The sequence below is a fragment of the Cynocephalus volans genome, chromosome 14 (genome assembly GCF_027409185.1).
Source record: "Cynocephalus volans isolate mCynVol1 chromosome 14, mCynVol1.pri, whole genome shotgun sequence".
Classification (NCBI taxonomy): Eukaryota; Metazoa; Chordata; class Mammalia; order Dermoptera; family Cynocephalidae; genus Cynocephalus; species Cynocephalus volans.
This window is the reverse complement of record NC_084473.1, coordinates 84,203,189-84,275,277: the sequence shown is the minus strand read 5'-3', so window position 1 is coordinate 84,275,277 and position 72,089 is coordinate 84,203,189. Positions and strand designations below refer to the sequence as shown.

At 38.0% G+C, this 72,089-nt stretch overlaps 1 pseudogene and 2 gene segments (V, D, J or C); all 3 read left to right on the top strand.

Moving 5' to 3' along the window:
• Positions 1-31,976: 31,976 nt before the first annotated feature.
• LOC134362600 (immunoglobulin kappa variable 1-39-like) lies at positions 31,977-46,502 on the top strand. The segment is given in 2 exon segments: positions 31,977-32,031; positions 46,180-46,502. Coding segments are annotated over 2 exon segments (378 nt in total).
• An 11,807-nt stretch (positions 46,503-58,309) lies between these two features.
• Positions 58,310-59,092, top strand: LOC134362599 (immunoglobulin kappa variable 2-28-like; annotated as a pseudogene).
• A 7,572-nt stretch (positions 59,093-66,664) lies between these two features.
• On the top strand, positions 66,665-67,291 carry LOC134362598 (immunoglobulin kappa variable 2-28-like). The segment is given in 3 exon segments: positions 66,665-66,702; positions 66,743-66,754; positions 66,961-67,291. Coding segments are annotated over 3 exon segments (381 nt in total).
• The last annotated feature ends 4,798 nt before the right edge of the window (positions 67,292-72,089 follow it).

Here is a 72,089-nt window from a genome sequence, read left to right as displayed (position 1 = left end):
TGATATTCAACTCCTTACACCACAGATATGTACAATCAACTATGTTACAATAAAGAAAATGAATTTTAAAAAAAATTTAAAAAGAAGCATCCCACCCATACGATTAGAATATTTCTTCTAGTTAAAGCAAAAAAAAGAAAAAGAAAAAAGAAAAAAAAAAGAGTTACATGATCACCTTGATTAGTATTGGAAATAAATTAGATAAAACCTAGAGCTCGTTTATTTAAAAAAATATCTTAGGAAATTATGAATTCAAAGACCTTCATTTACTTCTGATAACAGATATATATACAAATACACATACATATACATTATATATTCATACCCAATATTGAAAAATATGTTTTCTTTTTCCTGAGATTAGAAATACTAAAGGATATTTATTATTTCTAAGCAATAGTTTTCGAGCTATTAGCTAGTGCCATAGGCAAGAAAATTAAATAAAATATATAAGTACTAGAAATATAGAAAAAGGATAGGCATTATTTGGAGATTATATGATAGTCTGGATAGAAAACCAAAATAATCTAAAAGTGTTTTTGAGTTATTCAATAAAGTTTTGTACAGTATAGAAGTCTTTACATCTTTCAGTAAAACTATTCATAGATATTTAATGTTTTGTGACAGTATTGAACATATATATTTTGCAATTCCATTTAAAATTATTTGCTGGTATGATTTTTATATACGGTTCTTGTATCCAGTGACTTTACTACATTTGCTTAGTCAAAGAGATTCCTTTGGATTTTCTTTATTGAAAAATTATAGGAAGAAAGAAAATTATCCTTGTTTAACGGTCATTATGGTGCTTTTAAATGTCTTTTGAATCAAATATTGCCTAACAACATTATATAAATTTTTAGAAACATAATAATACTTGTTCTTCATGAAATTCATAGCCCCCAGGCCAACCAGATTTATGCAATTGATTTTTCAGCCTTTATTTTCAGAATCATGTCTCTGATTGTTGATGATTTACCAAGCACAACAAATCAAAAATAAATGTTTTCTTACTAAAACATTAGTCTTAATGTGAAACAATCTCTCCCTACAACTTTTTTTTTCTCATACGCCACCCCATTACCTGATTTTCTATTGATGTTCTTGGCACGAAATTACTACAGTGATTTTCTCTAGAGAGGAACTGATCCTGGGCTGCCAGGATCTCCAGGCCAAAAAACAATGGAGACTGTACCTGTGATTCTGAATAGTCACATTTTCTAATTACTGTATTCTTTTACCAGAATGTGTTAATTTAAGATTTAAAAAAGAAAAAAAGTTAATTTAGCAGACACTTACTAATTAGGCATAGATAATAAAGTGTTGAGTAATGTATTCTCTAAAGCTGTGATCTGATGCAGATTTTATTATTGTGAGCATTAATGTATTGTTTTGTGCACATTCCATTGTTTTAATATAATATTGTAATTTTTATTTCAGAGTTGGTTAGAGACATTTATAGTTGAATGATAAGTATTATGGAGTTTGTTTTATTGTGGCTCCTAGAAAATGGATTTTATTTCATTAAACCAATTTAAATATATTTAAATTACTTCAGAGATAGGATAAGATAAACTGAAAAATTGATATTGTCTAGAAAATAGTCGAAGCAGAAATTATATTAAAATATCAATTAAATATGAAGCATTGCTAAATTTAGTAACACTGTAAGGTTTTAAAGTGTGGTTAATATTCATTGAGTCCTGGATATGTAGAAGGCTTGATATGAAGTAATTTAGTATGAATGAAGACGCACCATCTAGTCTCTTCCAGTCAGATGTACCCACAACTGATTTTGTAGAGCAGGGGGGTAACAAAATAAAACCCATCTTGAGACTAGTGGCTGTAGCCCTGAAGCTGTATGCATTTCCAGAGGCAAAAGACCACTGTTGCTCACAGCAGTGTGTAGCATCCAGTACCTGCCATACTGGTCATGCAAATGATCACGCTAGACTAGCATTAAGCATCGGTCGTAGGGGATTGACTTTGTTGCTCTTAATCTGGTTTTGCAGGCTCCCCAAGGATCTGCTGTTCCATTACTAAATATAAAGTTTTAAATATGTTTGGAGAAAATTGCTATCATTACCTACAAAGAAGGAATGCCAAACATTTATTAAGAAAAACAAAAATAAATTAAGATGATTTGCAAATTTTATGTTGTAGAACATGTATTGGGGGTTCCCTCTGAATGCAGTATTTTATCTATAGAAGATATTTCAAACTACAAATGCATTTGAGTTTAATTCTCTACTCTGAGACTGGAGAATTATTTCCTGTGACAACAAAATGTAATGAGAGTAGAATAAAAACATTTAATGGTGTATAAGTATGTGAATTCTTTTCTTCTCCCTCCTACTTCTTAGACTTCCCCACATCCATACACCATTTCAGATGCTCCTGTTTTACTTGCTTCTATATATTCACTATAGCACTACAACAGCACTGCCATCTTTGTCATTACTGTCCTGTCATCTTTTACATCTCCAATTTTTTTTAAATTTCTTCTTTTTCCTTTTTAGTTCTTTTTTTTTTTTTTTAACAGAGCAAGGAAATACTTTTATTTTTGCTGGAGTTCAAATTGGTGGGTCTACTGTGTGTATTTTTTAAAATTTTTTTTATTTTCTATTGGAACATACTTGATTGCACACGTCTGTGGGGTACAGCATTGAATATCAATACCTGTATGCAATATGTGATATTCAAATCAGGATAATTAATATATTCTTTATTATACAATGTACTTGATTTCATGGTCCTTTATCAATTTCTCCCTACCCCCTTCCCTCTCCTTCTTTCCCACCTTTGGTAACCTCAGCTCTGTTTTCTTCTCTTAAAAGTTCAATGTATTATTGTGATTGTTGTAGCTTTCTTTTAAAAATGTTGTTTGTTTATTTTTTTTTATTAGCTCTCACATAAAAGTGAGGACATGTGGTATTTCTCTTTCTGTGCATAGCTTATTTTACTTATTACAATTTTCTCTAAGTTCATCCATGTTGCTGTGAATGTCAGTATTTCATTCTGTTTTATTGCTATATAAAAAAGTAAAGCATATGTATATAAATATATATTATATATACTTACATATATATATAAGTATCTCATTCATTTTTATTGCTACACTGTATTACTATAGTGTAGTATTTCATTGTATAAATATACCACATTTTCCTTATCCAGTTATCTAATGATGGATGTTTACATTGGCTCCAGCACTTGGTTATTGTAAATAAAGTTGCAATGATCATGGGAGTACAGGTGTCCCTTCAACATCATGATTTCCATTCCTTTGAATATATATCCATCAATAATATTACTGGGTGGTATGTCAGTTCTGTCACTGTTTGAGAAAATCTAAACCATTTTCAATCATTGCTGTACTATTTCACAGTCCCACCAAGAGCCTAGGAGAGTTCGCCTTTCTCCTCATCCTTGAAACATTTGTTATTACCTGCATTTTTGATAACAGCCAGTCTAACTTGAGTGGGATGTTATCTCAATGTGGGTTTGATTCGCATTTTCTGGATGCTGAGTGACACTGAGCATTTTTTCAAGTGCCTGTTGGCCATTTCCATATCTTACTTTGAGAAATCTCTATTCAGCTCCTTTGCCCATTTTTTAAACAGGTTACTTGTTTTTTTCTAAGGTTTTTGAGTTCCTCATATATTTTGCATATTAATCCTTTGTCAGATGTGTAGTTTGTAAATGAATATTTTCTCCCACTCCATTGATTGTCTTTTTACTCTGTTGTTCCTTTGCTGTGCAGAAGCTTTTTAGTTTGTTATAACCACATTTGTTCATTTTTCTTTATGTTGCCTGCATTTTTAAAATCAACATGAAAAAATCAGTAGTATTTTTAGACTCCAACAACAACTAGCAAAAATGAAATCAAGAAAGCTAGCCCATTTATAATAGTCACCAAAAAAATAAAATAATCAGGTATAGAGTTAGCCAAGGAAGTCTCTACAACAAGAACTATAGAACACTGTTGTAAGTGTCACACCCTGGTATAATCTATTTATAGATTCTTCACCAAGAATGGGAAGAAACTGTGACTTGCTTGTAACCAATAGAATATGGCACAGATGATGAAATGTCTTTCTTCTGATTATATTGCATAATATTACATAAGACTGTCTTGGTAGATTGAAATGTCATTTTCTGCTGGCCTTGACCAAGCAAATTGCCATGTGTGCATTGCCAATGTAAGGATCATGTGGTAGGGTGTTTTCCACAAGCTTTAAAGTCTGACAGCAGCCTTCAGCCAAACTCAGTAAAAAGTTGAAGCCTAAGTCTTAGAACTGCAAAAAAAATGAATTATGCAACAACCTGAAAGAGTTTTGAGGTAGATGTTTTCTCACATGAGTCTCAGGTGAGAATGTGGCCCAGTCTACACATTCTTAATACAGTCCTGTGAGACCCTGTGGACAGGGCTCACTCAGCAGACTCCTGACTCAAAAAATGTGACTGTATAAATGGCTGTACTTTCAAGGTGCTCAAGTGGTAGTAGTTTTTTACTTGGCAATAAAATAAGTAACACATATGCTAAGAAATGGGCCTAAAAGGAGGCATGTCATTGAGTACATTAAATGTAAATGGGAATGACTTTGCTTGGGCTGATTCACATTGTGACCTTAGGGTTTCCAAGACAAGAAAGAGATTCCTGGTGAACTCCAACATTCACGCTCTTCTCAGGTCTCTGCTTGAGTCACATTTTCTATTATCCCATTGGTCATGAGCAAGGCCTGAGTCCATGCAGCAAATAATTTATCACATAATTGTTTAACATTTGCTGTGAAACATTTGCCCTGAGAAGAGGAAAGTCATGTTAAAGAATTCAAAGTTTCTAGTTGTGAATTGATTCATTTTTATGTTGTACTTCATATTCCGGTGAAGAAGTTTGTGGGTGAGTAGTGTTTGGACTCAGAGAAAAGGTATTCAGCGGTAAATGGATGGTAAGTCATCAGGGAACTCAATATCTCACCTCCTAAGGAAGAAGTGGCCTCAATTTGGAGTCCAGAGGCTGTCCACACTTAGGACTGGTAAGAATACGAGAATCTAGGGCAGAAAAATTACAGAGGCAAGTAAGGCATCAGGGGAAGAAGGAGGATGGGGTGTTTCTGAAGTACCATGAAGGAAGGATTCACCTCAAACACTAGTCAATTCCAACTGCACTGTAAAGTCACAGTTTCTGCAAATACTGCAGAATCTATGAATAGACTTTTCCAGATTTCCTCCAACTAATATTGCCTGTGAATCATCTATGACTAGTAGAATTTTATTAAATTAACTGCACTAATGTTAGCATTTCTGGAGGATAAAATATATTTGTATATTTTTAAATTTCTTGTATATTATATACTTGTGTGTGTGTGCATTTATTTTTTCTGGAGAGTATCATATATTTAAAGCACTTTTCCTTCCATTACTTAAAAAATATCTATAAGGCCTACTGATTTTGTTTCTATTGACAGAGTTTTCCACTTCACTTAGAAAAAGAAAAAATGACAGAGTTTTTAATTATGAGTCTGTGAAGGGCAGGATAAGAATACACAAGGTTACACTCTGTGGGGGAAGGTGTCCTTATCGGTGTTTAGTTTTTGTTTTTGTTTTTTAAATATCTTCTTAATTATTGATGTTTTAATTACATCTCTATTGAGGGTCATAATCACTTAAGATATTTTTGTTACTATTCCAATTATTTGGTTTACATATATATTCTTGGCCTGGAAATGAAAGTCTTAGGAAGTAGTGTGGGCAATAACCTTGCTTTCTGTACAGGGGCAAGAGTCCTTGGGTTTGAAATCCAGTCATGCAAATAGTTACTGATAATGTGCAATAAATCTTGGTTCTGTGAACAAGCAAACAAAGCTAACAAAATCCTTCACTTGTGGACCTTACATTGATGGTATAGTAGCTCACGGTATGTCATATTTACCTTCACCAGGCACTGTCATCAATTTATAGCACTCAGTTTACAAGGCAACATTTCACTACCCCATGAAGAGGGCAAGGTGTACTCTTTTTGCAGACATGGAAGCAGAGGGGCTGAGAGGTGAAGTGACTCAGTCAAGGTCACAGAGCCCAGCAGGGCTGGACTGCAATCCAGCCCACGCTCTCAGGGGCCACAGTCCCTGCCCCACACCAGAAACATTTTACTCTGATGACATGAGGTTCGTGAGGTGGGGACATGAGTTTGACTATAAAAGGTTGCATGGGATCCAGGAGCTAGGAGAAGAAACCAAGTTAGAGGGAAGGTAGGTCAGAGTCAGTAAACATGGGGCTGAGCTGTGGGTTTCAAGAGAAGCCACGTCTAGATGCACACATTCACTGTTTGTGATCTGACTTGTTTCATCTAAAGATTAGGTAAATGAGTGCTAAATGCTTAAAATTTATCTCACTTGTGCCATTGGGAATCTGGGGAATTGTACTTCATTGTTTTAAAAGAGCAGAATATCCAAATGTTCTTCAAAGGCTTAGAATAGGGGCAGTGGTGGTCTCCAGTAGTGAACAGAAGTCACGGGGAGCAGAAGTAAGATGGTGGCATCATGACATAGAAGCAAGGCTGGAAGTGTGGACAACTCTGCTCTAGGGCATGTTACTGAAGCTCTCGGGTCATGGGCAGGAATTGCTGTTGAGACTTTGAGGAGGCAGGGGTCCAGAAATTGGGGTGTTGGCTGCTCATTTAATGACTAATCACATTAAAATACATGAGTATTGTTTTCTGGCATGGGTTGGTGACAGCCTGGTATGGGCCACTCTGCCCCCTTTTTGAGTTTTAACCATTCTTCTTAGGAGAAGGAAGAGAGGAAGGATGGTTTCCCCTCATGTGCTAAAGTGATGAGGATGTAATGTATCATTAACATCTATTCATCATAGGCACCCGGTGAACATTGGCTGAAATTCACCAACAATTCACCTTGATAAATTTCTAGCAGAATAAAAATAATTTCACAACTCATAAGACATTATTTGTTAATAAGATATAAATGGAATTTGGGAGACAAACAGAAAGATTAGAGATTGAAATAGATGTAGAGATGAGAAAGAGAGAGAGTGATCCTATCTGATAATGCCAGTGTTAAAGGGGGCAGGTAAAGAACCAGGTGATCATATGCCCCTGTAAAGTGTCTGATTCACTGATGGTATGATTCAGGCCCTCAGAAATCCAGCCTCTTTGTTCTCAGAGCTTAAATAACTTGAACACCAGGTGGTGGACTTGACATGCTTATTGAACATATGTTCTTTGCGTGGGTATTCCCTGGTGACACTGTGCTTTCTTTAAGAGTCGATTTAGCAGTGGTATTTTCCTCTATGTAGCACCCACCACTTGAGAAATGTAAATTTAAATTCCACATTTCTGTTAAGTTTCCACATAACATTTTAAACTCAAAAGAAAAAATAATGCAGTAATTTTTAGGCTTAAAATTTACGCGGTCATGTCCACATCCTCAGAATGATTCTCCCAATTTCTGTATTATTTTCTCTGGGCTTCATCACTATCCCCCACACTTTCTGCTTTCCAGCCCTGAGGTCTCCTCTTTAGGATATGCCCCATTTGCTCAGAGCAAAGAGCACAGGTGTAAAATGCCCACTAGGCTTAACTCTTGGGATGGTTTTCCCTACTGGCTTGTTCTGATGATAAGAAGAAAAGACAAATCTATGTATTTTATATTTTAGGAGATATAAAGAATATATACCTGTGAGTAGTATGTGACTTCATATAAAGAAAGATAAGGACGACTGATGTATAAGAAAAAACTCACACACCTTCCATGTGACTGAGGCTCAGCTGTTGATGTGATGTCGACTCTGTCAAGACTAGAGCATCACCCTGTTACTTGACACATTAAGATATTACACTTCATTCTAAATGCAAGTATCCTGAGACAAAGGGTTGAGCTTACTAGGAGACATATGGAAACTTTCTCCATTTTTCTGTGAGCAATCTTAATAAAGTCATACCCAGGCAGGGTTCAGAATACTGAGAAAAACTGGGCACAGTGGACTCTGTTCTGTCTAGTCAGGGCATCCCTAAGACCTTGGAGGCTGCTTTAGACACAAGGTGAATGGATTACTCAGTGGAAAGGGAGAAATCCTGAGAGGGATGTGACTCTTGAAGTTCTGACAGGAGAGTCTCTATCTGATCAAAGTGCTGTATGTGAGAAAAGACCAAATTGACATAAAGTGGAGTGTAGGAGATGTGGACACAGATGAGTGACAGATTTCAAAATGGGGAAAAATCAAACTATTCAATACTCAGAAGAAAACGTTACTACCTTTTATTCTAATTTGGTTTTGTTTCTGTTTTAGAATCTTAACTAAAATGTTGTCAAGGCCTGAGAGGAGAGAGCATGACATAATATTGGCAAACATGCAAAGACGCACCATGACAAACATGGTCAGTCACTGCAGATCCCATTTGCTGTCATTGTATGGAACAAATCCCAATAGTGCCAGTTGGTTATTTACTATCTCACATGTGGTGTTTCACAAATTTCAGTAACTATATGGAATGGATCTATTACAAAATTTACACATAAATCTCAAATCTCAGAAATTTTGAACTGTGTACAGAACAAATATATATCTATGGATAAAAGTTTTCTATTCAACTTTCAGTACCAGAACTCTTTAATTTTATTTTTCCCACTCCTGCTTAGCATAGTCAAAGGATAAGTAGCTCAAGGCAGCATGAGTGGGAATTGTGATTGTCCCAGTTAAACAGTTTTATTTTTAAAACGTCCAATTTACAAATTATGTAACTAAAAGGAACATATATGAAATATTAACTAATTCTGAAATTAGTCACAATGAAAAAGGAGTTTCTTCTCATGGACTGAGCATCTACCCTGTGAACATCTGCTGGGTCAGATGTTTGATCTAGAAACGGCTGTGGGGAGGTCATGATTGCTCACCGAGGGGCTGTGTCCAATTTTATCACTTGAAATTTTTATTACTTTAATGGAAGATAGAAATTTAAAGTCTCAGGTATAATTCTCTAAATGACTTTGAGTCATAATGAATACGAGGTAACATACTTCACCAAGCTTTGGAATGGAGAACTGTCTTCCTCTAAAGTAGGAGTTGCCCTTGTTTCCAGGATCTGGATGGAATCTCTGCTCTTCTCTTTTAAACTCTCTGGACCCTCATTGCTCGGCCCCGCCCCTGCTTTGCATGTTCCCTCAGAGCCCCATGAAGAGCACGTGCCCTCAAGGGAAGGCCTGAGGAGCAGCAGGCAGGACACACAGAATGATGGCGCCTGTTCTGCTCCTGGGGCTTCTGGGGCTCTACACCGCAGGTGAGAACTTGGGGGGATGTGGGAATGTGGGGTGAGAAAACTTGCTTCACTTTGGAACATTAAAATCGCATTGAAGATCAAACACATATAGTTAAGGAGAATTGTTTAAGTAGGTTTTAGCTGAGAGAAACACAGTTTACAAATTCTCATAGTATTAGGATGAAATACAGAAGGGGGACCCTCAATTTTATTTTAATTTTTCTTCCTTTTTTCTTTTAATCTCAGGTACTTCTGGTGACATTGTGTTGACTCAGTCTCCCTCCTCTCTGTCTGGGGCTCCTGGAGAGAAAATCACCATCACCTGCAAAGCCAGTCAAAGTGTCAAGCACACTGATGGGAAAACCTATCTGAACTGGTTCCAACAGAAAAGTGGACAAGTTAAGCAACTCATTTACCAAGTTTCCAACTTACGGACTGGAGTCCCATCGCGGTTCAGTGGCAGTGGGTCTGACAGCGATTTCAGCCTCACCATCAGCAGCCTGGAGGCTGAAGATGCCGCTGTCTATTACTGTGCGCAAGGTTCCTATACTCCTCCACAGTGATACAGCCCATAACACAAACCCCACACCAGCCCCCTGAGACCTCATCTGGGCTGCTCCTCCTCCTCTGGCACCTGCTCCTCCTGTTCCATCACCCTCTCTCTATCTGCGGTTATTTACATTACAGCAAAGCCAAGACCATGCAGGTGTTGAAACTGCCAGTCTGGGTTATAGTCAAAGACCATCCAGTTGAATTCTTAATAATCTTAGAAGTATTCTTTTTGACAGATAATGCCTTATATTTATTTTCAATTTCAGGCAGGTAGAAAATATCTCATCTTTAAAAACAAAAATCATTATGAGGCACTATGAGGTATCTGTGTTCTCCATGTGAAGGATAGAAAATAAGGTATTTTAACTTAAACCAAGGCTGAAAAACAGTGGAGCACAGAATTTGAAAACATTCATTTTCTAGAAACTATTACCAGGACATAATCTCTTTACATTTGAAACATATATAACCCATTTATTCATGAAGTTTAAACTGAGCAGTTGCAATAAATCATGGCTGTTACTAGGTGTATCAATTGGTAACAATTTTGCATGCAATTCAATAGACTTTGTAGTCAATACCAATCATTGCGTTCTTTTGATATTCAGCATTTTGTCTCACCATTTTCAAATATAACCAAACAAATTAGACACACCTAGTTTTATTCATTTGTCCAATTAAAAAAGAAAATGCCATGTTTACCAATAACTATGTTTAATGTAGACCTTTCTACTGAATTATTGTCTTCCCGAAATACTTTTATTAGAAATCTTCATAATGAGAATCTATTAATAGGAAATTTTCCCAACTGTTTATTTATTCAACTTGAGAATGACATGGGAAAATGTATTTATTATTTCTTGCTCTTGAAAGATAACGTTTTTATAAAAAATTAGGATGTCGGTCATTTTCTTTTAGGAATGAACATATTTTATTGCTGCTGTTGAGACAGAAATGACAGAGTAATTGCTGTTTCTTTGTAGGTAAACTTTTTTTTCCCTCTCCAGTTCCTTTTAGGATAGTCCGTCTTTGATGTACAGCTGTATCCAATCATGGGGCTAGATGTTAATATATTTTTATTTATTATATCTGAAATTTAATATGCTTCCTAAATTTGTAGTTTATCAGGTTTGGAAAATGTTTCAACAGTTATCTTTTTTTAAATACAACTTTTTCACCATTTTATTTTGTTTCTCTGGAACATATCTTGTTAAGATTCATCTTGTTAAGATTCATCTTGTTAAGGCACGTGTAACTTTACTTGCAGCTGAGCACTAAGTAGAATAAAGGGGAATCTTTTTCTCTGTGTGGGGCCAGAAACTACCCAAGAGGTGGTCACATTGGAGTGAACAAGAGAGACAGTGCACATTCTCTCGCATAGCTCCCATTCTTGTGAAAATACAGCTAGCATTGGAATAGCACTTTCTATGTGCCAGGCCCTATTCTATGTTCTTAACATGATTTATTTCTTTTATCCTTGCCACAACTCTACACAACCAATTTTATTTTTACTCCGATTTATAGATAAAAATGACAGCAGGAAATATTAAGAAATTTCCCACGGTCTCACAGCATAAATATCACAGCTGGGATTGAGATACAGGAAGGCCAGCCCAGCCATCCGTGCTCCAGGCTGTCATCATCAAACCATGGTATTACTTGTCCTACTGACACAACATCACATTATCCCTACGTGTCTCTGTGTCCAGAACTTTCTTTTCTTAAAAGAATACCCATCATTGGATAAGGGCCCACTGTAATCTAGTATAGCCTCATAGCTAAATTAATTAGGTGAGTATAGTATGTGGATAAGTGAAATGAATAAAAGAAAAGTCTTAAGGGAGAGAAGTAAAAAACTGGAAATATTCATTAGTAAGTAATATACCTGGGCTCCTGGTGAAATAGTACAGTGTTACTTGAAATTGACTTTAAACGTTGTTAATATATTAATATATTGCAAACTCTAGGACAACCACTTAAAAATAAACCAAACATATTTTATAAATCAATATGTTAAGAGAGAAAAGGAAATCATATAATATGTCCAATCAAAGCCAGACAATAAAAGAAATTCAACAGATATAAAATACTTATAAATATGGTCACAATTAATCCAAATATAAAAATATTCAGTTTAAATAATTCATTTTATGCCATAACGTCAAAAAGAGTGAATTAAAAAATAAACAAGCCCCTACTCTAATATTGTCTACATAAAACCCACTTTGAATATAAAAATCTGGATATGTTAAAAGTAAATGGAAAAAGAAATATAAACCATGCTAACATAATGAAGACAAAGCTGGAGTAACAATATTGATTTCAGACAAAGCAGAAATCAGACATGAAATATTCTTGGTGGTAGATAGAGACATCACATAATGACAAAGATGTGAAATCTCCAAGAAAAATAAATCTTTCATGTCTATGCATCTTACAACAGAGCATAGAAGTATCAACAGTCTAAAACTGTGAAGTTTCACATGTTAAACACTATGTGAACTTAAAAAATGAATGAAAATTAAAATTACTGAAAATCAAAAACCATTTCTCACTTATACAAGCTAAATTTCACATGTTCAATACACATATGTGACTGAATACTACCCAGTTGGACAGGACAAGTATATGGATCTTTGTCATCTTAGAATATTATTTTGGTCATCATTACTCTGCAAGGTTGTACTTGGTCACTGATAGTTTCATAGTCAAGAGATGAAACCTTACCACTGGTAGACCAGAAGGCTGGGTGGCCTCAGGTGGTTCTTTGGCTGGTGCAGTTGTTCCATTTCTCAGAGATGCTCTGGAAGGATTTGGGATGTAAGGAATGTGGCTGGGATGACAGATCTTGACCAAGTCTTGACAGATCTTGACAGATTTTGACCTCTCTTTCCTAACCTATCTTTTTCCATTATGCCTTGACATTTTCCTCATGGTCCAAACTCTCTTTTCCAAAATGACATCTTTGGCATTTCATGTAGACACAGAACCCAGCCCTTAACTCTCTTGAGACCAATATCTTTTTTTGGATTTCTGGATACCTGTTATTTTTGTCCTTAACAGGGCAGAAAATTTACCGAGGAGAGAAATCATTTGTGTTTCCTATAGAATGTGGCCTGGTGATGTATGTAATAGGATCAGTTTCATGAGTATAGATCAAAGATTCAGAATCGAGACTCACTGGGAACCAAAATAAAAAATCTATACATTTCTATTTCAAAGAACTGCTGTTAGATGGCAACCAAACCACACAATAAACAAAAGAGACAGCACTTATCCTCGAAATACTGCAAATGTTGGAGAGGTGCTGTCCCACTATCAACACGGGATCCCCTAAGTCTTGATTGGGGTCTCTGCTATGAACAGGGACACTTGGGGGGAGTTCCTGGTGAGCTAAGTTGTGGGAAAAATGCTCTCTGTGCTCTGTGCTCTGAGGCTGGAGGCGCAGCCTTGCCCTACCAGTCTTACCTGAATTAACCTGCTGTGGATGAATTGTGCCCCCAATTCACATGTTGAAGCCCCAACCCCCAGTGTGGCTGTATTTAGAGACAGACACTACAAGGAGGCAATTACAGTTAAATTAAGTCATAAAGATGTTGTCTTGATCCAATAGGATTAGTGTTCTTGTAAGAATAGAAAGCAGAGCTCTTGGTCTTCGTTGTAACTTGTCTTTCTCTCTCTCACTCTCTCTCTCTCACCTCACCCCCAAAATCACAGAATGGAAAGGCCCTGTGACAACTTGCTGATGTGGAAAAAGAGTAATTCTGTTGTTAAAGCCATCCAGCCTAGGGTATTTGGATATAGTAGTCTGAGCTGACTAATGCACCATCCTCACACTCTCTGAGCAAGATCCACCTTGGGAGGAACTTCATGGACATGGGGACCAACTTAGCTGCTAATCCTCCTGCTGTTCTAACTCTCTGGTGAGGAAGGAGGACTCAGGCTGCATCCTCAGTGTGCTTGCACTAAATGTGAGCATTTCCTTGATGCAGTTTTTAGCCTCTTTTGCTTTCTGATCAGATTTGTATAAAACTGAATGAACTGCATGGTGGTTTGAATTGGTATGAAACCAATGCTTGGTTTGGGATGTTCATGTTTGTTGCCCACTTAAATGCCAGAGGGAGGCTGTATGGATCCCATCTCCAGGCCCCCTTCTTGTGTCCCAGGAGAGAAGGTCATCATCACCTGCAGGGCATCCAGAGCATTAGCAACATCCTAGCCTGGCACCAGTAGTACCCAGCCCTGGCTGTGAGCCCCTGCTGGCTCACATGCCCCCCTGTAAACAATGCCTACCCAGGTCAGAGTCAGTGGGTCTAAAACAGCTGTCACTGGGGCCATCGGTGTCCTACCTTCCTTTGGGGCACGTGCACTTCCTCCTGTCACCACTCTGGCACCAGCTGCTGCTACCGCCAGGAGTCTGCTGAGGGTCTGGGGTCTTCTCAGGGGATCAGACTGGGCACAGCTCTGCAGTCACACCCCTGCCCTCCTCACACACACCCCTTTTCCAACACTGGCTCCTCAAGTGCATCTGATCTCTGTTAATGATTCTTATTTGGTTATAGAGCACTAGCTGTATCCTGCTGCACATGATAAGGACTGAAGAGCCTCTTTGAGACCATAATAGGGGCAGGATTGCAGAAGGGACACTTGTGATCAGCTGGACAATGAGATGTAACGGGCATTAGAAGAGTTGCAGGGATTTGGGAAAGATTTTGTCCCTCATAAAAAGAGAAGAGTTGGAGAGCTATGTCCTGCAGTTCTTCTTGGAGCAGTAATGAAAGGACTGGATACTGAGATCAGCTGCTGCCCTTTGGAGATCATGAGGCATTAAACCCAAGACTAACAATCCAGTGAGTTAAAGTTGCCAAAGGGGAAATATGGAAAGAACCTGGGTCTGTCTGATCTCACCAAGCTACTGCACCTACCCTAAATGCTTCAACTTTCAGATTCTTGTGATTGCTTAAGCCATTGCTGTAGTTTCTGTCACTTGCTTGTAAAATTATTCTAATCATCCATAAAAGATACTTAATAGAAAGATCCTGGCTGGGTCTTAGACTTGCTCTTTAGAAGAGGACAGGCTTGTGTTTGTGGTGAGTCTGAAGCATGAAGGGCATGAAACTATAATACGTGATGCAATTTCTGGAATTTTAGTAATTTTACATCCGCATCTAGGGAAATCCAAAGTACTGTGAAAAGATTATCAATTATGCTCCCTTCTGTATTTTTCTCTCTTTTTAAAAAATATTCTAAGCACCTAACAGCCTCTTCCTCTCCTTAATACCTCCAGTCACCAAGGCCTGATATGTACGAGGGTCATCAGAAAGTAGAATTCCTTTCAAGAATGAGACAAGTACAGTGGGAGCAGACATAACTCCGGCAATTACATGCATTTTCTCAACATGAAAATTGTGTTTACAGGTTTTCCTTCCTTCTCAGTAATTTTTGATGGGGAAGAAGAGGCTGACTGATCCAGCCAGTTTCCTGTGACAATTGGCATTTTTGCAAACTACAGAAAATACCTTCCAGGCAGTTAGTGTTGCCTTGTAGGGGAAGACAGCAGGAAGGTGGTTCTGGATTCCTGGCATAGAGGAGTCAGAGTGAGTCCTGGGAAAGGCTGGGATAGGTGTGGGGAGAAAGAACTTAGAGCTCAAGCTCAAGGCCACAGTGTTAGGAGCCCAAATGTGGGAAGCAATTATTAAAAAACAAGAGACAGAAAAGGAGCTGGGTGATCAATCTTGGAGGTGGTTATGGCCCTGGCCCAGGTGAAAGTTGATGGCAGCTGGGCCAGGGAGGGCAGTGGTGATGGAAGGGGTGTCAGATTTGGGATACACTTGAGGTCTGGGATAGTTTGGTTCACTTCTGTTTGTTACAAGGTTCCTGGTTCAATGTATTGAGTTTGCAGCAGCCATTAGTACTTCCAGTTTTGTTCCTGTTGAGAGTTTTCCTTCTGTCTGTTGGTACCCAGGAAGGAGATGTCCTATTTCCTGCTATGCTTCCTTTGAGTAACCAAGTATTTGCTTCTATTTCTCATTCCCGTTTCCTGATTATCCCTCTCTTCTGAAAGGAAATGGCCCATGTACTCCACTAAGGAGAATCTTGACATCCTACCCAAAGGCCTCAGTCTAGTGTTTTCTCTTTCGCATTTATGTTATTTTCGCATTTTTTGGCTTAGCAATGAAATAAAATATCACCTTTTTCCCCATGATACTTAGCTGTTAAGAATGCCATCCTAGTTACTCACACTGATTACCTGTAGAACTATAAGTGAACTTACAAATAGTGTTAATAGATCGAAATCCAGGTGCTCGGGTCATTGTGTGTGGAGCCCAGCTGTTGTGAAGACCAGTGCCAGTGTCCATCTCAGGACTGTTCCAACCAGCTGGCTATGTGGAATCCCTGTGTTGTCATGCCCCTCACTGCCTTCTGTGGATCGCATTTAGTGATTAGAACCCTGGCTTACTATCTGGGTGACCTTGGGCACTTTTCATCATGTCTCTCTACCTCAACATCTTCACCAGGAAGAGGGGAATAAAACATACTTCTCATATCAAGACTTAGCTCAAGTCCCGACACATAGAACATGTTTGATAAATGTTGCAACCATTTTAATCTGTGTTGTTGTTAAGTTTGCAACTGAAGACAATTACAGTAGATTAGAAGAACATTGCTACATGTTTCTGCCATTAGGAAGTGGAGCGTATCTCCCTATATCTTAAATGTATGTTGCATTGATCCACAGAACTTGATGAAAGCAGGCTTCAGAGTGCAGACTTCACATGGGTTTGCAGCTCCGACATCCCCGGTTGGATTGGGATCGAGCTGATCAGACACATGAGCAGACTGTCCAATGCCATGACAAGGGGTTGAGGGGAGACTGGAAAGTGACAATGGTCACTCAATTGTGGTGGATTATCTTATATGTGACATTGTTCAGAATTATGAATACGTGGTGATAATAAAAATAAGTTTTATTTTCTATTTTAAATTTGTATAGTTACCTCACCCTTGAGCATCTGATCCTGAGATGGACTGCTCCCATCTCTCTACTGTCATGACACGAAGAGGAGAACCAAGGACCCCAGACATCACCAACACCATCTGCCAATCATGTGGGTGGGGCCAACATAACCTGCCCAGCCCAGCTGACCCAGCTGACTGCAGCTGCCTACGTGAGCCAGAAAACTAGCAGAGAAACCACCTGTCAAACCACAGACTCACAAGAAGTAATAAATTGTTGTTTCAATCCTTTACATTTTGGAGAGCTCTTTTATACTCAATAGATAATAAAAATCAGAATAAATAAATCTATTTAAAGCATCTCTCTAGACCTCAGCCTGGCTCTAATTGCCTTCCACCTTTTCCTCTATGTAGATCTTCTTTAATTAGAGATAATTATTCTTCGACCGAACCCCTGCCTCACCAGGGCAAAAATACAGACTCTGAGAACAAGGGCATCTGTGTTATGGATTCCTCTCTCCTCTCACATTTTGGTTCATATAGGAAGCAGGTTTCTTTGTGCCAGGGCATCAGTGATGTTTCCCAGAAGCCCCAGGCTCCAGGACACTGATGCTGAGTTAGTTGGTTCCACTTCCTCTGCTGCTGAATGTGCTGGGACACCCAAGGCCAAGGTACAGATGTGAGATATAAGGGTTCAAATCTGTGTCCACGTTTTAATTGGATCCAAGATATTTCTTGGTGTACATCAATGCTGACTTGACAGGAAATACAGACTCTCTCCTAGAGGTGCAGACAGGAGGCTGGACTCAGAATCAGAGTGATGTCCCCACTCACTGCCAGAGTCAAAGACAAAAGGAGCATTTATTGTACATGGCAAAGGGCATGAACAGAGGTACGGTGATTTTGTTTAAGTAATCAGGTCTGGCATCACTAATCACCCCTGTATTCTGATGAACCATAGGAAACAATATCAAAGGGCAGAACAGGAATTAAAATATGAAGGTCCCTACATCAAGAACAAGGCACAGCTCATTTAGTTTCTGGGTATTAAAGGGACTTATGACTTTGTTTGCTTGTGGATCTGTTAGTGATGCACACAGTGAGGAATAACGATACGATATCTCTGCATCTGCAATAAGTTCTGTGACCTTATTCTGATAATAACAATGGAAGAGGTAGATTATGAATAGCTTCTGAATGTGTTTAACATGCTCTTGTTAAATAGTCTTTCAAAAAAGTCAACAATTTCACAATCACAGAAGTGTCATGGGTACAGCCCAAAGTATTTAATTTTCCCCCACAAGATCCATTTCAGAGTAAGCTGAATATCTGACAGCACCACACTCTTAGACTTTACTATGTTTTTCCTACACACAAGGGTGTTCTCCTGTAAATTTTGTAGAATAACATTACTTCATCTAGTCCCCAAGTCCGTTTCATGTTTTATTGATCCAAAAATGTCCTTTTTAACAAAATTGTCTCCAAAAAGAAACACATTCTATATAGGCAAATCTGTGCTATCTTGGTCTGTCCTGGGACACCTGGGGACACGGCGCATGTTCTGAGTAACTGAGATGAGCCAGCCCTGCAGCTGTGACCAGCCCTTCTCCAGCCCCTGTGATTTGCATGTTCCCAGAGCACACTCCACTGCCCTGAAGACTTATTCATAGGCTGGTCACACCCTGTGGAGGACTCAGTCCTTGTCAGGACACAGCATGGACATGAGACCACCTGCTCAGTTCCTGGGGCTCTTGCTGCTCTGGCTGTCAGGTAAGGAGGGAGGACACTAACAATTTAGTTAGCCGCTGTGGGAAGTACCTCCTTGCTCTACAGGAATTCCTCTTATAATGTGATTCATTATGTAGATATCTTTATTTTATCTTTCCAACTTCAGGTGCCAGATGTGATATCCAGATGACCCAATCTCCATCCTCCTTGCCTGCATCTGTGGGAGACAGAGTCACCATCACTTGCCAGGCCAGTCAGGGCATTAGCAATAATTTACACTGGTATCAACAGAAACCAGGGAAGGCTCCTAAGCTCCTGATCTATTATGCATCCAATTTGCAAAGTGGGGTCCCCTCGAGGTTCAGTGGCAGTGGATCTGGGACAGATTTCACTCTCACCATCAGCAGCCTGGAGACTGAAGATATTGCAACTTATTACTGCCAACAGAGTAACAGTTATCCTCCCACAGTGTTACAAGCTTGAACGTAAACTCACCAAGGAAGCAGATGTGTGAGGCTGGCCGGTCCCAGCTGCTCCTTCTGGTGCCTTCATCTATTGAAAGTGTTTCTCATATGCAGCCACACTTTGGAGATCATGAAAGGGCTTTGCTGGAAGGGATCAGGGAGCCTCTTATATTAACTTTCTTTCCTTCTTCTCATCCCCAGCAGTACAGACATGACAGTGCCTCTCCAAATTTAATAAAGCCCAGAGATTATTAATGCTGAGAAATCAGTGTAACACAGTAATTTATGATTCCTATGGCAAAAGAAAACCTCTTCTAGAAAAAAGATGTTCAATACCATTAGCCATTAGGAAATGCAACTTAAAACTGTGATGACAGACAACTACACAACAACTAGAATGGCTAAAACAAGAACTACTGCTAAAACCAAGTACTGATGAGGACACACATTATCTGGAGCTCTTGTACCATGCTGGTGGGAATGCAAAATAGAACATAGGGACATTCTGCAGAAGCTTGTCAATTGCTTAGAAAGTTAGACAGATGCTTACAAAAAAAAAAAAAAAACCGAAAACAACAACAGCCACAACCAAGGAGGATTTGTTTTAAGAGAGGCTATTTGAGTGGAAACTGATATCTTTCAAATCCTGGGGAGTGCTAGTCAGGAAAGAAGACACTAGAGACTGGGGATTCTCTGGTGATCCTCTAGAACCCAGAGCAGATCTGCCATTGAAGGTGCAGGGGGCCTAACCATATGGTCCTCACATCTGTCTTAGAAGCCCAGGGGTGGGTCCCAACTCTCTATAACCCACCACCTGTTGATTCTCCAGTCTTCACCAGTTGATTCTCCCTGCTGCCTGCAGCACATCACCAGTTGATTCTCCAGTCCTCACCTCTATCCCAATATTTGTCTACAGGTGCAGATAAGTAGTATTCAATCTTCCTTTCCAAATTTCTAATGTAAGGGGAGGTCTTCCAATGGGGAAGCCATACAGGTAACCATAGAAGGAAAAAGAGTTCTGGGAAATGTTTTTTCCGGAAGTGATGATGATAGAAAGTTGAATGCTGCCTGTCATTGTCACTATAGCCCCAACTCTCAGCATTTTGCTAGGCACTGGGTAAGTTTCATATACACTTGGATTAGGTTCCAAATATTATCAACAAGGCTGGGATCATAGAAAAAAATTATTATTTCATAGAATAAAGAAAAACAGGTCAGTAAAATGCTTAAAATATGTAGTGATAATTTTAAAAACAAGTAGAAAGCCTTTCTTGATAGAACAAAGAAACACACACACACACACACACACACACACACACACACACACAAACCTAAATGAGCATGCAGCATTCTCTTTCATTAAAGTGAAAGTACCTTGCTACCCAAATATGTCTGGAAGCCAACCGCATTACCAGTGTCACAGAAAGCATGTTACAAACAGAAAACAGTAGAATCTCCTTAGACCTCCTGAATGACAATATGCATTTTAGCAAAATAAAAGGTGATCCATAGAAAGATTAAGTAGCTGTTGTTTTAGGGGATATTCATTTTAAGTAGAGATTATTTTTCCTTTCTACTGAGGTTATTTAAGAAAATGTATAATCACAGCGATAAGTTGAAAATATGCCCAGGTTTATTTAATATTTAATGCAAAATTAGATTTTAAGACACAATTAATATTGTAAAGGTTTAAAAACCTAATTATTTTCCATGGAATGGTCAAATATCTTAATAACTAAATGATGTAAATGTTTTTAGAAACTGTAGGAACTACCAAAGTAGAAGAAAAATTAAAAATTACATGCACCTCTTTGAAAGATTATTGAAATTTCAATTTTCCTGTGCATCTGTGTTGAAGATTTGTATTTACCACCATTGCAAATTATCATTAGAATGCTGTGCCTGAGGTAGTCACTGCCCTTTAACATTCAACACAGACCACAGTCAATTCTCAGGCTGCGGACATGCTCAGTGCCATCCAGCAGAAACAACTAGCTGAGCCCTGCCTTGGTCAGTCAGATTATTGTTAACATGAACACCCATGAACCTGTAAACAAATGCTTAGAGTGATAAGATATTGTAGTTGAGTGGTTAGTTGCCAATCATTATCAGGCAAAAGCTGAGCAATATGATACTTATACATCGATCCAAGTAGGTGGATATATTTTACTAAAATTGATGGTATAAAATTAAATAGTTAACAAGCCATCTATAAATATACTTAGAAGAAATTACAAAAATTTTGAGGAGAAGAGAACTGTTCCACACTTATATAAGAGGCTAGCATTACACTAATCCCAAAACTCAACAAGCACCCAACAAAAAAAGAAAACTGCCAGCTTGTATTTAGTAAATAAACATACATGCAAATTTCTTTAACAAATTACTAACAAAACACATCCAATTGCATGTCAAAAATATGATTCACTATGGTCATGTGGTATTTATTCCAGGGATATAAGGTTGGTCCAACATACACAAATCAATAGACTTAGTTCACCATATCAACAGGATGAAGAACAAAAAAACATATGATTATCTCAATAGCTGCAAAAAATTTTTATAAAATTTAACATCCCTTCATAATAAAAGCCTAAACAAATAATTCAAAGAAGGAATGTATCTCAACATATTAAAGGCCATATATGCCAGAGCCATAGATAACATCATCTTGAATGGGGAAAAATTGAAAGTCTTTTCTTTAATATTTGGAACAAGGCAAGGATTCTCATTCTTACCACCTTTATTAAACATGGTACTGGAAGTTCTAGCCAGAACAGTCCTAGTCAAGAGAAAGAAATAAAGGGTGTCCAAATTGGAAAGGAAGATATCAAATTGCCCTTGTTTGTTGATGAGATAATCATAATTTTAGAATAACTTAGTGATTCCACCAAGAAATGTTAGAACTAATAATAAATTCAATAAAGTTGCAGGATGCAAAATCATCATACAAAAACCAGTAGCATTTTTATATGCCAACAGCAAATGACTTAAAAAAATTAAGAAAGCAATTCCATTTATAGTACCTCCAAAAACATTAAATACCTAGCAGTAAAGTTAACCAAAAAGGTGAAATATCTCTACAATGAAAACTATAAAACAGTGATGAAAGAAATTAAAGAGGACACACAAAAATGGAAATGTATCTTCTGTTCATGGATTGGGAGATTGAATGATGTCAAAATGTCCAGACTATCCAAAGTAATTTATAGATTCAATGCAGTCCCCATCAAGATACCAATGATATTCTAACTAGAAATAGGAAAAAATATATAAAATTTGTATGGAGTCACAAATGACCCTGAATAGCCAAAGGAATTCTAGGCAAAATAGTGCAAAGCTGGAGACATCACACTACCTGATTTCAGAATATACTACAAAGCTATAATAACAAAAGCAGCATGATGCCAGCATCTAAACAGACACATAAACACATAAACAGAACAGAGAACCCAGCAATAAATCTACACAATGACAACCAACATATTTTTGATATATGCACCAAAAATATACAATGAGTAAGGATATTCGCTTTAATAAATGGTTCAGGAAAACCTATACATTCATATACAGAAGAATAAAACTAGACCCCTCTCTGTCAGTATAGACAAGAATCAACTCAAAATGGAATAAAGACTTAAATGTAGACCTGAACATATGAAATTACTAGGAGAAAATATTGAGTAAATCCTCTAGGGCTTTGATCTAGGTAACCAATTTTGGGGTAAGAACTCAAAAGCACAAGAATCAAAAACAAAACTAAATAAATGGGATTATATAAAACTAAAATGCTTCTGCACAGCAAAGAAAAGAAACCAACATAGTGAAGACAAAACTTACAGAATGGAAAAAGTATATATATATATTTATATATTTTTTCAAACTGTTCATTCTACAAGTGCTCCGTTACCAGAATCCAAAAAAACAACTCAGATAACTTAACAGCAAAAATAAAATAAAATAAAATAAGCTGATTTAATAGTGGACAAATGATCTAAATAAACATCTCTCAAAAGTAGATATGAAAGTAGCCAATATGTACATAAAGAAATGCTCAACATCACTAATCAAAAGGGAAATGCAAGTTAAATCCGCAACAAGATATCATTTCACTAGTTAGAATGTCTATTATCAAAAAGACAGAAAATAACAAATGCTTTTGAGAATGAAGAGAAAGAATGCAGAAATTCTTACACACTGTTAGTGAGAATGCGGATGATTGCTGTCATTATGGATAAAGATACAAAGATTTCTAAAAACCAAAAATCACTAAAACTGAAAATACCATATGAGCCAGAAATTCCACTGCTGGGTTATATCCAAAAGAAAAGAAGTCAGTATTTCGAAGTCTGCACTTCCGTGTTTACTGCAGCACTACTCACAATAGACAAGATATGGTATCACCCTAAGTGTTCATCAATGAATGAATGGATAAAGAGCATGTGATATACACAATGGAGTATTACTCAGCCATTAAAGGATGAAATGGTCTTTTGCAGCAACGTATGAGCCTGGAGGACATTAGGTTAAGTAAAATAAGCTAGGTACAGAAATACAGATATTGCATGTTCTCACTCATAGAGGGAAGCTAAAATGTTGATCTCATGAAGGTAACGTCTAGGGTAAAGATTACCAGAGGTAGGAAAGTTTGGGGTTGGGGGTGGGGGTGGGGGATGAAGAAATGTTGTGTAGTGGGCAAAAAAATACAGTTAGATGGAAGGAATAAGTTGTACTATCCAATAACACATTAGGGTGACTATAGTTAACAATAACTTTTTAATATATCAACATAGCTAGACGAAAAGATTTGGAATGTTCCCAACACAGAGAAATGATAAATGTATGAGATGATAGATATTATAGTGTCCTGGTTTGATCACTATACATTGTATACACGTATCAAACTGATCACATGTATCTCTTAAATATATACAACTTTTGTGAATCAATAAAAATGGTGACAGATACAATATTTTATACCTCCACCCATACACATAGACATATCTTATTAAAATTGATAACATAAAAATAAATATTTTTTAATTATTGTATAGAGATTTTAGAAGAAATCAAAAAAGAAATAATTAAGCACTATTTGAACAAAAAGAGTTAGATTAACCTCCTTTATGAAACAGTGTGAATATAAGTATATAGCATACATATTGTTAGGTGCATATATATATATATATATATATATATTTGATAAATTTTTGGCTACACATACTTGCCTATACATGTATTCATTTCTAAATAAGATTATACATATTATATATATATATGCAACATATGCATGTGTACATGACTACATAATTAAATTATATTAAGATGATTCAGGTTAATCCTCATGAAAAAACTTGGTGGCAAGGACCGCGTACAGTATCTTCTCTCACTATAGGAATTTCCTTTGTAATCTTGGCTCTAAAACTCTCATCAGGTGGGTGTGCACACATCAAAATATCCTTCTAATTCAGAAGATGTACAAAGCATATAAATAGAGATAATTTCATCTAATCTTTAAAGATTGCATATTGTAATGATGAATAAGCTAACTATACTGATCTAACCCCCACACATTGTACACAATTACTGATAATCAACATTTTACCCCAAATGTATGTATAATAAAAAATAAATTTTAAAAAATTAAAAAATCAATTAATTGCATATTATAAAATTCTTATTATACGTATGTCCGCAATGATGCCATGATAAATCGATTTTGCACAACAATGGATGAAGGACTAACCTCACACCCCTGCTATAGTCAAGGATGCTATGTGTTACAACCGATGGTCACTTTTCAAAGAGAGATACACAATTCAATGACAAAGACTTTTGGTTTTAACATATGATAATGTTTTACAAGAAACACAAACTGAAAACAAAGTGGTTCTGAAAGTGCTATGACTAGACTTTTAAAACTTGGGCAAAGATTGAAAATAAATGCTTTCCAAGTGAACACTCATCTAAAGGCCATTGCTCAACAGGAGACTGTTAATAATTAAGATGACCCAATACATAGACTTCATCCAGTCACCTTTCCCAGTTTTCCCAGTGGGTCTCATGTACCAGTGTCATAGAGGACCATGCATGGGCTCAATAGTATGAATTTCAAATAACCAAGACTCCCATGGCCACTGGAACTTCTGGGCATCCAACTGTAGAGCTGGAGCTGGGCTCTGGTGCTCACAGACCCCTCGAGCCCATTCACAAACCCTTCACACTCACGCCTATGAGCTAGCAATATGATCAACCCAACGAAAATGCAACCTGTGGAATAAGAGATGATGTTTAGAAATTATATATTTAAGAGGTTACTATCTGCTATATAAAAATAATTTCTACAAGTAAATAGTAAACATTTAAAAATAATAAAAACCTGATTTAAAAATATGGAAAATACTTAGACATTTTTCAGTAAAAACGATTCACAAATAGCCAATATGCCCATGAAAATATGCTCAACATAACTAATCCTTAGGCAAATGAGATTAAAAATTACAGAGAGATGTAACCTTGTACCTATTAAAATGGTGACTCAATAAAAGAAAAATGGTAAGTTTTGGTAAGGATTTGAGAAATGGGAACTATGTAGACAGTTGATGGGTATGTAAAATGGTCTAGCTGCTATAGAAAACTGCATAGCGATTCCTCAAATAATTTAAAATGAAAAATATCATATAATTCATCAATTCCACTTTTAGACATATATCCTATAAATTGAAAACATTAACCTGAAGAGATATTTGTACACCAATGTTCAGAGTAGAATTATTCACAATAGCCAGAAGGTGGAAGCAACACAAATTTTACAAAGGAAAAAATGGATAAACAAAATATGGCATAGAAATGCAATGGAATAGTATTTGGCCATATGAGGAAGGAAATTCTGACACATGCTACAACATGAACAAACTTTGAGGAGGAACTTTTATGCCATGTGAAATAAACCAATAATAAAATGATTAATACAGTATGATTCCACTACAGTAATTGTAGGACAGTTCTCTGGGGTGGCATTGCACCTATCCAGTTGTCCCCATTTTCTCCCTTGTGGATCTCAAGAACAACTGTAGAATGTTCTGGGACTGTAACTTCCTGAGATAGGGAGGACTGGCCAGAACATCCCAGACCAAGTTCCAGTCTCCACTAAAACAAGATGTTCTACAACACTTTAGCCTAGCATATCACATGATCTCTAGATATAAAACCCAGGGTGGGCTGCATTCCAGAGTCCCTTGGATGCTGTGCAAAAAGAGTGGCTGTGCTTCTCAAACAGCAAATCCTGCTGATTCATCTTCCTGAATGCTTTTTCCTGAAATCTAAGGTGATGGGTAAGAAGGAACCTAATACTTTATAAAATACAGTGTACTGTTGTGGACATTGATGGTTTCCTACACCTTTTCTGTCTCCTACCACCCCTCCTTGGGTTTTGCCTATGAAAGGTAAGTGTGGGGATACTGTTCTCCAGAATTTTGCAGATCTAAAACTGTGGGCCAATGTAGGTTGTGGATTAAACAGTTTGTGTTATGCTGATAATGTTCCTTCTCTCCTCCTGAATTACTACATCATACCTGTATTTAATATTCACTCTCTAGGACAAAAAAAAAAAATGTCAACTCTCAGAGATTGATTTGTATAGTGTGTCTCAAGTTATAAAATTTTGGTAGTATTTTTCAAGCTGTTTGCTGCTTGTGACATCCAAAAAGAAAGGGAAAAAAAAGAGGCAAACTACCCCCTCCCCAAATAAAGACATGCAAAATATTAGTAACCTATGATGTAACTTCAACTAGTTTGTGGAAAAATAAAATTAAAAGATAATACAAATCTTCCCATTAACTTTCGTAACACTGCTGATTTGAAAGCAACTTTTCATATATGCCTTTGGTGTGTTATTTCTATTATCACATCATTCCATCCTGTAAAAATGAGGTAGATAGACTCACATTTATTGACATAGTTCCTCAGGCTCAGACAGGTTGTTATGTTTTCTAGTAATAAATATTAGAGCTGAAATTAGAACAATTTTATCCAGAGTCCTCATCAAATGTTATTTCAGCTCAAAATGTACTGCCTTATAAAGCATGATAATAACAAATATTGAATAATGTCTATTGTTACCACCAAGACTCTCTTTATTTTTATTACCATCCTAGATATCTTACTTAAGAAAGGTGTTTGAAAAGGGGCTTAGACAGTACTGATTCTGTTCTCAATATCCTGAAACATGTTCAGCACAGGTACAAAGCATGAAAATGGTAAGAAAAACATAGCTTCGTTAATATTAGTTATTCTCTTCAGTGTTATATGTAAGTTAAGCGAACTCTTAAAAACTAAGTAGTTGTAGCATCTAGAACTCTCATAAATTCTTGGTGGAAATATAAAATGATACAACCACTTTGGAAAATGATACAACCAGTTTGGCAGAGTCCTAAACACTTACTGTAAAGACTCGGCAATTGTACTACGAGGTATTCACCCAAGAGAAATGAAAACATAAGTTCATGTAAATATTTATACAAGAATATTTACTTGCAAAATTCATTGAACTGTGCACTTAAAATCAGTGTGCTACATTGAAATTGATTTTCTAAATGAAGTTGGTTTACAATGAATATAGTCAGTAAGCTCAGTTCATTATTTAATTGAATAATGGTGTCCTCACATCTCCCATTATTGCAGTGTCCTGGAAAGTACACATGAGCAGGAAGTTCCAGGAGCTAATCTCAGCTCTGACACTAAGAACTCTGTGTATTTGGGCAAAATCTCTCCTTTCTATGTATTTGGAATTGTCTTCTATAGAATGAGAATTTAAATGTCTTATATATTACATCAAGGTGGTAGGCTTTTAGTATATATTTACTCCCTATTTCACCTAAAAGTCCAAGAAAAGGGAAAGTCATTTAAAAATTGGAAAACATTTAAGTAAGACAAAATATTTATTTTTTTATTATTTTTTGTGAACTAATTATTCATTCAATAATATTTTTTGGCACACAATCTAAGAATTCAAATATGCTCCTTCCTCATGTCCATATTCATCTCATAGACGAGCCCACTGCCTATAAATAAAGAGACAAAACCAGAAAAACAGTGTGAAATTCATAACTCTCTGCTGCCTCTTCCTCGGGCTGAACCACCCTAAACGTAAACCCAGTCTCTCCTGTGGCTTCTGTTAGAAAACACAGCTCTCTCCAAGCCCTTACAGACTCTGCATGACACCAGCTCACATTTGGGGGTAGGAACACATCTTGTATTGAACCTGAACCTTTCTTTGTCTCCTCTTTCCCTTCCCATGTCACTGACACTGTCTGTTTCTCTCCCATTGTTTTGTATATATATTATTTGACCACCTAATATGAAAACTAACAAGCAAAATCCTTTTCCTTCCTCTCATGTGCTGTGAGAGCTGACCCCTATGCTCTCACATACTCATTGTACATGAGTGGCAGCTTAATGGACACAAAATCACAGTTAGACAATAAAATAAGAACTATTGGTGAACAGTCACCCCAGGTATCTGTAATTGAATGATTCACTGCATATCACCAAATGAGTAGAAGAGAGGAGATCAAATGTGCACATCACAAAGAATGATGAAGTGTTGCTATGATGAATATGCTAATTACTTTCAACAGATCGTCACACATTGTATACATTTATTGAAATATAACTTTGGATCCCAAAAATATGTACATCAATATGTTTCAATTAAAAATTGATTTAATCAAGGTATTTTGCCCAAGTGATTTCTACCTAAGAAGAATTCTAGTGCTAGCTCTAGCTACAGTTCAAATGTTCTCCATCTGCTGTCAAAATTGACACCAAATGATAACAAGGTGTATATGGTAGAGAGAACAAAAGACACCCTCTTACTCATTAAGGCAAAAAAAATCACTTGTATCAGTTTCCTATCGCTGCTGCAAGAAATTCTCACAACCCTACTGCCTTCAAACAACACACATTTAGTATCTTACAGATCTGAAGGTGAGAAGTCTCACTCAGCAGAAATGAACAGGTCAGTAAGACTGTATTCATTCTGGAGGCTGTAGGGGAGAACCCAATTCTCTGCTTTTCTAGCTTCAAGATGCTCCCACATTCCTGCTCCATGGCCCCTTTCCCTCATCACTCCAACACCCCTTTCCATTGTCACATTTCCCCTATGCCTGTGACCCTCCTGCCTCCCTATTATGAGAACTTTTGTAAGGCTGGCTAGTTAGCTTATTTGGTTGGAGCATGGGCCTGACAACACCAAGGTCCAGGTTTCAGTCCCTATACCTGTCAGAGACAAAAAAAGACAAAAAAAAAAACAAAAACAAAAACAAAAAAAACCAAAACAAAAGGACCATTTTGATTATATTGATCTCATGCAAATAATTCAAGATAATCTTCCAATTTCAAAATCCTTAAAGGAAATACTTTTTCCAAGTTCATTTTAACTCATATCAAACTTAGACAACACAGAGGGAAACTCTCTAAATGAAAATGATATTTATTCAGTGTTCCTTAGTAAAATATGTGTGTATTTGAGGAGATGGATCAAGGGGAAGCTTCTAAAGGCAAAATAAGGAGGATTATATAATTGTTTTGAAACAATAATCCTTGAGTATAAGGATAAATAACAAGAATACTGTAGTGTTACTTAGAAGTTGGACAGGCAGTTGCTCAGTAGAATTCCTGACTGAGAAATTTCTGAAGGTGTGTTTGGAAGGTTGTGAAGACCTTTGTGTGTGGTTATGGCACTTGCTGAGTCTTTTGTGATAGTTCTTGTTATTGACATTTATTCATGAGGACCCTCCCTTCATGGCCTTCGCTGACTGCATATCTTTGGGCTTCCCACACGTGAATGCATTTTCATCCTTTCGACTTTCACATACATAACGTGACGTTTACAGGAGCCACAGGTTAGGACATTAACGTCTGTGTGGGGGAGGCATTATTCAGTCCATCAACAACTCTTCTCATCCCCACAACTGCCCTTCCCTAGACTAGAATAAAATATCAGAAGGCAGATTTATGAAGCAAGAGGGCCAGAAGACATATAGATGTATGAACCCTCCGGTCTGCGGATTTTCAGTGCTGAGGTATACTTACTATACTGCATTTAACATGGACTTCAGGGTCCTTAGCTATTTAAGGGTTCTTTTTATTTGTGACCCAGAAAAAATAAATTTCTGATTAAATCCAATCTAAGAGATATTGGTAAAGAAAAAATTATTTTTTCTAAATATATTGTTAATTTTCCTACCCATTTAAAAAGGAAAAGTAGCGATAATTCAGACCAGAGAAATACTGCAGGGAGGAGAATTTATTTACTATTATAGGTTGGATAAATCAGGAACAAGAATTTCTGTGCAGGTGGCGTATTTACCAGGTTCAGCAAACACTGAGGGAAGGAAGAAATTGAGACAGGGAAGAGACGATAGACTGGTAGGGACACTTCAGCAAACCAACTATAGCTGAGAATGGCTGGAGCTCAAGCCCATGTGGAAACCCTGGAAAAGTGGCTCTGGTTTATTCTACCTGAGAGGAAATGTAGCTGGGGTTTGTACACACCTCCTTCTGTCATCACTGATTGAGGATGTCCTAGTGGATATTCCTACCAGGACTGTGGTCTGACATGTGTGCAGGCAGAGCTGTCTTCCACAGCTTCAGAGAGAGCAATGAGGGACAGAGAGCAGAAGGACAGTGAAGAGGAAATACAAGGATACCAGCAGTGACTACTACATCCACCCCCCAAAAGATGTGTACTTTCAATCAGGATCTCCCACGTGTGCTGCATCTTTCTGAAACATGATCCTGGAAGGCCAATTGCAAGCAGGTTCCCTCGAAATTCAGACCCAGTATGGGCAGCAGGAGATTTGAGCACAGGCTGTGCCACTGTGGTCTGGCCACCTGTAGTCATTCATCCGTGATCCCCAGGCTGCAGGACAATGATGCTGATGTAGTTGGTCCTATTTCTCCTGCTAATGAACTGGGCGGGGATATCTATGGCCAAGTTACAGATGTGAGATACAAGGGTTCAAATTATTGGATACTATTTCTCCTGGAGACTCAGACAGGGAGGCTGCTGTGTGGGTCAGGACGATGTCCCCACTCACTGCTAAAGAGTTAAAGGGAAAAGTGGCATTTATGGTGCATGGCTGGGACATGCACTGAGGTGCAGTTTTTGGTTGAAGAAATCATACATGGCATCACTAGTCAGCTCTTCATGCTGACTAACTGTGGGAAATAATACCAAATGGCAGAAAGGAAGAAGTATATGGAAGTCCAAGAATGAAGTGCAGCCCATTTAGTCTCTGGGTATTAAGAAGACCTATAGTATTGGATAATGGTGGATCTGTGCATGACACAAACATCGAGGAAACATCTTATTATCTCTTTGGATCTGCAGAAAATTGGTTGATATTATACTGGTAAGAAAAATGGCTTAAGGCCATTACAAAACACTTTGAATGTCATAAATGTGATTCTTCTAAAGTATGTTTTTTTCATTTTAAATGAGGAAATGATTTCTCAGCCATAGAAATGTATGTGAAGCACAAAGTTTGTCCCTACCTCACCCCTACTCCTTGCTGGAAGAACTTGAGAGCAAGCTGAAGACCTGATAGTTCCACCCTCTAAGACCTGACTCGTACTCACTACAAAGATAATCACCTACACAATCCCAACAAAACAATAAAACACATAAACCCATGTAGTTCTCAAATCCGTTTCAAGTTTTGGCATTTGTCTCAAATATATCTTTTGTAACTAAATGAACCTGAGGGTGAAATGTATTCTCAGCTGGCAAATCCGTGCTGCCCTGTTCTGACCTGGGACATCTGGGGACACTGCTTCTGTACTGAGTTACTGAGATGAGCCGGCCCTGCAGGTGTGATCAGCCCTGCCCCAGCCCTTGTGATTTACATGTCTCTGGAGCACAGCCCACTGCCCTGCGGACTTAGTCATAGGTTGGGGACATGCAGTGCATCAGTCAGTGTCAGTCAGGACACAGCATGGACATGAGGAACCCCACTCAGCTCCTGGGGCTCCTGCTGCTCTGGCTCCCAGGTGAGGAGGGAGAACAGTGGGAGTTTACTCAGCCAGTGTGGTCAGTGCTTCCTGGCTCTTCAGTGAAGTCCTTTTTTCACATGATTAACCACGTGGATATTTGTTTTTATGTTTCCAATCTCAGGTGCCAGATATGACATCCAGACGACCCAGTCACCATCCTCCCTTCCTGCATCTCTCGGACACAGAATCACCGTCACTACCAGGCAAGTCAGGGCATTAGTGGTTATTGACACTGGTAGCAATGGAATCCAGGGAGAGATCTGAAGGACTTGAACTCCAGCACATCCAGATTACACAGTGGGGTCCCATCAAGATTCAGTGTAGGTGGATCTGGAACGGATTTTACTCTCAACATCAGCAGCCTGGACTCTGAGATTTCTCAAGTTTTTTATTACTATTATTAACATATTCATTATTACAAATCATAAATTTTCTTTATGCCCTTTTCCCAACATATCACTCCCTCCTATATCTAGTAGCCTTAGGTTTGTTCTCTCCTGAAAGTTCAACGTATTTTTGTGGTTCTCTCTCGCGCGCTCTCTCTCTCTTTCTTTCTTTCATTCATTGTCCTTTTTCTTTCTTTTTTCCTTCTTTGCACCCAGTTATGTGTTAGAATATGTGGTATTTCTGTTTCATTCTCTGTCTTATTTCATGTAACATAATTGTCTGCAGGCTCATCTGTGTTGTTGCAAATGGCAGAATTTTATTCTTTTTTTATGGCTGAGTAGTACTCCATATATATATATACCACATTTTCCTTGTCAAGTCATCCATTGATGTGCATTTAAGTTTCCATATTTTGGCTATTGCGAATAGAGCTGTGATGAACATAGGAGTGTAGGTATCCCTTGACATGATGATTTCCATTCCTTTGGATATATACCCAGTAGTGGGATTGCTGACTCATATGGTCATTCTAATGTGTAGCTGTTTGAGGAAACTCCATACTGTTTTGCATAATGGATGTACTAACTTACCATCCCACCAACAGTGTAGAAGATTTCCCTTTACCCTGCATCCTCACCAGCATTGGTTATTCTCAGTATTTTTAATATTGGCCAGTCTGACTGGGGTGAGATGGTACCACAAAGTGGTTTTGATTTGCATTTTACTGATGGTTAGTGAAAACATTTTTTCAGGAACCTGTTGGTCAGTTGTTTATCTTCCCTCAAAAAATGTCTATTTATTTCCTTGGCCAATTTCTTAATTTGGTCTTTTTGGTACTGAATAGTTATTTGAGTTATTTTTTAGTCTGGATGTTAATCCCTTGTCTTATGTATAGTTTGCAAATACTTTCTCCCATTCCACAAGTTGCTTTCTGCTCTGTTGATTGTTTCCTTTACTGTGTAGAAGATTTTTAGTTTGATATAATCCCATTTGTTTAATTTTTCTTTTGTTGCTTGTGCTTTTGGGGTCTTTTTCACAAAGTCTTTGCCCAGCCCAACTTTCTGGAATGTTTCCCCTAAGTTTTTCTTTAATAATTTTATGGTTTTGGATCTTATATTTAAATCTTTAATCCATTTTAAGTTGATTTTGGTATATGGTGAGAGGTACAGGTCAAGGTTCATTCTTCTGCATATGGATATCCAATTTCCACAGCACCATTTATTAAAGAGGTAGTCTTTTCCCCAAGGTATGTTCTTGTTGCCTTTGTCAAAGATCTGTTGGCTGTAGCTATGCAGGTTGCTTCCTGGGTCTTCTGTTCTGTTCCATTGATCTGAGTGTCTGTTTTTATGCCAGCATCATTCTGATTGCTTGCAATAGCTTTGGAATATAATTTGAAGTTGGGTAATATTATGCCTCCAGCCTTACTATTTTTTGCTCAGGATTGCTTTGGCTATTCGGGTTATTTTGTTGCTACATATGAATGTCAGGATTGCTTTTTCTATTTCTTTGAAGAATGTCATTGGTATTTTCATGGGCACCACATTAAATCTGTAGATGGCTTTGGTTACAGTGGGCATTTTCATGATGTTAATTCTTCCCATTCAAGAACATGGTATATCTTTCCACCTTTCTGTTTCCTCTTTAAATTCTTTCAATAGTTTTTTATAGTCCTCATTGCAGAGTTCCTTCACCTCATTCATTAAATTGATTCCTAGATATTTTATCTTTTTGCTGACTATTGTTATTGGGATTGGTTTCTTGATTTCTTTTCCTGCTAGTTTGTTCCTAGAGTGTAAAAAGCTACTGATTTGGTGTGTTGATTTTGTAACCTGCAGCATTACTGAAATTGTTGATCAACACTAAGAGTTTTTTTTTGTAGTAGTAGTCTTCTGGTTTCTCTATATAGAAATTCATGTTCTGCAAATAGGGACAGTTTGCCTTTTCCTTTCCAGTCTGGATGCCCTTTATTCCTTTCTCGTGCCTGATTGCTCTGGCTAGTATTTCCAGTACTATGTTAGATAGGAGTGGTGAGAGTGGGCATCCTTGTCTTCTTCCCATAATTAAGCTGAAAGATTTTTCCCATTTATTACAGTGGATTTATCGTATATGGCTTTTATTGCTTTAAGATACTTTCCTTTTATGCCCAATTTGCTGAGAGTCTTTATCATGAATTGATATTGAATTTTTTCAAGTGCTTTTTCTGCATCTACCTAAATAATCATGTTTGTTTGTTTGTTTCCTTCATTTTATTGATTTGTGTATGTTGAACCATCCTTGCATCCCTTGGATGAATCCAACTTGATCATAATATTTAATTTTTTGATGTGCTGCTTTATTGTGTTTTGTGAACCCTAATTCTCTTTGTTTCTCCTCTTCCCCAGAAGCACAGACATGACAAGGTCTGTCCCAAGTTTATGAAGAACAGATATCATAAGATGTGAGGAGTTAGAGTTATGAAATCTCTTGGGACTTATACACTGAGGAAAACCCCACTTTAGGAATTTCAATGAGGAATTTTTTAAAAAACTTTTAAATACAGGTCATGCAACTCTAAACTACATCTTTTAGAATGTAACTAGACCCATACTTCTCTCCAAATCCACAAATCAACTCAAAATAGATTAAAGACTGAAACTGTAAAATTCCTAAAAGAAAACAAAGGGGAAATAATTCTGGAACTAGGATTGGACAAAGAGTTTATGAAAAGGACCCCTAAAGCACAGGCAGCAAAAGGAAAAATAAACAAATGAGAGTATATCAAACTAAAAACCTTCTGCATAGCAAAAAAACACAAATAATGCAGTGAAAGACAACCTATACAGTGGGAGAAAATATTTGCAAACTAAGAATCCAACAAACGATTAATATCCAGAATATACAAGGAACTCAGACAACTTAACTGTAAAAACACAAATAACTGGATTTAAAAATGGGCTGAGGAGTTGAATAGGCATTTCTCTAAAGAAGATAGATTGACAAATGGTCAACAGAAAAAAAAATGCTCGACATCACTCAGCAACTGGGATATGCAAATGAAAACCACGTTAAGTTATCATCTTACCCCAGTTAGACTGGCCATTATCAAAAAGACAGAAACTAACAAATGCTGGCGAGGATGCAGAGAAAGAGGACCCACTGTTGGTGGGACTGTAAATTGGTAGAGACATTAAGGAAAATTATAAGGATTTTCTCAAGTAACTGCAGAGAGAACTGCCATATGATCCAGGAGTTCCACTGCTGGGTATATACCAAAAGGAATGCAAATCATCAAGTTGAAGTGATATCTGCACTCCCGTGATTATTGTAGCTCTATTTGCAATAGCCAATGGAACCAAAATGTTCATTGTCAGATGACCAGATAAGGAAAATGTGCTATATTTACACAATGGAAAACTATTCTGTCAGGAAAAAGAAAGAAATACTGCGATTTACAACAGCAAGGATGAATTTAGAGAAAATCATGTTAAGTTTAATACGCCAAGCACAGAAAGAGAAATACCATATATCCTTACTCATATGTGGAGCCAAAAGAAAGAAAGAAAGAAGAGAGAGAGAGAGAGAGAGAGAGAGAGAGAGAGAGAGAGAAAGAAAGAAAGAAAGAAAGAAAGAAAGAAAGAAAGAAAGAAAGAAAGAAAGAAAGAAAGAAAGAAAGAAAGAAAGAAAGAAAGAAAGGAAGGAAGGAAGGAAGGAAGGAAGAAAGAAAGAAAGAAAGAAAAAGATACAGCAATCACAATAATACATTCAACTTTCAGAGAACAAAACTGAGGTTAGCATAGGTGGGAAAGGGGGAGGGGAGTAAGGGAGTTATTGGTAAAGGGCCCTGTATATCGATTGCAGTGTGTAGTGTTGAATATACTAATTATCCAGACTTGAACATCACATATTCCATGCAGGTATTGATATTCAATGCTGTTACCCACAGATATGTTCAGTCAGCTATGTTCCAATTAAAAGTAAATAAAATAATTTTTTAAAAATGCTATATGTGCACGGTAGTCAGAGATGCGCATTCTGGAAGCAGGAGACTCTTTGGTTTTCCTCCAGAAGCCAATTTATAAGCTGCCTAACCATGTGGTTCTCAGAACTGTCTGGGAAGCCCAGTGGTGGGGGTGCTGATGCTCTCCTGCAGCAGCTCTCGGGAGACTCTCCAGTCCTCAACTCTGTCCCTGTGTTAGGCTTCTGGCACTGATGGATTGTATCCAATCTTCATCTTTTGACTTCCAAATCTCAGGACCCATGTTAACAGCTCTACAGGAAACCAGGCAGGAAAAAGCATTTCTGGCAAAAGTGCTTCCAGAAAGATAGTGATGATGGGAATGAGCAGCTGGCAACCCAGTGTTGTCACTATTTTGAAACTTTCAGAATTTGTCAGTTTTGGGATGACACCAGAAAGCACTTTGACGTGCTTCCAAATATCAGCAAGTCTGGGATTATAGCAGGAACATTTCATGGATAAATAGAAAATAAGGAATCACATGAAAAAAAATATAGCAATCATGTGAAAAAAAAATTTTTAAAAAGACATTGTTGACGAAATGTATACATACAGATGTAAGGCTATAACCTTCTTTTTCTTTAATTTAAGAACTGTTGCTACTCAAAATCTGTCCGGAAGCCAGCAGCATCATCAGCATCACTGAGAGTGTGCAAATAACAGACCTACCGTAGACTTGCTAAGTGACAATCTGCATGTTAACAAGATGACAGGGTATCTATTGAAGGAATAAGAAGCTATGTTTTAGGAAATATTTACTTCAGTTAAAGAGGTTTTGGCATGTGTTGAATTTTGTTTTTATTCATTGAGGCCAGTTAAGGAAATCTGTGTAAAGTCACATGCTCGAAAAATGCCATTATTTTATCATGAACATGTAATTAATTTTGACTTTTTAAATGCCAAATGTTGAAAAACATTATTGGTCAATAGTATAATCAAGTACTTTGAGAATTGAATGGAGGAAATATTTTCTTAAAATCTGAGTAATTCCAAAGTCTAAAGAATAAAGCCAAATGTTGGGTACGACTGTTGCAGATGTTCGAACTTAAAATTGCTTATTTCTCTTGACTTCAGGATATTGTTCATTGCCCTGGGTAGTCACTGCCACTTCAGCTATGGCTGTCGATCAAACCAAATCCATGGGCTGGAGACAAGCTCAGTGACCTGCAGCAGAACCACCCAGCAGATGCCTGTCTGGATCAGCTGCACCACTGTTAGCGTGAACATCTGTAAACATGAAAGTCGTGCTTAGCCTTGTAAGTCACTGCATTTTTGAGTGGCTTATTGCACACCCTTATTGGAGTAAAACTGACCAATAAAATATTGAATATCCACACATATAGATAGATACATTTTATGAAAACTGATGAAATTAATATGTATGCTTAGAAAACCATTCATAACAAGATAGAAAACACAGAAGAAATCAAACTCTAAAAGGTATTTAAATAAACAGAGTAAAATTTAACTCATTCATTAAAAATATCTAACAAAGAAAGTTAGTGCTAAGTTTACCTACAATATTAATACTTGTGGTTTTCTTTATTTTATGGGTGTTTTAGTTTTACAGAGAAATTCAGCAGAAATTAAATGTTCTCATATCCTCCTCCCTCCCACATACGCATTTTCTCCTATTATTTACATAATAAAATTGTATGGTATATTTGTTATTATTTTGAATCAATATGGATATATTATTATTAACTTAATTTTATCTTAGGGATCCCTCTTTGTATTCTACACTTCTATGGTTTTGCCACATGCATAATATCATTTATTCACCATTACACTGTCATACGGAATAGTTTTCCTGCCCTAAGAATCCTCTGCGCTTCTCCTATGCATTTCTCTCTGCCTCCTTCCCTCATACTCTGAACATTCTCTGAAATCCTGCTGACTACAGTCGCTTTTCTTCCTGTTACATTAAACATTTATCATTTGTTTGTATAGGAAACATTCAAAATCCTTTCTTCTAGCTAACTGGAACTATAGGATAAATTGCTGTTAGTTATAGTCACCCTATGGTGCTATAGGACACTAGATCTTATTCCTTCCATCTGGCTGTGCTTATGTATTCCACAACCAACCTCTCACTATGCCCCCTCCCTCCTCACCCTTCTAGCCTCTGGTAACCACCATTCTACTCTACACTTCTACCTGATTAACTTTCTCAGCTTCCACATATGAGTGAGAACATGTGGTATTTCTCTTTCTGTTTCTATCTTACTTCACTTACCATAGCGTCCTCCAAGCAAATCTATAGTGCCACGAATGACAGGATTTCATTCCTTTTCTACAGGTGCATAGTATCCCACTGTGTAAATGTGTGAGATATATACACATATATATTTATATACACACACACAAAAATATATTTATATATATATATGTTTATATTAAATTTAAATGTATATTTAAATACTTACATCACATTTTCCTTATCCAGTCATCTGTTGATGGACACTTTGGCTGATTCCATGTCTTGGTTATTGTGAACAGAGCTTCAATAAACACGGGAATGCAGGCATCTCTCTGACATACTGATTTACTTTTCTTAGTTTATATACCCACTAGTGGGATTTCAGGATCATAATTTAGTTCTATTTATAGTTTTTTTCAGGAATCCCCAGCATGTTTTCCAAAATGGTGGTACTAAATTACATCCCCAACCATGGGATATAAGCATTTTCCTTTCTCTGCATTCTCACCAACATTTGTTATTTCTTACCTGTTTTATAATAACCTGTATTAGTCCTTTTCCATTGCTTATGACAAAACACCTGGAATTCGGTAATTCATAAGAAAACAAAATTTATTGCTTACAATTTTGGAGGCTGGAAAGTCTAAAGTCCAGGGAAGACATCTGCTGAAAGCCTTGGTGGTGACAGTACTGCAGGGGTCTCACAAGGCAGAATGGTGGAGCAGAGAGAGAGAGAGTCTCACTGCTCTCCTTTTCAAGCCCTCAGAATCATGCCAATGACCATTGTTATTAATCCATCCATTAGGCATGGTCCTATGATCTAATCACCTCTTCAAGGCCCACCTTTCAATTACCACCATAGGAGGATTTCTCACCCCAACAGTTACAATGGGAATTAAGATTCCAATATATGAACTTTGGAGGATGCAAATCAATCAATCAATCCACAGCACCCATTCTAACCGGAGTGAGACAATATCTCATTTTGGTATTGATTTGCATTTCCCTCATGAGTCAAGATGTTGAACATTTTTTCATGTAGCTGTTAGCAATTTGTACATCTTTTTTTTTTTTTTTTTGTGACCGGTAAGGGGATCATAACCCTTGGCTTGGTGTCGTCTGCACCGCGCTCAGCCAGTGTACGCACAGGCCAGTCCTATACAGGATCCGAACCCGTGGCCTCGGCGCTCCCAGCGCCGCTGCACTCCCAACGTCGCATTCTCCCAAGTCAGCCACAGGGTCGGCCCTGTACATCTTCTTTTGATGAAATGTCTATTCTGTTCATTTTCCCTTTTCTTAATGGTATTTTTTAAAATTGTTGAGTTATTTGAGTTCCAAGTACATTCTGGAAATTAATCCCTTGTCACATGCATAGTTTCCAAATATTTTATCTCATTCTTCAGGTTGTCTCTTCACTCTGTTGATTATGTTGTTGTTTTTTTTCTGTGCTGAAGCTTTTTAGTTTGATATAATCCATTTTGCCTACTTTTTTTTTTCTTTTTTTTTTGCCTGTGATTTTCAGGTCCTCTTCATAAAGTCATTGCTTAGACTGATGTCTTTAAATATTTTTCCTAAGTTTTCTTCTCATAATTTTATGTATTTTTCCTTACATTTAAGTCTTTAATCAATTTTGAGTTTATTTTTATTAAAGGTGAGAGATAGGGGTCTAGTTATTCTTCTGCATATGAATTTTCAGTGTTCCCAGCATCACATATTGAAAAGACCATCTTTTCTTCTATCAGTTCGCTCTTTGCCTTTATAAAGAATCTTCAGGCTGTAAATACACTGCTTTATTTCTGGGTTTAATATTCTGTTCCATTGGTCTGTGTATCTGTTTTTATACCACTACCTTGCTGTTTTGGTAACTACCGCTTTATAGTATATTTTGAAGTCAGGCGGTGTGATGACACCAGCTTTATTTCTTTTGCTCATGATTCCTATGGCTGTTTGGGATCTTTTGTGGTTCTATACAAATTTTAGGGTTGTTTTTCCTACTTCTGTGAAGAATGTCATTGGTATTTTGATAGGGATTGTATTGAATCTGTAGATCACTTTTGGTAGTATGGTCATTTTCACAATATTAATTTTTCCAAACTGTGAACATGGAGTATTTTTCCATTTTTTTGTGTGTCCTCTTCAATAGCAACAGTTAACAGAGTTATTAGAAGGAGACTCCACCTGTGTAATAAAGATTTATGGAAAATTATTAAGCTCACATTTCATAAATAAAACATGTTTATACATAAGTGTGTATATGTGTTCATATACAATATGTATGCAGATGTATTTATAGATTGCTGCACAAATTTGTATCTACATATATTCACGTTTTTTAAAACTTACATGACCATATTTGTGGATATAGACTCATACACACGCATACAACACATGCATATGCACAAAATTATCAGGTGCCAAGGAAATGACGTTCAGCCTTTCTGGTCTACAGAAAGAGTTATGGGAACCCAGAGGATGGAGGAATGTCAAGGAAACAGATCCCTTAATATGGGATGATTCATACATACATTTTGGTAGATAGTTTTCTTTCTACACTTACCCTTTTCCTTAACGTATCACATATATAAAGTACTGGTTTTTATTTCTCTTTTACAATACAGATCTCAGGTTAAATTCATGACCCGCAAGAGAAGATGGATGCTGACCTGAAGGGATTTGGGTTTCTCTGTAGTTTGTGGAGCACTGAGTGTGCTATTATTCCAGAAGAAAAGACTTGCATAATGTTAGGCAGTAACACATGGCCCTTGATCTTTTAAGAACTGAGAGTTTGCATTGGCCAGATAGCTCAGTTGTTTAGAGTGCATTGTTATAACACCAAGGTCAAGGGTTTAGATCCCGTTACCAGCCAGCCACGCACATACACACACACAAAAGTAAAAAAGTAATTGAGTTTGAGAAAATGTGCAGTGGTGAAGGAAAGGCACAAGGGGATATAAATCACCCCTGCACCCATGAAAACAGATGAACCTCAAAGAGACTGAAATGGGGATGTAAAGATTAAGGCACAGGCTGCAGTCCACGAGGTCAGATCTCACAGCTGGTGGCAGAGCTGCAGGACTTCTGGGGCCAACAGTACGAGGAACAGCTCATTTCCCTGGAGGAGCCAAGCCTGAATGTGAAGCCACAGGCAACAGGGACTCTTTCCACAGGCTGCATCTGCAGTGAGGCTAGAGGCTTTGCCTGAAGCCTGTTCCTTAAGGCTTCCCAATAATTTGTGAGTATTTTATAGCCACAGTAAATCCTCTTATTCTCAGTGGACTTGACATTGGTAACTGATAACAATGATCAATCCACACTAACGGCATTATCACAACCTTCTTTTTATTGGTAATTCTAACACTTACCTGTGGACCTGTCATAAGAGGCCAGCGTGAACTGTTGTAGAGGGTTTGAAATCTTGATTCTCTTTTGATTTTTCAGAATAAGGTTTTTAGGTAAATGCATGTATGGGACAAAAGTCCTTGGGTAGGAGGCACAGCCTACAGATAGCATGACAACAGCCCATCTAATCAACTCTAATCACTGCTTAGGGATGAGATTGTAAACTTTAATGATTGTAGAGCTAAAAGGTCGTGTCATACTGATCCTATTCAGAGATGTTAAGAATTGCTAAAGGGAAAGATGCGAAAAAATGTTTGCTAGAAGCAAGGTGTTTGTTGGTGGAAACTTTAGAGATAATTATACTCAGATTTTATCATAAGAATGCAACTTTTGCTTATGTCATTTAAGGGAAGGTTATATCTTAGATAATGATTGTAGTTTGACCAACTTAGCTTTTCAGAAATTGTGCTTTGGAAAGTCATGTTGTTAATTTTCTGATGTTACTAGTTTTCATTGTTTAAGCTATATTTCACCATAGATAACTTTTGTAACACTGCCCATGTCTTTTTCTCCTTTGCAATGATTGAATCAACTGATTTTTCTTGAGAAATTTCCTTGTCTTTACCATAAAAAACAGAAGCTAACTTGGAATCTGGGGTGTACCCAGTTTTCTCCTCCTAACAGAGGAGTTGCTGAGGTGCAGCCACTTTGGGCTTCTCATCGCATTGATGATGCTTTGAGTAATCCTTTCCTCATCTCTATTACACAGTGAAAAGTGTAACAAACTGTCTTGCATGTCATTGAAAATGAGGGCTAATAAGCACAGGAAGAGCTGCTGGGTTCTCACCCTGCTGCACTGACTCAGGGCATAAAATGAGGAGACTGAACAATTTTCATCAAATCCTTCAGGCGTACTTTCTTCAGCCTTGGGAAAGTGCTCCACATGCATCATATGATCAATGCTCTGTGGAGCACTCAGGAGGACTTCTGCAGGTATCCCTGGTTCCCTTCTGTGGATCTCTCTCCTTCTGTTTCTCTGTCAGTTTTCACAAGGTCCCTTTATGATCCTGTAGGTTCCTGAGGACTCCCTGGCCTTGCTACACTCACAGCAGGGCTGGCTGGGTCTCCATCCTCCTACTCCCTTCCTCCCTGTCTTCTCTGAAACCCAGAGCAGTTCCTCACGTGCTCTGGTCTTGATCTTCATCCTGCTTTGGAAAGAATTGTTCTGGGCTGTTTCAGGGATTTAGGCTTGTTCTAATCCAGGCATCAATGTCAGCATCTTGTTTCTTGGAAGAAAGAAACAATATTTTTAAAAATTATTTTTTCTCATCCCTATGTTGGGCATCACTAGTTGGAGCTTTCATGCTGAAGAGCTGTGGGAAATGAGGTTGAATGGTTGTGAGGTTTAGAATACGAAGGTTCCCAAACCAAGAATTATACAAAGGCCATTTAGTGAATTGATATAAAAGAGACCTATTTCAATGGATAACAATTTGTCTGTGAGTGACTCCTGTTTGAAAAACCACAGTGTCCCCTCAGTGAAAGTATAGTAAATTACTTGGTCTTATAATGATAAAAAGGATGGTATAGTGCTGTTATACAATGCTTTAGAGTAAATTTAACATGCTGTGCAGAAAATGTTTTTTTAATTTTTTTAAATTTGAAACAATTTTATACTTACTGAAAGGTTCTAGGTACAATACAAAGTACTATTTTGACTCCTGAACCATTTAGGCCTCCCGCTCTAAGACTTTACTATGTGTTTCCTACAAAAAAGACATGCTCTTACATACTAGCAATACTACTGTGGAGTCACCAAATCATTATTAATTCATCACTGTGCCTAGTCCTTAGTTTCATTTATAGTTTTGATAATAGTCATATTAAAGTCTTTTAAAACAAATGATCCAGTCCAGATTCACATGTTGCCTTGATTGGCCCATGCATCTTTGGTTTACTTCCATCTGGACCAGTTCTTCGGTCTTTCCTTGCCATTCATTTTCTTATCATATTGGAATACTACTCACCTGTTATTTGGTAGAATGTCTTTCAGTATGCATTTGGTTGAATTTTCATTCTGTTTAAGTTCTGCTCAGGAATATCCAGAAAGGGTGCTGTGTTCTTATTGCATCTGATCAGGCAGTTCATGATTTCAATCTGTCCCAGGACTGATGACATTCACTTGGAACATGGATGAAGCTGGTGTCTGCCAGACTTCACCCTTGCACTTTGTCTTTTTTAAAAAAAATTAAATTTAAGTAAATAAGAATTTGTAGAGAAGTCATTTGATGTATTGTTAATATCCACTTCATAATCAAAATGTGAACTCATATAGTTAATTCAATGGATCATAATATGTTACCATTGTTACTTATTTTCATAGTTAACATTCCACTGATTAGTCTAATCAATTCCTTATTCTAGCTGGATAGGAACACATGCTCTTTCTACCTCATCATTCTCTATAAACTTCCCTAATTTAGGCCAAATTTGGTCAAGGCCCGTCTTGTGTTTTCCCTATCCTAGACTTGGAATCATTCATTTATCCAAGAACTACTGATTCTTTTAAGTGGAGATTGATACTCAAATAAATGATATTTGGGCACTAAAGTTGTTTGTTGGGACTGATGTGTCATTGCTTCTTGGAAAATGAACTACTATCTATCTATCTATTCACACACATTTTTATCTATATCAATAAAAAACTATGAATTTACACTGAAATCTCTAATTACAATGAAAAATTAGAGTTTATTCTTGTACTATTTCTTTTTCTATTTGTAACTTTTCCCCACTACTGAGAATGTTGTCTCCAATTATCCTCACTGCATTTACTTATTTGATCAATCCCTCCAGGTAAAACCAATCTGCTATTGTCCTTGACACCTACACTCTACTTGAAGACAAGTTTTTTCAGACACATCACACTGGCATTATCCCTTATACTCCTTGCTTTCCTGTGAGTGGGAAGAGAGTATCCCCACAACCTGCACTCCCATGTGGGGACACTGAGCCCTAACTGCAACACCCCATAGTGGGCTTTTCTCTCCACCCTGCACTATGAATGCCTTTTCCATACCGTGTGGGCTCCAACACCTAGTGCAACACCCTGGCTTTCCCTTTCATCGTGTTGCATATTTTTCTCCTAGACTTGAATGGGCCAAACAACCTAAACCCAGCAATTAAGAACAGTTTTCTTTTAGAAACTAGAATAATTTGATGATGTAGGAATATGGAAGTTTATGGAGTGATCCAACAACTGAGAAAACATCTTGCATGGAAATGTGTAATGGCACAAAGAGCTAGAAAACTAGCTGAGATTTGTCAGATTTGGAGGGAGAATAACCCTGATGTTGGATGGCTTCGATGGAAGTGGTGAAAAAAGCACTCGGAATTGGAGAACAAGAATCACTTATCTGGAGATGACAGGTTAGCGATGGCATATACCCTCATTGCAAATCATGATACTATACTTCAGATGTATTTTCAATATTTTTTGCTTTTCTTTCTTTCTTTCTTTCTTTAAAAAAAGTATATAAATAAATCTATTACCTATCTATTGTTCTTATACTTCATTACACCTCTAGTTGGTAGTACCGATGATTTTCCACATCAAGGATTTCCGGGAATTAGATCAAAAGGAACATCTCTCTGGCTTCCATGAGGTCAACATGTAGCAAATACAGGGAGATTTTCAAATTTTTTATAGTTTCTAGAGATTTGTTTCTCTGACTGGCCCTTTCTCTGAGGAAAGGAAAACAAGAAAAGCAGGTCAGGAACCATAAACTCAGCAAAATATCACTCTACCCACAGGACAACAGAATAATTCTGCTCTGTGGCCCCCAGGGAGAAATACGTTCTCTGAAGGCAAATTTGTGCTGCCATAGTCAGTCTCCGGACACCTGGGCCTGAGCTGAGTTATTGAAACGTCATGCTTGCAGCTGTTCAGATTTGCATGTGTCTAGGGCACAGCCCACTGTCCTGAAGTCTTATTCACAGGCTGCTCACAACCTGTGCAGGACTCTCAGTCCCAGTCAGGACACAGCATGGACATGAGGGCCCACACTCAGCTCCTGGGTCTCCTGCTACTCTGTCTCCAAGGTAAGGAGGGAGAACACTAGGAATTTACTCAGCCAGTATGGTCAGTACTGCCTGGCACTTCAGGGAAGTCCTCTTATACTATGATTAATAGTGTGGATGTATGTCTTTATGTTTCCCATCTCAGGTGCCAGATGTGACATCCAGATGACCCAGTCTCCATCCTCCCTGTCTGCATCTCTAGGAGACACAGTCACCATCACTTGTCAGGCCAGCCAGAGTGTTAGCAGTTATTTACATTGGTATCAGCAGAAATCAGGGAAACCTCCTACGCTCCTGATCTATTATGCATCTAATTTACAAAGTGGGGTCTCCTCGAGGTTCAGTGGCAGTGGATCTGGGACAGACTTTACTCTCACCATCAGCAGCATGGAGGCTGATGATGTTGGAACTTATTACTGTCAACAAAGTAATAGTAAGCCTCCCACAGTGTTACAAGCCCGAACATAAACCCCCAGGAAAGCGGAAGTGTGAGGCTGGGCTGCCCCAGCTGCTCCTCCTGCTGCCTCTATCTGCTGAGAGCATTTCTCAGATGCAGCTAGACTCTGAAAGTCATGAGAATGCTTGTAGAAGGGGCAAGGAGGCTCCTCTACAAATTTTCTGTCCCTCTTCTCAGCCCTAGCAGCACAGACATGATAGTCCATCTCCTGACTTAATGAAGGGCAGAGATCACTACCTGGGAAGAGTCTGGATTGCAGCCTCAGTCTCATGGGATGCAGCAAAGGAGAAGCTACTCTTGGTATTTCAAGTAGGAATTTCTTTAAAAGAGGAATTTCTGGGCCATACCACAACTTTTCAAAGTCAAGGTGATAGGATAGTGAGGGAAGCAGACACTAGGTAAAAAGGAATCTCTGGTGATCCCTGAGAATCTCGAGTGCATCTGCAAGTAAAGGTACAGGCTGCCTAACCATGTGGTGCTCAGACCTGACTGAATCCCAATGGTGGGGATGCTGATGCTCTCAGCTGCCTGCAGCCCCTCACCAGGTGACTCTCCCATCCTCATCCCTGCGCACGTGTCCACCTGCTGGTCCAGTGGTGAGTAATGAATTCTCCTCTTCTGACTTTCAAACATCAGGGATGGCCCCTCACTGAGCAAGTCCAGGAAATCATAGAGGGAAAAGGAGTTTGAGAAATGTGCTTTCAGAATCGATGATGATGATAGGAAGTTAAGGCCACACAGCTCAATAAGATAACTATATCCTTAATTCTCAGAATTTTGTCCTTTAGCGCATGGCCCCACAATACTTGTGGATGTGCTTCTAAGTGTCATTGGCAAAGTAGGATCACAGCAAGAAAACTTCATTATGTCATAGAGGCAACAGAAAAAGAGGAAATTGCATTAAATATACAATGAGTACTTCACAAAGAAATGAAAATCTTTCTCAAAAAAAAAAATAAAAACAAAGACAACAAAGCATGGATGTATCATTATTTTCCTTCCTATTAAAACATCATCTGGATTTCAACAGCATCATCAGCATCACAGAGAGCATATTACAGATGCAAAGCAGCAGAATCACCTGAGATGCACTGAATGAAAATCTACTTTTTTAGCAAGCCTCATACTAAAACAAGGACAGCCATATTTACTTTCTAATTAACTAAAAACTGTATTTCAAAATGTTTTTTAGATGGTAAGAGATAAAAAGTATAACAGCACGATCAAATATCGGCCTTATTGTGCAGCTGCTTTGAAGATTCTGTTCACTCCTATTACATCTTGTGAGAATGTCGTACCCTGAATAGTGACTGTCCTTCAGCCTTGGCCTCAGATCAAATGCAATCCACAGGCTGCAGATAAGCTCAGTGCCTGCTGCAGAGGCCCCCAGCTGAGCCACACCTGCTTCAGCCAGTCACTGTTAACATGAATGTCCATGAACATGAAAATAATTGCTCAGTGTTACAAACCAGTGAGTTTTAAGTGGTTTGTTACCAATCATTATTGTGCAAATTCTGGTCAATACAGTAATTCCATATATACATGTATAGATAAATATAACTTATAAAATGTATGGCCTCAGTATGAATGTTTAGTAACCCGTTAATGAAGATATTATGAAGAAATTAAAACTAAATGATGTTTGAGTAAAAGAGTCAACTTACAAAATTTGTTGGAAATTTGCATGTACATTTACACATATAGGTGTGTATATATTTGATACCTAATTGTCTACATATATAAAAATTTTTTATGTCTAAATGAAGATACATGTCTATGTTAATCCAGATGTTTCCTTCTGTTTTTGAATTTGGAGACTTTTTTTGCCTTATTATTTGTCAGCTGATTTATGCTGGTCTGGTGATGACACTCCACTGTCATAGTTAAGGATGGCCTGGAAGAATGGAAATCATCACAGTGGGGAATCTCCAACGGTTACACCTGATGGTCACTGCTGTGGATTGGATGTCCCTCCAAACTCACTGAAGCTTGGGCCCCATTGTGACAGTATTGAGAGGGTGGGAAATCCTATCATGGTAATTGAAAGGTGAGGTCTTGAAAAGGTGATTAGATTGTGAGGATTATGCCATAGTAAATGGATGAGTAAGTTAATGGTCTAAAGGTGGTCATGGGTGTGGTTATGAGGACTTTTAAAGGACAGTGCATGAAGTGTGTTCTCTCTCTCTCTCTCTCTCTCTCTCTCTCCCTACCTTTCTGTGGTTCTGCTATCCTCTGGGTGACATCCTGTTTGCTGTGAAAAGACACTACCCACCAACATGGCTGTACAAGTCCATTTGTGTTGTTATAACAAAATACCTGAAACTGGATTATTTATAACGAAAAATGACACTTGTTGCTTACAGTTTCTGAGGATGGGAAATCCAAAGTCCCTCTGGTGATGGCAACCGTGACCCAGGGGTCTCACATTTCAAGATGGTAGAAGCAGAGAGAGGGGGAGAGAGAGAGAGAGAGAGAGAGAGAGAGAGAGACTCTCCTTTTCTTTTAAAGCCCTCAGAAGCGCACCCCTACCCACCATTTTTAATCCATTCACTACTGCATGGTCCTACAACCCAATCACCTCTTCAAGGCTCCACCATTCAATTACCATAATAGGATTTCCTACCCTCTGAACAGTCACAATGGGGGCCGAGTTTCTAATATACAAAACTTAGATTACATAATTCAAGCCTCAGGCAGTTTTGGGGTCACAATTCAATGGCTTTCTCCAGATGTGTTCCCTGGACCTTGTGCCTCTCAGCCCCTGAAATTGTAAGCAGTGCATAATGTTACTTTACAAAATACCCAGTTTCAGGGGCCAGCCCGGGGCCAGCCCGGGGCCAGCCCTGTGGCGCACTCGGGAGAGTGCAGTGCTTGGGAGCGCAGCGGTGCTCCCGCTGCGGGTTCGATCCTATATAGGGATGGCCGGTGCGCTCACTGGCTGAGCGCGGTGCGGACGAACCCACGCCAAGGGCTGCGATCCCCTTACCGGTCTCAAAAAGACAAAAAAAAAAAAAATTACCCAGTTTCAGGTATTTTGTCAGAGATGATCTGATACTGCCACTTTTCAAGGAGAGATTGGCAATTCAATGACATGGACTGCTGGTTTTGACAGAGTATCAGGACTTTGAAGAAATGTCGCTGAACGATTGTAGGCAAAATTGTTTTGGAAAAATCTATGACTGGTCATTTCAAAATGTGCCATAGTTGAAAATAATGGCTTTCCTATCTGATACCCATCAGAAAGCCATTATACAGCAAGGAGTTCTCAGTAACTAATGTGATCCAACACATAGACTTCACTCAGTCACTTTCTCACTGTCATCCATGCATGGGCTCAATAATATAAATTTCAGCTGACATATGACCACTGGCACTTCTGCGCATCCAACATGCCAAAAGAATAACCAAACCTGGACCCCTATATGATAACACACATCAGGGATCACATTAACACCTAGTGTGCAGTGGATCACAGTGAACAGGAAGGACTGGACAGTTCCTCCCCCAGTGTTATATTCCTGAGCAGGAACCTTCCTCCCAGGCTGGTTGTGTAGAGAGAATCTTTGGTTCCAGCAGCTGCACTTTCCTTTATGGTCTGTTCAGAGGTATGGGGTGTATTTCCAGGAACATTTTCCAGGGCTCAAGCATCCTGCAAGGGACTTTATTCCCCCTCCATAGCTTGTGCTTTCTTGAAAATACAAAATCCTCAAACCTTGATTAATTCTAATATGACATTTCTAGATCAGGCCTGCCAAATAATTCATCCACAGCATGGTCTTTGAGTCTCTTCTCTAGAATAGATATTATTAAAGGCAGAGAACTAAGCAAAAACAAAAACAACAACAACAAAAAAAAAAAACCCACATCCAAGGAAATAATTGTAATAATAAGAACAATGACAGCAACAACAGAAACACCATCAATTGCCATTTATTGAGGTTTGAAGACCTACTGTGTGTTGATTCTGCACTAATGGTTTAATGATCTAGTGCAATTAATCTCATATTAATCCTCTATGGATGAGAAATCAGAGGTTCTCAGAGCTTAGATTGCTTCAGGTTCCGGTGCTTATGGGGGAAAGTTGGAGACAGACTCTGATACTCTGGCTTCATAATTCCTCCTCAGATATCACTGAACACAGTGAAGTGTGTAGTGTATTTAAAGTGAATATGATGTGTGCAGGTGGATGGACACACACATACACATGTCCCCTTCTGACTTCTATGCAGATTAAGATACACACTCTCCCAGCAACCCAAGCAGCCCCAAGCTCCTTTCTTGTCAATTCCATGTTTTGTTCACCACTACCTGAGTCCTCCTCTGTTCTATTTTGTTTTGTAGATCAATATTCATCAATTTTCTCAGTTGTTGAGCTTTATATAAATGGAATCATATAGTATCTACACTTTGGTGTCTCACTTCTTTTGGTTAACTTTTTTTTTTTTTAACTATGTTGTTTTGGCAGATGTAATTTATTCCCCTTTTATTCAGAAGAATTCTTTTCTCTATGAATATACTATGACTTATTTATTTTCACAGGTGATTACCAATATGGTGGAGGAACTGGGGAGTAACTCTGGAAAATAATTTGATGAGATGGTAGATAGGACTGAGGTCTGCACAGCAGATGACTTTTGATTTTTTAAAATAACCTATATATGCAAATATTTTCTCTTTATCATTTCAACACTTTATTCCATATATAGAAAAGTGTATTTCATCCTACTTATCTATGATATTCACGTCTCAATTTCTACATATGCATCTAAAATTCATGTTTTGAGTGAAATATCTTGTTATGTAAATATTTTACATAGTGCTGTTTTTACACTTTGAGGTTTTTGAGTACTATACATCTGATTTTGAAAGGCAGAAATTACCTTTGATAGTAATTTATAATCCAAATAGAATATATGCTTGCTGGGATGGGGGAATTGTGCATTATGTGAAGAAAGTACCAGTATTCAGGGTGAAGGAAGAATAATTATTTCTTAAAATATTTGATAATGTAAGATAAAGCAATTTATAATAATAGTCATAGTTTCTTGAAAATGTCTGAGGCATTTGTCTTCTATTACTGAACTTAGATGACAGAGTAATCATTGTGTTAACCTGGTCTCTGGTTTCCATAAAGGATCACCATGACCAGTTGGACTAGCTAAGTCTCAGTGTGACTGAGCCTGACATTGGCAAAGCTAGGTTTGGATGCTATGATTCTCAGAATAAGTGCATCCATCTGACTTTATCCTGACTCAGAGGCCTTGGTCCAGCACAGACATCTTGCTCACAGATAAGGAGACTACACAGTATCACCTGCTTTCTACATCCCTCACAGAGTGCTACAGGCCAAGACATGATCCCTGCTGTGGATCCTTGAGTCCAACCTGTATCAGCTTCTTCTCTCACTCCTGCAGCTGCCTTTTGAGTTACTGTGATGAGGATCAGGAAAATAGGGTAAATTTTATGAAACATGTTATTCATTTTCACCTTGAACCACTCACAATAGGTATATGAGGAAAAAATAATCAAAAGACATTGTTAAAGGCAGATCCAGAGTCCTCCAGCATCTTTTATTTACCTGCAAATGAGCACTACAACCATAGGTTTCTATTCTTTGTGGGTGATAGTCTGGCCCAAATGACCTGTTGAATATCTTGAGTTTGAGACTATTCTGTCTTTTCACGTTTAATACTGTGGAAAGATTAATGGCATGAGCTGCTTCTTCACAAAACTGTCATTGGTGTTTAAGCACCCTCTCCCGACAAATACAGATGCTCCTTTTCTGCTTTCTTGGGATGTACGAAAAAGAAATGCAAAAGAGTTTAACTGTTTTAGAGAAAGCAGTCGAATCAGCGGAGATAGCTTCAGAGCTGGAGAATGCAACCCTAAAACGCCTTCAGACTATAGAAGGGAAAGTCCTTGCAGCAAGTACTTGCCACCCAAGGAGAGCACAATTTGGAGGAACACAGGTAAATCCCAGACTGGATTTCATGTAGATCAGAGTGTGAACTCTCATTTCTCAGATTGTTAAGGAGATGGGAGCCTGAGTCTGGGTGTGTTTGATGGATGCATCTTCAGAAAAGGGTGTTGGTTCACTGGGGTCCGAGCCTGGGTCCTGCTCATGTGGGCAGTTGTGGTCAACCTCGCACCCACACTGCTGTGGCTACCTGAGTGACACTCTTCATGAATTCTAAAAAAGAGTGATGCAGTTGCAGGGCCATCAAGAAAGATCACAAAGCACCAAACAAAGGTGGTTCTGGAATATAAATTTCTGATCAGCTCCTCACTGTTACCTGAACCACCCATGGAGATGTGGAGGTGCATTGGTGTTAGACTGAGAGAGACGTGACCACCTGCATTTATTTTGCTCCCCAGACCAGGAACCTGAAGCAAGCCTGATTTTTATCTCTCTGAAAACATTCCTTAGATTTTTTGGTTTTTATTTATTTGCGTTTTTTAAATGTAACAAATTATCTGTGTGTTCCGTTACAAATTTTTGGTTACAATTGCATGAATCCATAAAATTTCGACTCATTAGTTTTTAGTAGACTCAGGAGTGTTATTTTAAATTATGTTTCTCATTATTATTTTTATCATAATGATTCTAGTTTAGGAAAATATTTTGTTCTTGGATTTGTCTCAGTCTCCTTTTTCTGTCTGTTTCATACTCTTCCATTGTGTGTACAGTGACTAAAACTCCCCTCTGTCTTCTCCATTATTTATTGATTTTCAACAATACATTCTAGTTGTGATTGCCTAGCATACTAGTTTTCTTTTAGTTTTTCATTTTTGATTGTGCATTTAGGGCTTTATTTCTCTAATATGCCAGGAGATCTGATAGATTTATATTTACATTTTCACATATTATTGTGATATTTTTCCTTAAATTCAATGGATTATTCAAAACATTTTGCTTAATTTTTTTTACTGGAATATTCATGAGATTTTGTGTTACTCTTTCTGTTCTTTCTTTCTTTTGTTGTTTTTGAGTGTGTTTGTTCATTTAATTTTATCTTTTTCAACTATACTAATTGTTTTAATTCATTATAATGAATTACAATAATCGATTGCAATGATAGACATTTTGACTTATAATACATCTCTGTCATTGGCCCATCTAAGACTCTTCCTTATTTACTTATTTACCAGCACACTCACTCATTAATTCATTTATAACAGCATAATAAGCTCCTGTGAACCTACCACACAAAATATGAGTTCTCTATCTTCTCACGTGCCTAACTCCCTCCACCAATTCAACCACAATTCTAAATCTTCTCATTGTTATATTTTGACTTTCTTTCCTACAATTCATATCTTCTATATGTAGTTAACAAATAATATTTGTATATGTTTTCTTTAAACATTATAAAATGAAATAGTACTATTGAGATCTAATTTATTAATCTTATTTTATGGTTGTTCCTTTATGTATTTTCTTTAAGAAATATTTTCCAACCTGCATAGTCACAAGATATGTTTTTGTGCTATTTTAGAAACTATTATTTTGCATTTCAAATTTAAGTTTAACATTGACTTTTTTCTTATTTTTTTCGGTGGCTGGCCAGTATGGAGATTTGAACTCTTGAACTTGGCGTTACCTGGTGTCACTCAAACAAACTGAGCAAACTGGACAGCTATGTTTATTATTAATTTAGAATTAATTGTTGTATATTTTAAATGTAGATGTAATTCATTTTGATGTCCTATGGATATCCAATTCATACAGAACAATTTATTTATTCTAAAAAACAAACATTCTCTACTAGTTTGCAGTGGTAATTTTATTGCAAATCATGTGACTGTTTATGTACGAACAAGTTTCTAGACTCTCAGACTCACCAGCTTTTTTGTCTATTAATTTGCAAGCACCATACTATTTCAACTACTGTTTTTCTTTACAGGCTTTGATATTGGGTATTGTTAGTGCTCCATCTTTATTCCTATTAATTTTTACATTTTGAAAATCCTTAAATACTTCAGAAAGATATTTTCTATTCAATAAAAATTCTCTGAGATTGTCTTGAATTAATTTGAGGAGAATTAGCATATTTACATTATTCAGTTTCTCAATTCATGAACAAGGTCCAACATTCCATGTATTGGGGTCTTCTGTATTTTTTTCTTAGTAATATTCAGTACATTTCTCTCAAGTTTTCTTGTACATATTTTATGTAAATTTCATTTTGACATAATGTCAAACCTAGACAAAAATTGCAAAACTAGTATAAGAAACTCTCATATACAACTTACCAATATTCATTTAGCATCAATAGGTGACTTTCTAATTCCACATTCTCTTTATATTTATTAATTGGCATCTAGCTACTATCGATGCAAAACAAATCACCTCAAAATGTAATGACACATGAAAGATGCAATAATTTTAATATTATCTCCTCATCTCTACATGTTGCCTGGGTTCGCCAAGTTCCTACTCCGGGTTTCTTTCATGGATGCAATCAGATGGGGTCTGGGACAGGAGTCCTCTCAAGGTGGTCAAGATCATGAGGATTTCCATGTAATGATGAAAATGTCTCTCTTCTCATTGTATCCTGAGGACCTTTCTGTGTCTGTGAATTGTGACTTCTCACAGGGCACTCACACACTTGAGTGACCAGAGAAGATCATGACACGTGAAGTTTTTAACCTCAATGACACCATTTTTCATGTGATTTATTTTTCCATTTCAGTTTCCAGTGGGAACAATTTGCTTCCCAGATTTGCAACTTGCAGACAATGCTTCAGGAAAGAGTTACCTTCAGCTAAAAGGCAATGAAATAGGATTAGCTACCTGGTTCGGCACCATCATAAAGCGGGACAGGCTCCCAGTTTGGTCAGGCCATGAAGTAATCTGTTATAAATTATCATAAGAATATATTTTCTAAAAAAATAAGTTAATGTGATTTGATTTAGCTAAGTGTGAACTATTGCTTCATAAATGGTGTATTAATTCAACATCAGGTTGAACGAAGAAGGCGATGGCCCTGGCTGGGGTTAGTGGTAAATAAGCTGAAAGGTAATAGTGGATCTCTGGACATGATGGAGATATAGAATTGCTCAGATATTCTCCACACACATTCCTGTGACTTAGAATCTCTAGGGATGAGTGACAGGGACCCAGCAGGACCCAGTGGACAAAGTGGAGGGAGGTGAGAACTGGCTGTGCTTTGCATGTGATCCACAAACCACACACAGTGGGCTGGCAGAAGGCAGACTGTGGGGACCCCGGTGTCTGAGCAGAACTTCTGCCAAATCATTGGTGACTACTAAGCTATGCAGATTCCTGGGAACCTACAAGCTAAAAAGTAAAAGTAAAAAATAAAAGCAGAGATATCAATGGCCACACTCTAAAAAGGAGATGGGCTCTGCAATGTTAATTCCAGAGAAGTTATTAAGGAGAAACTCAACAATACGTAGAAAATAAAATAGAATCAAGGATTCTGTATTATCTGAGAGATGTGCTAGAAAATATTATGTAAAATGCTCAAATTTCCATAAAAATTCTTGCAAAGAAACAAGAAAGTGCAAACCATATTGAGAAGTGAAAATTGTCAGTGGGAGTTGAAACTGACATTCCCTAAGTACTGGATTTAACAAAAGCTTTAAAGCAGTTATTATATAGACTGTTCAAAGAAGTTTTTAAAACTATGATCAACTAATGTAAGAGGAAAATATAAAGACAATGACAAAAATAGGGACTCAATAAAAATTCAGAAAAGAGACAGATGAGAATTCTAGGGCTGGAAAGTAAAATATTGTGACTGAAAAGTTCAGTAGATCGGGCCATCAGCATCTTTAGTCATCAGAAGAATCAATGATCCTGAAGACAGACTAATAGAAATTATCAAATCTACAAAAATAAATGAAAAAGAACTTTAAAAAGAATGAAGAATAGCTCAGAGACTTACAAGTCAATGTGAAGAATACCAACAACTGTGTAATGGGAGTCACGAAAGAGAAGAGAAAGGGGCTGAAGAAAATGTTTGGAGAAATAATGGCAAAAACTTTTCAAAGTCATGAAACAGACTAATATATAGATTAAGAATCAATGGAATTTGTTCAAGGAAAACACGAAAATCATAATCACACATTACAGGTAAAACGCTGATGCAAAGACAAGGGGAATATCTCAAATGCATCGAGAAAATCCTGACTCACTATGTAGGAAAAAATTGTAAAGCTGTTGGCTGACTTCATCATGACCAATGGAGGCCAGCAGACGTTCAATGACAGACTTAAATCCTGATGGAAGAAAAAAACTAAGCCAAAAGTTCAATATCCAGTGAAACTATGCTTCAAAAATAAAAGCAAAGTAAAAACACTTATTGAGAAACAAAAATGAAGAGAAGCTATTATTTGCAGACTTGCCCTACAAGAAATTCAGGAGGAAAATCCTCAGAGCCACAGGCAGTGACAGCAGACTGCTGTGACTTCGCTCTGCAGGAAGAAATGAAGGAATCAAAAATAGAAAAGAAACAAGACAGAAGCTAGAAACAAGGAAACACAAGTGCTTACTTCAGTTTGTGTGAGGATCAAGTCCAGGAAAACCACACTGTTGGCATAGAGGTTGGAGGGACAGTGACCTTGGATGACTTAGGGGAGCAGTTACTGACTGGGAAGGTGCATGAGGGAAGAATCTGGGGAATCTGAAATATCCTGTAGTTTCATCTGCACAGTGAGTATACACACACTTTATTCACTTGTACATTTGTGATCGCTGCCCTTTACTCTGTGTGTGTTTTATCTCAATCAAAAAAATAAAAAAGGCCCAAATCTGTTCTCTTTTAAAGAAATATGAAGACATCAAAACCATCAAATTTTATTTATTTATTTATTTGTTTGTTTGTTTATTTATTTATTTATTTATTTATTTTAGCATCTAAGGCATTTTTTATTTTTTTATTATTTTTTTATTTTTTATTTTATTTTTATTTTTATTTTCTTTTTTTTTTTTAATTTTATTTTGTCGATATACATTGTGGCTGATTATTGTTGCCCATCACCAAAACCTCCCTCCCTCCTCCCACCTCCCTCCCCTCCTCTCCCCACCAATGTCCCCTCTGTTTGCTTGTGTATCAACTTCAAGTAATTGTGGTTGTTATATCTTCTCCCCCCCCCCCCCGGTTTTTTTTTGTGTGTGTGTGTGTGTGTGTGTGTGTGTGTGTGTGTGTGTGTGAATTTATATATTAATTTTTAGCTCCCACCAATAAGTGAGAACATGTGGGATTTCTCTTTCTGTGCCTGACTTGTACCCAGAGGAATGGAAATCATCAAGTCGAAGGTATACCTGTTCCCCAGTGTTCATCGCAGCACTCTTTACTATAGCCAAGAGTTGGAACCAGCCCAAATGTCCATCATCAGATGAGTGGATACGGAAAATGTGGTACATCTACACAATGGAATCCTACTCAGCTATAAAAATGAATGAAATACTGCCATTTGCATCAACATGGATGGACCTTGAGAGAATTATATTAAGTGAATCAAATTTTATTTTTTTAATCAAAAGAGAAGTGTGCTTAAGAAAGAGCTAAGAAGATATCTCTGTGAGAACAGAAGGTAATATTTAAATTTATCCCACTTAAGCAGCATGGACTTTATCTTTATTGGTTTTCCTTCAAACAGAGAAGACATTTCAGTAATTTTTCTCACAAAAGAGGCCCCACCCTCCCTTTGGCTCTTTCCACACTGCTGCACCCACCAGGGGATTTGCATATTGTCCCCCTAGGGAAGACCTTCCCTTGCAAGTCTGAGATAAAAGCTCAGCTCTAAACTTGTCCTGACTTATCAGGACTCCTCAGCTCAAAATCTCCAAATGAGGTTCCCTGCTCAGCTCCTGGGGCTGCGGATGTTCTGGATCCCTGGTAAGGGCAGAAGAGAGATGAGGAGGAGAGTGGGGTGGGGGGTGAACTCCGGGGCTCACTGCTTCCCATGTGTGTTCTGTCCTGTGTGAAATGTGCACGCCTCGTCATCCAGGATGGGGCATGTGATGTTTAGATCTGTGAGACCGGAGAAGATTCTAGACGGTGCAAGGACCTGTGCTCTGTGAAAGACTGTGACATAGAAAGTGCGGGGGCTGGCGCAGGCGATTTGTGGAGTCCTCCTTGTGTCTTGCACCTTTTGGGTTCTGTTTTGAAATTGGATATTTTGGGGGTATAAATTAAAATTACATACTTGAATAATGATTTATCCTGAAATACATTAAAGAAAACATTATTAAATTAGTGTATGATGTTTACGCATAACATTGTACTTTTATCTCATTATTTCAGGAACCAGTGGGGATGTTGTGATGACCCAGACTCCCCTCTCCCTGCCCGTCACCCCTGGGGAGTCAGCCTCCATCTCCTGCAGGGCCAGTCTGAGCCTCCTACATAGTAAAGGAAACACCTATTTCGAATAGTTCCTGCAGAGCCCAGGCCAGGCTCCACAGCTCCTGATCTATGTGGTTTCCAACTGGGCCTCTGGAGTCCCAGACAGGTTCAGTGGCAGTGGGCCAGGGACAGATTTCACACTGAAGATCAGCAGGTTGGAGGCTGCAGATATTGGAGTGTTTCACTGCCTGCAACATACACATGCTCTGTCCACAGTGATATAGCCCAGAGCACAAAGCTCTCCTCTTGGTTTGGCCCAGCTGTCCACATGGATGTCTGGGGAGCAGCCCAGCACATTCTCTGAGTCTCTGAAAGAGGAAGATATTGGAAAATTCAGGGTAATGTTTGCTCCTGGGGCTGCTAGGCCTTGAGACACTGAGACTCACATCAGGAACCACCTGTTGGGGCCCCATCAGGTGCAGCAGCCTTACCTGGCATAAGTGGCAGGAGAAGGTGGTTCAGTTGTCCTCTGAGTAAACAGACTTGATTGAACAGAGAGGTGAACGAATTAACATTTGTCATTTAAGTTAATCAGCATTCCTGCCAAACAGTTGACACTGACTTGTGGCAATACATGATGAATACATCTTGGGGTTATAGCAGATACATGATTTATGCTAAAACTCTTTGATTTTCCTCAGTTACTACTTGCTGATAGAAAAAGGGAGTTCTTGAAATTCAAGAAGTTTGGTTTTAAAAATAAAAAGTAAAAACTGGAAGATGAAATTTACCCCATACATCTCTGAAAAATACAGAATGATATGGATTTCTTTTATTTCCTAAAGTTAAAAATTGAAGACTGCAGGCATACTGCAGGTGGGAGTGCATGAAGGGAATTTGGTAGAGATGATTCTTGTTCACATACGATGCACTTTAGCTTGTGGTGTGTGGGGTTGTGGATGGTGCTGGGAATAGCAGTTGAGGCTGTAAACACTGCAAGAGTCCAGATGTGTTTCTTATGAAGATTGGCAGAGTTGAAGGGACCACTGCCTGGCCTCCTAGATCTAGCTGGTGCCACTGCAAATTTCACAGGAAAGTATTTGATTGTTCAGGGGTTTAGGACTGTAATCATCAAAGGTTTAGTAAATCCTTTGAAAAGAGACTTGAAGTCATATCACTCAATCCTAGACACCTTAACATTGCCCAGGACACCTTCTGACACTCATTCTGCCCTAAGAAGTGGTCTTGCATGGAGCACATGGCTGTGTTTGGGCGATATAACATGCAGTGACATGCTAACCAGAAGGCCCAGCAGGCTCTACACAGTGGGGATGGAGACCAATGTCCATGACGCAATCATATATTAAGTATGGTCTGTGCTGCCTCAGCAAAATAAAAAAGCACCTTTAGCCTGTGGGAGATTCATGCAACCCTAGCCTCCCTGCAAACTCACACATCAGCACATGTCCCATGCATAACATTGGCCATGTGTAGACATTGCCTTGTGCAATCCCTGAGTCTCAGCTGGATTGTCCTTTCCCACATGAGTTCCTCTGTCTGTGCCAAGTCAGAACTTGTGTCCAAATGCAAATTTGTCAAATACTGTACAATACAAGTGATGTCAGGTGAACATCTGTTCAACTAGACAGAGTTCTTTTCACTCTGGAATTTTAGATCACCTAGTCTTCATTTCCTTCACTGTATTCTAATGTCATTAATATATAGCTTTTGTGTGTTATCCTTTTTATTTATTTTGTTCCTCTTGCAGTGGTTGTTTCGGCATTTCCATCTCTATATTATTATATCTGGGAATGAACATTATTGTCATTTTTTAACCTAAATAAAGTTTTAGAGGTGACAATGCTGGTACTACATTTTCATAAGGAGAAAAATGTTTTCAAAAAGAAAATGAAACTGATTCCTACATTCACGTAGTAATGTTACAGAAAATGTGTGCTTTTAATAGATTCCATTTAAAATGGTGCTGCAAGAATATTTCTGAATTAATGACGAGCATGTCAGTTACATGCTATGGCATGATATAATCGAAGTAAAATTATGTTTGAGTTAACTTAATAAGATATTTCTGATTGTGTTGAAGGAAATAAATTATATTAGCTATAAGTTCTTATTCCAAGTTATCAATTCCATGACAAATATTAAAATTGTATTCTTCAACAGACAGAACAAATATAAAGAAAAAAAAAAGAAAATGGTTTATAGCAAGGGGTTTGTAATATATACAGAGAATGGCAATTCTTTAGAGTGCATTTCTACACCTATGTATAAGTGAGGACACACATCTCACCAAAACTCCATTGATTTTCCTCCCACAGTCACTTGTGTCGAGACTGGTGATGCTGCACGCACTCCTGTGAGCAGGATACTCCCTGGGACCTGCACAGTGTAACAGTCCAAACACCCACCTCCCAGGGAGACTCAGACTCTCAATGCAGCAGGAGCATCTGTGGTGCCCAGAGGGCAAGTTGGAACCAGGCTGGGCTGTGGTGGAAATGGCTGCAGAGTCTTGAGCAAGAGGCTGCAGAGGCCTCAGTCCCAGGCACTGGGCACCTCTTCCACATAAACAGGGTCTGGGGAAGTGCCAGAACAGATGTCCAGAGCCTTCTGCTTCCTCCACACTTAGGTCCCATGCCCAACAAATCCTCCGGGGGGTGGCTGTCATGTCCTCCCTGGAGCAGCCACTAAAGTTCCCTGCTGACCTCATGCCTGCACAGATCTCATTCATGTCACTGGGAGGAGATCCTAGTGCATCCTGACATCACCAATGCCACTGAGTCCCCTTAGGGCACTTCATCATGCCTTTGTCGACTGTCCATCACTCTCAGCAACCATCAGAAGAATGGAAAGCTGCCTGCACTGTGTGGATTTTGTGTTTTGAGCAAATCAAAGCTCAGAGGAGTCTCACATATGTCCAACCCATAATAATATTAACTTATAATCCTTTTGTGACATTCACTGTGACTGAATTCTTTCTGAGAATTCTCTCACAGAAGCTGCCCATCCACTCTGACTTTTCTGTTATGAAGCAGCCAACATGCTTTTTCCCCCAGTCTCCTATGATTCAAAAGCTGTAAAACTAAATATATCCCTGTTACATTTGCAGATTTTTAAAGAAAGAATCACTTGGTTTGGGGTGTAGTTTGCTCTTCTTTTGCTATTATGTCAGGGAGGCAGCAAAGGATATTTATTTTAAAACTTCTTTGCGAAAATGCATGTGTATTGCTATAAATTCAATTCTATAAATTCACTGTTTTCTTGCATCCCACCAGTTTGGATGACATGTGATGTTTTCTTTCAGTTCAAAATACTTTGCAATTTTCATTTGCATTTCTTCTTTGTCTCAAGTTTTTCATTGAATAGTATGTTACTTAGTTCAAATGTTTGTATATTTTTATGATAACTTTGTGCTACTGATTTCTAATACAATTCCCTTTGTTTCAGGAAATATATTTTGTATGATTTAAATTCATTTACTATTATAGAACTTTCTTGTGACCCTAAATATGGTTTTGGTTTTATGGAGACCTTCCTTGTAGGACAGAGACCCCTTTCTTTAAGGGTGAGTGGGAGCTGAATCAATAAACAAACAAGCAAAAAAGAAAGAAAGAGAGAAAGAGAGAAAGAAAATGATCATAATAACACATTGAACTTTTAGGAGGAGAGAACAGAACTGTGGCTACTGGAGGCAGAAAGGGGGCGGGGGAAGGGGGAAGGAAGGAGGAGAAATAATGAGAAATAAGGAGAAATTGATGAATGGACAAAAAGAATGATTACCTATTGTAACGATGAATAAGCTAACTATCCTGCTTTGACCATCACACATTGTACACAACTATTGACAGTAAACTTTGTACCCCACAAATATGTATAATCAATTATGCTTCAATAAAAAATAAATTGGAATAAAAATATAATTGAGAGGGATCTTATAAGACACAGAATGCTCAGGCAGGCAATGGAATTATTGTTTCACTTTGAGTAATCAGGTGGTGGGGCCCCTCGGCTCAGCAGAAAGATCAACAACACAGGCTAAAATGTGTCTCATAGTTCAGTGTTGAAGTGTTAATGGATTTTTTTTTACCTATGTTATTACTATTTTTTTCTTGAAAAATGAAAGACAAACAATTCAAACATTTGGGAAAAATGTTAGATTAGGCAGATCTAGAAGAGGGTCTTGAGGATTCAGAAAATGAAGACATGTAAACAAACCTGATTCTCCCAGTGTTTAGTGAGAGTCATCCTCAGAAGCAGAAGATACACACATCCACACACGCTTCATTCTCTGAGCTCCCTGTGAACCAGGATATTTATCCATAATTTATGCTCTAGTGGGTGACAATCTGCAGGTAGTTGGAAAAATCAGCCAGCGTCAATCACAGGTGCCTGGGAGAAGGAATGCAGTCCAGAGGACCTGGAGCTTCACAGAGGGAAGCTCATTTTGTGGGTGGCTTGATCTCAATTCTCATCCAAGGACAACAATATCCTTTAATATAAAGAATCTCCATTGAGGTCCAGATGGGGAACAGGCCTCTGTCTAATCTCATCCAAAGCAGTGTAGGTTTGGACTATTTGAATGATACAGGTTTCAGTACAAGGTCTGCAGAATGTGCAACAGTGTTACAGAAATGAGCCAAAGATGGCCTCTGTGTTGCCAGCACCTATGCTATTTATTTCTAAACTGCAGGCTTATTTCTAAATGGCCTGTGCCAAATCAAATGTTATACATCTAATTTTTTTTAAAAACAGCCAATTATTTTAAGAAGCAGATGTCTATTCATTTAGATGTGTTTGCTTTGCATTTCTGGAAAACCTCACCCACGTTATCTAGCAATAGGTAAGCCCCAAGTTATGAGATCCCCCAATACTGCCTTTGGAGCTCTGCCACCGAGCTACTATATGACATAACCTAGACACATAAGTCCCTTCTCCAGTGTCCTTCTCCTCTTCTGAGTAGCAACCCTGGCACCCTGGCCTCTGGAAAGACTCTTGCTGTGAGGGACTTCTCTGTGCAAACCTGTCAAAGCCTCACCAGGAAAAGTGGTGTGTGCTACTGCCACTCTGTGGTCATATCTTTTCTCTGGTCAGCCCCTGAGCACCTCAAAAACTCTCCCCACCCCCAAACAGTATTATGCTCTCCACCCTACAGACACTGACTCCAGCATAATGGACACAGACAATTCCACCTCCAAGACTTATTTCTCAAGTCACACAATTAATACACTTCCTTCTTATTTTATGGGCGCCCAAACTAACAGCATCAGGCAAAGGAGGCAAAATTGTAATAAAACCCACCTGTCCACGTCCTTCCTAATTCAGTTGACCTTGAGATTAGAGACTCACAGGGATGTGCTGCTCCCACTTGCACGCAAATGGAGGTTCGTCTTACAACCTTCCTTTTATTATCCGGATCCAGTGTGGGGTGACCTGCTTTGGCTTCTATCAGTGAAGCCCAGGCTTAATTTGTTCACATACAGGAAAGAGGAATTTTGTTTAGAAATATTTACAGTCAGCATATAGATTGTATAGAAATATTTTAAAGACTTTTTATGACCAGATTTTTAAAAGAATTTTAGATTTTCTGGATGTGTAAAGGCAACATATAATGAAATAAAAGCATCGATCACAATGGAAAACTTTTAAACATTTATCATTCATTGGCTCAGGAAATAGCAATACCCTCTAATTCAAGCATCTTAAAAAATAATATGTAAAAATAACACTTTCAAGGATTAACTTGAGAAGAAAGTATGTAAAAGAAAGCATGACACATTTTTTAGTATTATTCATTTTCTTACCCTCAAGTTTCCATATTGGATAGTGGTTAAAGGTGATTAATAATTTAACATCATTTCAGAATAATCCTTTAAAGTCAGTTTTAAGAGGTATCAGAGCTTTCTCTCTTAGTTTGTGTGTTTGTTTTCTGTCTTTACTTTTATTTGGCTTCTTTTCAGCTTCTGATGTTTCTGACTTCTTTCAGCTAGCATGGTTAATTAGGAGTCTGATGTTTTCAAGTCTAAGAATTAGAACTGAACTAGTTTGTATCACAAGAAAAAAGTCAAAAACACGAAACTTACAAAATGTAGAGACAGAAGAGGGTAAATAAAATTTAAAATAAGGAATTATGAGGCCTTTATTCTAATCCTACCTCCTCACCATGATTTGTCCAGAAACCTGGATTCTCATCAGGGAGTTCAACCTTTAAAGGTGAGTATAATTTTTATCCAATTATTTCCTCCAGCCTTATTAAAAAATCAGGTTTTGGTAGATTTCCCAGAAGCTATTCAGAGAAAGCTTTCTTGTAGAATCATACCTAGAACTGTATTTGTGTGATTGTGTTCTTTGGGAATTAAATATGCCTTTTTGTTAAATTTCTCAACATTGCACAGTACAGCAGACTATTCTGTCATTTGATCAAGATTTTTTTTTTTTTTTTTTGGACAGTTACTGTTCTTTCGAAGTGATTTGAAATAGGCACTATTTTTCAGAAGCTAGTTCATTCAGTATTAAGGGCATCAAGGATAACTGAATAATAATGAGGTTGCTTTCATATTTAAATCACTAGTGATATGGTAGACTGACATTCCTGAGCTGTGACCATCTTTAAGTGAAAGCCCAGGAAAACATTTGTCAAAGGTACAGGTTACCCTGAGACATTAAAACAGCAGCTCCAGCTCTTGCTCTTCTCACAGATGGAATTTACTTTGAACTGTGGACTTGTGGCTGTGACTGTTCCACACACAGGCCAGAGGAGAGACTCAGGTTCTCACACAGAGCAAATAATTAGAAATTGGGACTCTGAGAAGACCTGGTTCTACATGACAAGAAAATCTCTGTAAGGGAAGAGTTTTTCTGAATACCACTCAGAAAAACATAATATAAAGTTTTTCCTTTTCTAATTCTATACAATTGTAAGTTTCTCTGTCAGCAACTCCCTGTGATTTGTCCATTGTATGGAAGGTCATTATGATTGGATATATACCAGATTAAAATAATTGGTCACAAGAAATATTATGTTCCTGCCTGAGGCATAAAAATCTTTCCCCTTTCCTCTTAGTTAAACTGGACTCTTAGCTCACTGTGCAAGAGACACATTTTTTTGTCCTGGTCAGGGCCTTTGACAGAGCGCTCTTATGGAGTTGAACTCACTGGGTCCCAGGGAAGGCAGTTTCTTAGGCAGTTATCCTGGGTGCAGTAGATACCAGACAATTCTTGGTTTGGCTCAAGACCACTTTTTATTTGGAGGGACTCAGCAGATCAGTATTTGCTTGTTTTGTTTTGTTTTGTTTTATTGAAACATAATTGATTATATATCCTTGTGGGGTACAGAGTTGACTATCAGAATGTGTGTACAATACGTGATGATCAAATCAGAATAGTTGGCATATTCATCACTACAACAGGTATTCTGTACAATCAGTACTTGGGTGGAGTCTCTGTTCTTCTCTAGATTAGCTGGGAGGGAAATATGTAGGGTGACCATTCATTCACCCCTCAAAGATTAAGCCTAGACACATGATCTGAAAATGGCTGCTCAAACACATTGTGTCCCTAATAAACCCCCAAACTATGAATTACATCCTTTTTTCCAACTATACGGAAGTGGGACTGAATCTTTATTTGTTCCCCTCCAAGAGATATTTTATGCCACTTTGCTCACAAGTGAGGCCCCAACAGCCCCTTGGCTCTTTACACCCTCCCTTTGGCTCTTTCCACACTGCTGCATCCACCAGGGGATTTGCATATTGTCCCCTAGGGAGGACCTTCCCCTGCAAATCTGAGATAAAAGCTCAGCTCTAACCTTAACTCATCAGGACTCCTCAGTTCAACTTCTCAAAATGAGTTTCCTTGCTCAGCTCCTGGGGCTGCTGTTGCTTGGATCCATGGTAAGGGCAGAAGAAGGTGAGGGAGGAGAATTGGGTGGGAGGGTGAGCTCTGGGGCCCCACTGCTTCCCATGAATTATCTGTGCACATGTGAGATGCATACATATGTCCTCCAGATGCAGCATGGGAGGTTTAAATCCGTGAGAGTGAAGAAGATTCCAGAAGTAACTAGGAGCTGTGTACTGGGCAATCATGAGAATGGCTCTTAATATTTTTATAACCTTCAGCTTCTCTCTCTTATTATTTCCAGATGCAGTGGAGATGTTGTGTTGACCCAGACTCCCCTCTCCCTACCCATCACCCCTGGAGAGTCGGCCTCCATCTCCTGCAAGGCCAGTCAGAGCTTCCTACATAGTAATGGAAACACCTATTTGAGTTGGTACCTGCAGAAGCCAGGCCAGGCTCCACAGCTCCTGCTCTATTTGGTTTCTAACCGGGCCTCTGAGGTCCCAGACAGGTTCAGTGACAGCAGGTCAGGGACAGATTTCACACTGAAGATCAGCAGTTTGGAGGCTGAGGATCTCGGGATTTATTACTGTCAGCAAGATACACACAGTCCTCCCACAGTGATACAGCTCTGAACACAAACCTCTCTGCTTGTCCTGTCCCAGCTGCCCACATGTGTTGTTTGTCTGGAGAGCAGGCACCATAGAGCTAGATGTTGGAGAACTTGGGGAAATAGCTTGCAGCTGAGGGCTTTAGTCTGTGAGCACTTTGGACACAACTCAGGCACCACACATAAGACCCCATTAGCTGCAATAGCCTTGGCATGGCAGAACCAGCAGGAGAACAGAAGGGGTTCAAGTAACCTCTGAGCAACCAGATGTGACAGATGAGAAAGCTGAAGGAAAACTCCTCCTAATTTTCCCAGTATCGCCTGCATTCAGTCATCAATTACACTCATTCAGCATGATTGCTGTGTAAAATCTCTAAACTCTCAAATTTAGCAAATTTCACTAAAGTACAAAATTACAGGAGGACATCATACAAAATTACAGGAGGACATCAGCTCACCTACAATGATGTATTTCTTCTCAGAAATTTTAGGCCATCAGGTCTTCATATCTTACTTAGCTCTCTGTTGTCATCAAAAACATAATTTTTAAACTTATTTAGTTTCTTCTGCATGTTACAATTTTTGAGATCTTCTCTATGACCTAGTATATCCTTACTGAAAGTTAACATTTTTATATCAAATTATAGTATGGTAATGCCAGCCTCAGCATTACTTTGGAGAGCATTTTATTTTATTTTATTTTTTATTGGTTATGAATATTCATGAGATACAAAGCTGACTGTCAGATCCATATTGGCAGCATGCCCATTACCACAAATTGCAATTGTACCCCATGTACCCCACCCAATTATCCCCAGCCTCCCTCCCCTCCCTCTTCCCCCCCCCTCCACTTTGTATCCCAAGTTATGCTCTCTCCCTCTGCAAGTGCAATGCACTACTGTAGTCTTTCTTTCCTTCCTTCTTTCCCTCTTAGCTCCCACTTATGAGTGAGTACATACAGTATTTATCCCTCTGTGCTTTGCTTATTTCACTCAACATAAGTTTCTCCAACCTCATCTATGTTGTTGCAAATGGGAGAATTTCATTCTTGTTTATAGCAGAGTTGTATTCCATGGTATATGTACACCAGTTTCCTTATCCAATCATCAATTGATGGACATTTATGTTGGGTCCATATCTTGGCTATTGTAAACACAGCTGCAATGAACATGGGAGTGCAGGTATGACATGATGATTAACATTCCTTTGGGTGTATACCCAGAAGTGGTATTGCTGGATCATATGGAGGATCTATCTGTAGTTGTTTGAGAAATATCCATACTGTTTTCCATAGTGGTTGTTCTAATGTACAGTTGCACCAACAGTGCAGGAGAATTCCTTTCTCTCCACATCCTTGCCAGCATTTCCTATTCACAGTCTAACTGGGATGAGGTGGTATCTCAAAGTGGTTTTAATTTGCATTTCCCTGATGACTAGCAATGTTCAGCATTTTTTCCTATACGTGTTGGTCATTTGTATGTATTCCTTTGAAAAAATGTCTATTCAGCCTCTTTGCCTGTTTTTTGATTGGGTTATTTGGGGTTTTTTTTTAACTGTGTAATTGCTTGAGTTCCTTGTATATTATGGATATTAATCCCTTGTCATATGCATAGTTAGCAAAATTTTTCTCCCACTCTGTAGGTTGTCATTTCACTCTGTTGATTGTTTCCTTTGCTGTGCAGAAGATGTTGAATTTGATATAGTCCCATTTGTTTATATTTTTCTTTTGTTGCTTGTGCTTTCAGGCTCAAGTTCATAAAGTCTGTGCCCAGACCTTGTTCCTGAAGTTTTTCACCTATATTTTCCCTTAGTATTTTTACAGTTTCAGGTCTTATACTTAAGTCTTTAATCCATTTTCAGCTGATTTTTGCAGATGGTGAGAGGTGCATGTCTAGTTTCATTCTTCTACATATGGATGTCCAAGTTTCCCAGCATCACTTACTGAAAAGGCAGTCTTTTCCCCAATGTATGTTTTTGTTGCCTTTGTCAAATATCAGATGGCTATAAGCCTGAGGGGTGATTTCTGGGTTCTCTATTCTGCTTCATTGGTCTGAGTGTTTAATTTTTATGCCAGTACCATGCTCTTTTGGTTTCTATAGCTTTGTAGTATAATTTAAAGTGAGGTAGTATTATGCCTCCAGCTTTATTATTATTATTTTTGTTGTTCAGGATTCCTTTGGCTATTCATGGTCTTCTGTTGTTCCATATGAAAGATAAGACTTTTTTTTTTTTTTTCCATTTCTGTGAAGAACATCATTGGTATTTTGGTGGCGATTGCATTGAATCTGTAGATTGCTCTGGGTCATATAGTGTTAATTCTTCCAATCCAAGAGCACGGACTGTCTTTCCATCTTTTTGTGTCTTCTTTAATTTGTTTCAGAAGTGGTTTGTAATTCTCATTATAGAGATCTTTCACCTCCTTGGTTAAATTGATCCCTAGGTACTTTATTTTTTTCAAGAGAATTGTAAATGCGCTTCTTTTCTTTATTTCTCTTTTTGTTAGTTCATGATTTGAGAATATAAGTGCAACTGATTTGGGGGCATTTGTTTTGTATCCTGCAACATTACTGAAGTTGGTAACCAGCTCTAGTTTTTTGACAGAGTCTTTTAGTTTTTCTATGTATAGTATCATATCATCCGCAAGTAGAGAAAGTTTGACTTCATCTTTTCCAATCTGGGTTTCCTTTATTTCTTACTCTTGCCTGATTGATCTGGCTAGTATCTCCAGTACTATGTGAAATAGAAGTGGTGAGAGTGGGCATCTTTGTCTTGCTCCTGTTCGAGGGAAAAGCTCTGTTTTTCCCCTTTGAGAATCATACCAGCAGTGGGCTTGTCATAGATGGCTTTTATTATGTTGAGATACTTTCCTTCTACACCTAGCTTGTTGAGAGTCTTTATCATGAAGGGAAATTGAATTTGTTCAAATGCTTTTTCAGCATCTATTGAGATAATCATATGGATCTGTAAGGCGCTAGGCAGCAAGGTGACATGGTCCTTGCTATTTGGGAATTGTGCCAGCAAGAGCTGACTGCCCATCTGTTTGTCTCCCCCTCCTTCCTCTTGAGATCTGAACTTTGAATAAAACCAGGACCCTGAGAACTTTGTAAAGGAGGAATTTATGCTTTTACTTTGCTGATAAGAAGTTAGCCATGAACTTTCAAAGTGCCATGGCAACAGAAAATGTTCTATAAACAGCTTTGTACCAGACATAACTGGTGTAATCAGTATAATATGTTATTTTACTGGCTTATTAAAAGAACCTGAAATAAACTAAGTGTTTTTTTCTCAGGCCAGCAGCTTGGGAAAAATCCCTCCTGATCCCACAAATATGTTTACTCAATAATTCTCTACCGTCTCTCTTCGGGTACCCATCTCCGACATGGGTCTTTGTCCTTGAGTTTGTTGATGTGATTTATCACATTAATTGACTTTTGTTTTTTGAACCATCCTTGCATCCCTTGGTGAATACCACTTCATCATGGTGTATAATTTTTTTAATGTGTTGCTGTATTCTGGTCATTAATATTTTGTTGAGGATTCTTGCATCTATGTTCATCAAGGATATTGACCTGTGATTTTCTTTCTTTTTTTTTTTTTTTTTTTATGTCTTTATCTGGTTTGGGTATCAGAGTTATGCTAGCCTCATACAGTGAGTCTGGGTGAGTAGTTTTGGTTTCAATTTTTTGGAATAATTTGAGGAGCATTGTTATTAACTCCTCATTAATAGTTTGATAGAATTCAGCCATAAAGTCATCCAGACCTGGGCTTTTCTTTGTTGAAAGATTGCTTATTATTGCTTCAATATCTTTGCTTGTTATTAGTCTGTTCATGTTTTCTATTCTACCTTTGTTCAATCTTGGTAGTTTGCCCATGTCCAGAAGTTTATCCATTTCCTCCAGGTTTTCAAATTTGTTGGTGTATAGCTGTTTGCAATATTCTTTACTGATTTTTTGTGTTTCAGTGCTGTTGATAGTTTGTCTCCTTTTTTATTTCTGATTTTTGTTATTTAGGTCTTCTCTCTTCTTTTGTCAGTTAGCCTAGCTAATGCTTGTGAATTTTGTTTACCTTCTCAAAAAATCAACTTTTTGCTTCACTGATCTTTTGTATCATTTTGGGGGTTTCTACTTCATTTTGTTCTATTCTGATCTTAATTATTTCTTTCTACCTACTAATTTTGGGACTTGATTATTCTTGTTTTTCTAGTTTTTAAAATGTATCCTTCGACTGTTTATTTGAAATCTTTGTATTTTTGATGTAAGCATTTATTGCAATAAACTTGCCTCTTAGTACTGCTTTTGCAGTATTCCACAGGTTTTGGTATGATGTGTCTTTATTTTCATTGGTTTCAATACATATATATTTTGATTCTTTGTTTCATTTCTTCTTGGATCCATAGGTCTTTTAGGAACATATTGTTTAATTTCCATGTATTTCTATAGTTTCCAGAGTTTCACTTTTATTAGTTTCGAGTTTCAATCTGTTTTAGTCTGAAAACATACTTGAAATGATTTCAATTTTTTAAAATGTGTTAAGACTTGATTTGTGAGTTATAATGCAGTTTATCTTGAATAATGTTCCATGTGCTGATGAGAAGAATGTATATTCTGTTGTTGTTGGATGAAATCTTCTTTAGATATTCGCCAAGTCCAGTCAGGCTGAGGTATGGTTTAAATCTTGTGTTGCTCTGTTTATTTATTTCCTAGATGTCTGTCCAATTCTGAGCGAAGGTTTCCAATATTATGATATCTGGGTCTATCTCTTTGTTCTGGTCTCATAGTGTTTTTTTCTTTATATATATATGGGTGCTCCAGTGTTGGGTACAT